The following is a 71,454-nucleotide window of genomic DNA, read 5'->3' as shown; positions in this document are numbered from 1 at the left end:
AAAAACCTAAAACTAGGGTAACTTGGGTAACTCAGTCAGTTAAGCATCCGACTTCAGCTCAGGTCATGAACTCGTGGTTTGTGGGTTCAAGCCCCACATCAGGCTCTGTGTTGACAGCTCAGAGCCTGGAGCCTGCTTCAGATTCTGTGTCTCCCTCTCTCTCTCTTCCTCTCCCCAACTCGTGCTCTCTCTCTAATCTCTTAAAAATATATAAGCATTTAAAAAATTTTAAACTGGGGCGCCTGGGTGGCTCAGTCGGTTGAGTGACCGACTTCGGCTCAGGTCATGATCTCACAGTTTGTGGGTTCAAGCCCCGCGTCAGGGTCTATGCTGACAGCTCAGAGCCTGGAGCCTGCTTCTGATTCTGTGTCTCCCTCTCTCTCTGCCCCTCCCGCACTGATGCTCTGTCTCTCTCTGTCTCAGAAATAAACATTAAAAAAAAAATTAGGGGCGCCTGGGTGGCTCAGTCGGTTAAGCGGCCGACTTCGGCTCAGGTCATGATCTCACAGTCCGTGAGTTCGAGCCCCGCCTCGGGCTCTGTGCTGACAGCTCAGAGCCTGGAGCCTGTTTCAGATTCTGTGTCTCCCTCTCTCTGACCCTCCCCTGTTCATGCTCTGTTTCTCCCTGTCTCAAAAATAAATAAAACGTTAAAAAAAATTTTTTTAATAAAATAAAATAAAAAAATAAAAAATTTTAAACTTAAAACTATATGATTTTTAGAAGAAAACATAGGAAAATAGTTTTTTTGATCAGTTAGGCAAAAATTTCTTATATGCAATACCAAAAACAGCACAATCCACAAAAGAAAAAATTAATAAACCGTACTTCAAAATTCTGAAGTGCTGCTCTTCAAAATAAACTGTTAACGACAAGTCCCAGACTGAGATAAAATATGTGCAAATCACATACCAGATAAAGGACTTGCATACAGAATACAAAAAATACTTAAATCTCAACAATAAGAAAGCAAACACCCTGATTCAAAAAAAAAAAAAAGGCAAGAGAGTTGATCAGATACTTCACCAAAAAAGAAAAAAAAAAAATAGACAAGTCACAAATAAGCACATGAAAATGTGCAATATTATTAGTCATCAGGTAAATGCAGATTAAAGCCAAATACTAAATGGGTAGCATCAAAACAGCTACACTACATGCTGACAAGTGACACATCTGGAACTCTCATGCACTGCTGGTAGGAACGTAAGTGACATGGATACTCTGGAAGACAGCTTGTTGGTTTCTCAAAGAGACACTTAGCCATCTGATCCAGCCCTTCTACTCCTGGTTATTTATTTACCCAAGAGAAATGAAAGTGTAAGTCCTCACAAAGACTTGTACGTAAATGTCGATACAGCTTTATTTCAATAACCAACTGGAAAACACTGAAATGTTCATCAACAGGTGAATGGATAAACTAGCAGCAACATACTCATACAACTGAACAATTCTCAAAATTTTTAAAAATGAGTTTCTCAAATTCCACATATGAATGAAATCATATGATATTTGTCTTTCTCTGAATGACTTATTTCGCTTAGAATAATACCTTTAGTTCGATCCACATTGTTGCAAGATGAACACAGGGGAAGGGAAGGAAAAACAAGATAAAAACAGAAAGAGAAGAAAACCATAAGAGACTCTTAAATACAGAGAACAAACTGAGGGTTGCTGGAGGAGTGGGGGGTGGGTTAAATGGGTGACAGGCATTAAGGAGGGTACTTTTCAGGATGAGCACTAGGTGTCATATGTAAGAGATAAATCACTGGGTTCTACTCATGAAGCCAAGATTATACCATATGTTAACTTGAATTTAAATATCGGACAAAGGGCTAGTATCCAAAATCTATAAAGAGCTCACCAAACTCCACACCCGAAAAACAAATAATCCAGTGAAGAAATGGACAGAAAACATGAATAGACACTTCTCTAAAGAAGACATCCAGATGGCCAACAACCACATGGAAAGATGTTCAACGTCCCTCCTCATCAGGGAAATACAACTCAAAACCACACTCAGATATCACCTCACGCCAGTCAGAGTGGCCAAAATGAACAAATCAGGAGACTATAGATGCTGGCAAGGATATGGAGAAATGGGAACCCTCTTAACACTGTTGGTGGGAATGCAAACTGGTGCAGCCACTCTGGAAAACAGTGTGGAGGTTCCTCAAAAAATTAAAAATAGACCTACCCTATGACCTAGCAGTAGCACTGCTAGGAATTTACCCAAGGGATACAGGAGTACTGATGCATAGGGGCACTTGTACCCCAATGTTTATAGCAGCACTCTCAACAATAGCTAAATTATGGAAAGAGCCTAAATGTCCATCAACTGACGAATGGATAAAGAAATTGTGGTTTAAAAAAAAAAATTTAAAAAAAAATTGTAAAGGGGCGCCTGGGTGGCGCAGTCGCTTAAGCGTCCGACTTCAGCCAGGTCACGATCTCGCGGTCAGTGAGTTCGAGCCCCGCGTCAGGCTCTGGGCTGATGGCTCAGAGCCTGGAACCTGTTTCCGATTCTGTGTCTCCCTCTCTCTCTGCCCCTCCCCCGTTCATGCTCTGTCTCTCTCTGTCCCAAAAATAAATAAATGTTGAAAAAAAAAATTAAAAAAAAAGAAATTGTGGTTTATATACACAGTGGAATACTACGTGGCAATGAGAAAGAATGAAATATGGCCTTTTGTAGCAACGTGGATGGAACTGGAGAGTGTTATGCTAAGTGAAATAAGTCATATAGAGAAGGACAGATTCCATATTTTTCACTCCTATGTGGATCCTGAGAAACTTAACAGAAGACCATGGGGGAGGGGAAGGAAAAAAAATGGTTAGAGAGGGAAGGAGCCAAAACATAAGAGACTCCTAAAAACTGAGAACAAACTGAGGGTTTATGGGGGGGGAGTAGTGGGTGGGTGATGGGTATTGAGGAGGGCACCTGTTGGGATGAGCACTGGGTGTTGTATGGAAACCAATTCAACAATAAATCTCTCTTATTTATGAATAAATAAATAAATAAATAACCTTTAAATGAAAAACTGATACATACAGGAACATGGTTATATCTCAAAGTAACCATAATAAGTGAAGAAAAAATCCAGACCCAAAAGGGAACATACTATTGAGTTCAATTTACGTAAAAATTCCATAAAAATGTATACTAATCTGTAGTGACAGAATACAGATGAACGGTTGCCTGGGGAAGACACAAAGAGCGATTACAAAAGCATGAGGAAACTTTTCAGAGTGATGAATATTTCTCACTTTTCTTTATTGTGGTGATTTCACAAACTTTTCATGTTGTACACTTTATGTAAAGTTTGTTGCATGTCAAATATCTCAGTACAGTTGTTAAAATTGTATTTTTACTACAATAACAAAAAACCGACCTGACAGTAAATCACAGTCATTTAAGAGATGAATCAAAATAAAGGACTTGGGCATAGAGTAGTTCTATTAACTTTTTGAGGACTTCCATACTGTTTTCCAGTGTGGCTGTACCAGTTTGCATCCCCACCAACAGTGTAAGAGGGTTCCCCTTTCTCCACATCCTCACCAACACCTGTTGTTTTCTGTGTTAATTTTAGCCATTTTAACAGGTGTGAGGTGGCATCTCACTGTGGTTTTGATTTGTATTTCCCTGATGAGGAGTGACATTGAGTATCTTCACAAAAATACAGATTCAAAGCGGCACGTGCCCTACCCCCAGTGTTTATAGCAGCAATGTGAACAATAGCCAAAGACCAATGTCCGTGGACTGATGGATAAAGAAGATATAGTATATACATACAATGGAATATTACTCAGCCATCAAAAAGAATGAAAGCTTGCCATTCGCAACGAAGTGGATGGAGCTAGAGAGTATTATTCTAAGCGACATAGGTCAGAGAAAGACAAATACCATATGATTTCACTCATATGTGGAACTTAGGAAACAAAACAGATGACTATAAGGGAAGGGAAGCAAAAATAATATAAAAACAGGGAAGGGGACAAAACATTAGAGACTCTTAAATACAGAGAATAAACTGAGGGTTGCTGGAGGGGTTTGGGGTGGCGATGGGCTAAATGGGCAAGGGGCATTAAGGAGAGAACTTGCTGGGACAAGCGCTGGGTGTTACACATAGATGATGAATCACTGGATTCTACTCCTGAAATTATTATTGCACTAAATGCTAACTAACTTGCACATAATTTTTAAAATTTTTTTAAATAAATTAAAATTTTTAAAAATAAAGGACTCAGAATGGAGAAGCTGTGGTTTAAAAAAACTGATGCTAAGCATCAAATCCATTCAAATACAGACCTATCAGTAAGCAATTGTGGAATTTATGGTTAGAGGACAGAATAAACACAGTAATATAAGATAAAGGTCTACAACTCTTACTGTGACAAGAGATTTTGACAGATGTTGTCCAAATTGCCAACCAAGGAAGTACTCTCACAACTATATACCCATACTATATTGGTATTTCATCTTCACTGAGAAATATGTCCTTTATATTTTATTTTTTTAATTAAAGAGGTTGAACAACTTTACATATGTGTTAAATTTACATGGTTGTTCTTTTTCTGTTATTTGCATGGGTTCCTGATATATTAACAAATTATTTCTTCCTCTACCTCACATTACAAATAGCTTTTGTTTAGTGTGTGTCTAAATATGTGTCTATGGGTACATAAATTTTGAATTTTTTGTGTAGTCAAATCAATCAAATCAAGTGTTTCCTGTTGTGAGTTTTGGCTTCCATCTTTCTAAGAAGAGCCTTCTTTACTCTAGCATGGTAAACACATTTAGCATTTTTACTTGATAATTTTGAGGCCTAATATTTTACACCTAAAAGTATGAATCAGCAGTTCCTCAAAAATTGAACATAGAATTATTATATGAATCAGCAATTCCACTTGTGGGTATGTACTCAAAGGAATCGAAAGCAGGCGTTCAAACAGATATTTGCACACACGTATTCACAATAGTATTATTCACAATAGCCAAAAGATGAAAGCACCCCAAGTGTCCATTGATAAATGAATGGATAAACATTGAATGTATACATACAATGCAATACTACTCAGTTTTAAAAAGGAAGGAAAATTCTGGCACATGCTACAACGTGGATGAACCTTAAATACATTATACTAAGTGACACAAGCCAGTCACAAAAGCACTAATATTGTATGATTTCACTTATGTGAGGTACCTAGGGTAACCAAAGTCACCAAGAGAAAAAGGAAAATTGCAGTGATCAAGATCTGTGGGAAGAGAGAAATGCACATAAGTGCAAATCCCAGGGATGAGTGCTGAGTGGTTGGTGATAGAGTCAGCTTCTTCTCAAACGGCAGGACGCCTCAAAGACACTTCTGACACCTCCAAGAGAGATCTGGGTGAGGATACCCTGTGGCCCTAATTGCATCCTAATTGTATCCTAACTGCACTCACCGTACTCGCCCCTTTTGCTCCCACTGCTTGGGGGCATACTATTGAGCTGAAAACCAGAAGGATTAGTCTCCAAATTCTGCCACTCCACTAAACTCATTCCAGAGCAGCTCTTAACTTCGCCACCAGCCTAGCTCTATAGGGCCCTTCCGAGATGGAAGATGTAAAGTAACTGTTCCCAAAGCTGGGGGAGGAGAAAGGTGTGCCCTTCCATATCCACTTGCTCCCACGTCAGGATTCCTTCTTCCCCTCCCTAAGACTTGGCCCCAGGGGGCTGGCATCTGGTACAAATCCCACCAGCCTCTAGTCCCACACAGGTGAGAAGATGATCGAGAGGCATTATGGCCACGTCATGAAATAGGCTTACTGGACAAGTCACTTCACGCTTCTGAGCTTCTCTTTCCCAACTGTCAGCTGAGAGTGACCACTAACACTCACCTCTCCTGCTCTCAAAGCTGTCATGAAAAGCACAATGACGTCCCACACAGGTAAATGCTTTGTAATGTGCCAGGTGCTATGCAAATGCTAGCTGATACTCTTATCACTAGTCTCATGGATCAAAAAGGCTGAAACTCTGAAAGGTAGAGTTTTAAAATTCATTCTACAGATCATGCCTCCCTTCTCCCCACATCTTTGGTTAAAAGCTGGGACCCTAAAGTTAGACGGCCAAGATTGAAATCCCAGGCCAAACACTTACTCCATATGCAGCCTCAGGAATGTTACTTGGTCCCCCTTTACCTCAGTTTCCCCATTTGTAAAATGAGGGTGAGAATGGTACCCGTCCAAATAAGATTCAGGTACAGTTCCTGGCAGCATGAAGCCCCCTATAAAGGTTAGCTAACATCACACACATAAATAACATTTCTGGGTACAAGAGATCTTTTTCCTTCTTTAAGAATTTTCACTGTAAGTGGCACTTTCTTGTAAACTGATTACAATCCTCACATATTTGAGACATTTAAGCACACATACACACACACACACACACACACACACCATGCCATTCAGGAGATATTTGAACTTGGGCTTCCTCCTCTGTAAAACTGAGTAATGGTATTTACTCCCCAGGGGTGTCGTGAGAATAAGTGAGATAGAGTATGTAAACTTCGTAGCACACAGTGGCTAAAACATTACTAGTGCCCTTTCTCCCCACCTACGTGTGACTACAAATTGTTGTTATGGGAATCACACACTGAAAGTGAACAGAACTAGGAAGAGCTCATGGTTCTCAGACTCTAGTGGGAGACACAGACAATAAACAAGGAAAGACCTAATATGATCTCAGGCAGCGATAAGGGCAATTATCACCAGTGAGACCCCCTGAACTCCGAAAACTCCTAGAAGCTTCTGCCTAGCTATCAACTTTATCTTTTAGAAACTAACTGGTTGCTGTAATAGGAAAAGAAACATTTTGGGTATGACCCCCAGGGTGAAGCCCAGGCAGATGAAACCATAAAGTGCCCAACAGTTATATCAGCTTCATGATACTGTTAAAATCCCCACCCTAGGAGGGGCATAAGCTTCATCAACAAAACATACAGTGTATGCGTAGACCTGTCTTCTGAGTGGGCATACACAGCTTTATGTCTGCCCATTATATGCGATGATGGGACCTCCCCCTCTGATGTTCATCCCAAACCCTAATAAAAGGAACCTGCTTAACCCTGTCTGGGGAGTCATGGCTTTGGAAATTATTCCCCATGATCTCCTTATTGCTACAAATAAAAATGACTTTGTGAGACAACTCTACCTGGTGTAGGTTCCGTCTGTAACTCACCAAGGAGCAGACCCATATTGGTTCAGTAACATAATGAAAAAAGTTCACTTGTGGCTTAAAGGGAGTGGCCTTTTTAGACAGGGGATAAGGGCAGGCCTCTTTGGAGAGAGATGATGATGCTCAAACCCCCTGGAGTGAATTAGTTCTCTTGTGTTGGTTCAGTTAGGGCTCATAGAGATCATCTCTTGTGATTATCTAATGTTGGGATGAAAAATATCATATACTCAGCCTGAGTATGAGAACTCTTCTTCCTCTTCAAAAAACACACTCATCACAAATCTAACAAGTAAGTCTGTTTGAATCTTGCCCCTCATGGATCAAAAAGTATCTCTATACTCAGTGGAGAAGTTTGAAAGGGAAGAATGTCCATTAGCTTTGTCTTCCCAAGTAAAACAGTTGAATTGAGCCACAGCTGGTAAACCCTACCTGGGTTTTAGGAGAGTATATACCAAGGTAAGGTCGTATGGGGTGCCCCACCTCATTTTTTATATAATAGCCTTGAGGGATGGAAGAGGGACCAACCAGCAAAAGTCTGGTCTTGTTCTGAAAGACACAAAAAGAGAGAAAGGGGAGGCATCCATCCAAAAGTGTCTGAGCTCTGATCACAGGCTGGAGAAGGTGCAACCAGCATTTATCATTTTCCTTTCAGCAGGATCCTTACAAAAAATGCACACTTACAACTTAGCCTTATTCTTTTTTTTTTAATTTTTTTTTAACGTTTTATTTATTTGAGACAGAGAGAGACAGAGCATGAACGGGGGAGGGGCAGAGAGAGAGGGAGACACAGAATCGGAAGCAGGCTCCAGGCTCCGAGCCATCAGCCCAGAGCCCGACGCGGGGCTCGAACTCACGAACCGCGAGATCGTGACCTGAGCTGAAGTCGGACGCCTAACTGACTGAGCCACCCAGGCGCCCCAACCTTATTCTTCTTATTCTTCCCCCGAGGGGAAGTCATCCAGACTATGAGGTCATCTATCCAAGGGCAAGGGTGGGGAGGTGGGGTTGTGCAGAATTTGTTTTTCTTTCTTTTTCTAAATTCCCAGTGAAGGGGCATTTCTTTTTAGTGCTCGGTGGTAGGCAGCCCTTATTTCCGATTAACTACGCAAATGAACCAGGAGAAACTGAAATGAGCTATAAATGTTTGGAAGTCACCAAAAAAGAAGTATGTTCCAGGTGACAGACAGAGAGTGATAGACAGATACACGGATAGATGCGGTGAGCATTTTGTAATGTATCTGAATATCAAATCACTAAGTAGTATACCTGAAACTAATATAATACCATATGTCAACTGTACTTCCGTTTAAAATTTTTAAAGAGAGGAAAAAAAGGTATGACTCTATAAAACACCCTCTAGGGGAAAAGGACTATTCAGAAGGACCCTCCACTAGTCACTTCCCCGGCCAGCCAGGGCACCAGAGCCACGTTGTCCTGCTAGAGGGACATACTTGTGTCCTGCTGCACTTATAAGTGCAGTGGCTGTAGGCATTCCTGTAGACAGGACACAAGTTTCACTCCATGAGTCAGGGGATCACGCGACCAACTAGAGGGGAAGTTAGAACTGTTCTCTTGAGCTTAGGCTCAGGCTGCCAGTCTGCTTTGCCCACCGCAAAAACCAGACTTTGCTAGCAAGTTTCAGACTCTCCAATAACTCAACATACCTAGGATCTACTTACAGCTTCTCTGTGCCTGACCATCACACTGGAGACCAAGAGATGAATGAGATACAGTCCCTGCCCTCACGCTCTCCAGAATATGTCGGGGGAGATGGAGACAGAATCAAGTGCTAATGGGACGAAAGGGCAACATGCCAAAATATGAACATGCGCAAAATTTGTGGGAGCTCAGAAGATGTGCATGTAACACTACCAAGGCGAGCTCCATGAAAGAAGCAACACTAGGGTAGTTTCTTAGGGGAGGAAACCAGGAGACAGAGAAGGAAGACAAGAGTATCCAGACAAGGGAAGGAGACATGCCAAGATTTCATGGGGATGAGAGGGAGTGTTCACGAAAGAGCATAGTAGTTGAAACATGGCATGAGGTCAGCAGTATGTTTCAACATGGCTAAGCTACAGTACCCAGTTATTCAATTAAACACTGACCGGGGGGGGGGGGGGGGGGAGGGCGGGGGGTACACCTGGGTAGTTCAGTCAGTTAAGCACTGACTTCAGCTCAGGTCACAATCTCACCATTTGTGGGTTTGAGCCCCAGGTCAGCTCTGTGCTGACAGCCTGGAGGCTGCTTCTGATTCTGTGTCTCCCTCTCTCTCTGCCTCTCCTTTACTCTCTCTTTCAAAAATAAATACACATTAAAAATTAAAAAAAAAACAAAACACTGACCTAGGTGTTGCTATAAAGATATTTTGTCGATGATTAATACCTCTCATCAGTTGACTTTATGTAAAAGAGATTATCTTGGATTACCTGGGTGGGCCTGATCCAATCAGTTGAAAGGCTTTAAGAACAGAACTGAGTTTTCCCTGAAGAAGAAATTCCTCCTGTGGACCGCAGCATCAGCTGCTTCCTGAAAGTTTCCAACCTGCCATTCCTGATACCCTGACCTACAGATTTCAGACTTGTTTCCCCAGTCCCCATAGTCACATACGCCAATCCTTGCAATAAATCTCTTCATATGCTTCTGGCTCTGTGTCTCTGATGCAAGCCTGACCAAAGCACAAGGGAAGGATAGAGGGGTGAATGGATGAGGGCAGGAAGGGCAAGACTGTGAAAGCCCAGTGCACAGAGTGATCACTTTATCCTAAAGGCAAATGATTCTCAACAATGTTCCCACTTGTATCAAGGGCTTGGAGAATAAAGGTGAGGGGAGGTGAAAAGCCAATCGATCAGTGCTTCTAGCCCTTGTATTAGTTCACTTTATGTTCCACCAGACCATCTCTGCTTTTACCTGCTTCCTTGTAGGATTCCACTTGAAAGAAAGGATTTGCTTTGCAGGTTGGGAAGCAATGATGCAAGAGGCATTTCCAGAATGGACAGCATGAGGAGCTCCACAAACATTCTTCAGAGCGAAACAACCATAACTGGTGAAAATCAAAAAACAAAACAAAACAAAACAAATATTAAAGAGAGAGGAAATTGTCCTAAAGGCACACAACAAATGAAGAAAGATTTATTCAAGAAAATCTCCTAACCTCAGTAAGAATATTGAGAGTCTGTGGCATTTAAGCCTTGACCCACTCCCTCCCTCTCCTCCCACACAGCCCTATAAAGCAGAAACTCTGCTCTGAGGATGTGCAGTGAAGAAGACAGGACACCCTTGTCCCCTGGCCCAGTCTATGACTGTAGTTTCACCCCAGGAGGGGAAGACCACCAGCATTTCTCATTTCATCTGGCTCTATGTTGCAGAAGCTCTACTCTAGGCAAGTTTGGCCCATAGGTCTAAAGCTCTTTTCTTCCTCCCTATCTCTACTCTTAGGGCACAAGCTCTCTCCAAGGCACAGCAGGTCAAGAATACTGTGCTCTGAATGCCCTCACCCCAGGTGAGGGGGGGAATCCCATGCCAAGAGAGGAGGTTCTATGCCACAAGAAGCAGAAAAACAGGGACCACTGCCCCCACTCACTGCCCTACTCATAAAGAGAAGTCCTCTGAAAAAAGCATGCCACTGTCTCCAACACAGCTCCCGAGCAGTGGCATGGAGGTCCTACCCAGGGAGAGAGGCAGGCCATAAGAAAAGAGCCCCAAAGGTCCCCCTAAGGTGATTGACTTTATCTGGAAGCCAGCATGGAAATTTCAACCTAAGGGTGCTGTCAGAAAAACAGTGGAGATTTTGGTGGTAAGCCAGTAAGAGGAGGATAGTAGCTTCATAAGAGCAACAAGCTAAACTATAAACCAACTAGAAGTATACAGCAGAAACCAAGAAAGGCGACAGCTAAGGAAAGCTTTCCTAGGTTAAAACAAACTTCAAAGACAGGACTCAAGACCACTGCTATAAAGGGCCCAAATTTATTTGAATCTGACTGTGAAGCAATTTATGCCCCAGGGAACTGTCAAAATCAACAGCAATCAGCCAGCACTTAGTGGAGGAAAATATTAGGATATAGTGCCAAGAGAGGCAGAAAACTTAGCAGATAGGGAGAGACACAAAGAGAGAACGGCTAAAAAAAAAAAAAAACCTTGTCATCCCAGCTTAAGAATACACAGGCCCAAGGCTGTGACCTGAGGAGTGACAGCAGACCCCCCCCCCCCCCACTGCAGAGGACATAGACTTCACTATAGAGACCAGCCAATAAAAAATAAACAATCAAATGACAGCAGCAGACACATAGACCAACCGAACAGAACAGAGGGTCCCGAAATAAACCCATATATACAGTCAATTAATCTGTAACAAGTGTGCCAAGAAAACACAATGGGGAAAAATAATCTCTTCAATAAATGATATGGGGAAAAGTGGATATTCACAAGCAAAACAATGAAAGTGAACCCTTACCTTACACCATATATATAATCAACTCAAAATAGATTAAAGATTTCAATGTAAGTCCTGAGATGATAACACGCCTAGAAGAAAACATAGGGAAAAAGCTCTTTAACACTGGGCTTGGCAATTATATTTGAATATGATACCACACAGACACAAAAAAAAGCACAGGGCAACAAAAGCAAAAATAAACGAGTGAGACTACATCAAATTAAAACTCTGCTGCACAGGAAACAATGAACAAAATGAAACAACAACCAATCGATGGGAGAAAATATTTGCAAACCATATATCTGATAAGAATTTAATCTACAAAATATATAAGGAACTGATACAAGTCAACTGCAAAGAAATAAACAAGCCAATTAAAAATGGGCAGGTGATCTGAATAACCATATTTTCAAAGACATACAAACGGCCAAAAGGTGCATGAAAAGGTACTGAACATCATTAACCATCAGAGAAATGCAAATCAAAACCGTGAGATACCACCTCACACTGGAAAGATGGCTGTTATCAAAAAGATAAGAGATAACAAGCGTTGGCCATGGTGTGGAGAAAAGGGAGCCCTTGTGCACTGTTGGTGGGAATGTAAATTGGTGCAGCAACTATGGAAAACAGTGTGGAGGCTCCTCAAAAAATTAAAAGTAGAACTACCATATTATCCACTTCTGGGTATATATCCAAAGGAAATGAAATCAGGGTCTCAAAGAGATATCTGCACTCCCATGTTTATTGCTGCATTATTCACAATGGCTAAGATTTGGACACAACCTAAGTGTCTGTCAGTGGATGAATGTATGAAGAAAATATATGTGTGTGTGTGTGTATGTGTGTGTATGTATATGTGTGTGTGTACATATATATTTATATGCATATACATATTATTCATCCATTTAAAAAAAAGGAAATCTTGCCATTTGCAACAACATTGAAGACCCTGGAAGACATTATGCTCAATGAAATAAGCCAGACACAGAAAGCAAATACTGTATGATCTTACTTATGTGTAGAATCTAAAAAAGTCAAACTCAGAACCAGAGAGTAGAGCAGTGGTTCCCAGGGATCAGAGATGGGGAGACATTAGTCAAAAGGTATAAACTTCCAGTTATAAGATAAATAAGTTCTGGATTTCTAATGCAGAGCATGGTGACTTTAGTCAATAACAGTGTACTGTATACTTAAAATGTGCTAATAGAATAGATCATAAGTCATCTCACCGCACCAAAAAAAAAAAAAAGGAAGTTGTGAGTTGACAGATGTCTTAATGGTTTCATTGTGGTATGGTAATCATGTCACAGTGTATCCATATATCGAAACCTCACATTGTATACCTTAAATATATACAATTTTTATCTGTCAATTAAACCCTAATAAAGCTAGGGAAGGGAGGCACATACATACATACATAGCTAGCTTTCCTTCAAAAAGAAGTAAAATATTCAAGAACAAATTTAATCACAAAAAAAAAGTACATTGAAAACTACAAAACATTATTGAAAGAAATCAGAAAAGACTTAAATAAATTGAAACATATCACATGTTCCTGGTTCAGAAGACTTAATATTAAGACAGCAATACCTTAGGGCGCCTGGGTGGCTCAGTCAGTTGAGCGTCTGACTTCGGCTCAGGTCATGATCTCACAGTTTGTGAGTTCGAGCCCCACGTCAGGCTCTGTGCTGACAGCTCGGAGCCTAGAGCCTGCTTCGGATTCTGTGTCTCCCTCACTCTCTGCCCCTCCCCTGCTTACGCTCTGTCTCCCTCTCTCAAAAATAAACATTGGAAAAAAACCACAGCAATACTTCCCAAATTGATCTATAGCTTCAATATGATCCTTATCAAAATCACACCTTGCTTTTTTTCTTTTTTTTGCAGAAATTGAGAAGTTGATCCTATAATTCATAAGAAAACGCAATGGACATAAAATAGCCTAAACATTCTTGAAAAATAAAGAACAAGGGTGAATTCGCACTTCCCAACTTCAAAACTTACTATAAAGTCACAGTAATCAAGACAGTATGACACTGACATATGATACACATATTGGTCACTGGTACAAAAGTGAAAGTCCAGAAATAAATCCCTACACTTATGCCGAATTAATTTTTTTTACTAAGGTATATAAAGACAATTCAATGAAGAATCATGTTTTCAACAAATGATGCCACAACTGGATAGTCACACACAAAAGAATGAATTTGGATCCCTAAGCCACATCATGCATAAAAATTGACAAAATGGATCATAGATCTAAATGCAGAACTAAAAGTATAAAATTCTATGACAGGAACACAGGAATAAATTTTTGTGACCTTAATAGAGGCACCAGTCTCCTAGATGTGGTACTAACATCACAAGCAACAAAAGAAAAAATATGTATATAAATTGGGCTTACTCAAAATTAAAACCTTTTCTGCTTCAAATAGTACCACCAAAAAAGTGAAAAGACAATCCACAGATGCGACAAGACATGTGCAAATAATATAGTTGACAAGGGACTTCTTTCCAGTATGCATGAACACTTGTGACTCAATAAAATAAACTAATTTGATAATGGGTCAAAGATCTGAATATACATTTCTTTAAAAGAGACATACAAATGGGCAACAAGTGTTGCTCAACATCATTAGCCATTAGGGAAGTCCAAATAAAAACCACAGTGAGATATCACTTCAGAGAATACAATCTGTTGAAGAGTACGTGGAGAAAATGAAACCTTACAGACTGCTTATCGGTAAGCAATATGGTTACAGATAGTAGATGGTGCAGCCACTTTAGAAAGCAATCTGCATTTCCTCAAAATTAAGTTACCATATGATCCACCAATTTTACTCCGAGTTATCTCCCCAAGAGAAATGAAAAGCTATGTCTACACAAAAAATTTATACACGATGCATAGCATCATTATTCACAATAGCCCAAAGTGGAAACAACTCAAATTTCCATCATCTGATGAATGGATAAACACAATATGGCATATCCATAAAATGGAGGATTATTCGGCAATAAAAAGGAATAAAGTACTGACGCAGGCTGCAACAAGAATGGCTCTGAACATTGGAGGTTTTTACGGTAAGCAATTAATAGGAGGACACCAGCTCCTTTTAAGCGAAAACAGTCACAAAAGGTGTGTATTGTATGATTCTATTCATATGAAATGCCGGAATAAGCAAATCTATGGACAGAAAGTAGATTAGTGTTTGCCCTGGCTGGAAAGATGGGGGAAGGGGGCGGTAATGGGAAGTGACTGCTAATTGGGTGACAGAAATGTCCTAAAATTGATTGTAGTGATGGTCTCACAACTCCCTGAATATTACTAAACACCATTAAATTGTATACTTTAAATTTTTTTTTTCAACGTTTATTTATTTTTGGGACAGAGAGAGACAGAGCATGAAGGGGGGAGGGGCAGAGAGAGAGGGAGACACAGAATCGGAAACAGGCTCCAGGCTCTGAGCCATCAGCCCAGAGCCCGATGCGGGGCTCGAACCCACGGACCACGAGATCGTGACCTGGCTGAAGTCGGACGCTTAACCGACTGCGCCACCTAGGCGCCCCCAAATTGTATACTTTAAATAAGCAAATTGTAGGGGCGCCTGGGTGGCTCAGTCAGTTGAGCGTCTGACTTCGGCTCAGGTCATGATCTTGCAGTTTGTGAGTTCGAGCCCCGCATCAGGCTCTGTGCTGACAGCTTAGAGTCTGGAGCCTGCTTCAGATTCTGTGTCTCCCTCTCTCTCTGCCCCTTCCCAGCTCATGCTCTGTCTCTGTCTCTCAAAAATGAATAAACGTTAAAAAAAAATTAAATGACCAAATTGTATAGTATACTAATTACATCTCAGTAATGCTACAGGGAAATAACTCTGGCTAGAGAATTGGAGGGAGGGGGCAGTTAGGCTGCATGTTGTTATAATCTGTGTAGGAGACGCTGAAAGCCTAAACTGGGGCAGAGACAGTAAAGACAAGATGTAGGAATATTCTGGAAACTACCCCACGATGGCAAAGTTTCCATGAAACCAACATTCCATGTTTTGCATGACAGTAAATGGCATGAGTATAAATTTCTCTAGTCCATGGGAAGGAAAGTAGCTTCATAACATGTTACAAACGTCTCAAAATGTTCATATAGTTTGGTCCATTTCTAAATCCCTATCTTAAGAAAAACTTTTTAAAATGTTTTAAGCACCAAATATGTACTATAGCAATTAATGAGGGAAATCAGCCTAAATGCTCAATAATAGCAGACTAATTAAAAGAAATAGTGGTATATAATTAAATATTATGCAGTCATTAAAATATTTAAGAAGTACAATTACATAGGAAAATACATGCTATAATATTAAGGAAAATCCAAATATGACTAATTACACACAATGGTGTGGTCCTGGTGGTGCAAAAATGCGCAATGTAATGAATATTTACTACTTTTTCCACACATTATGAATTTTGTTTCTATATCAATCTTTTCTCTGATTTCTACCACATATTACTTCTGTCCGAAAGAAGTATACTGTATGTACTTTTCAAAGAAAAACAACAGCCATTTTGTTCTTAGATTTGAAGTGCAATTCCACGGCCATCCTTCCCACCGTGCCCAGGGTCTCCTGGAGCCCGTGTCTTGCCTGGCAGGGGTTGGACCCCACTTCTATCCCAGGGCTATTTCCATCCACTCGTCCCAGCTGCGCCCATTCTTTCACGTCCTACTATTCGATTCCCAGAGAATCCCTCCAGTGCCTTTCCATGAATAGAGCCAGTCCCACTGAAATGTGCCCTCCTGTAGAAAGTGGACTGGCAGGTACCCTGCCTCTGCTCAGAGTGGCGATCCTGCCAGGCAGAGGAGGAAGCAGGATTTGCCACCAGGTGGAGCCCGGGTCCCCAGAAATGGGGAGCCTGCCTCTTTGCACGTCCCCGACAGAAAGCACAAAGCAGGGGACTTGACACACCCACCACCTCACATGGAATGAACTTCTATTTTAATCTGGTTCAGCTCATTACTGAATGTGTAGCACGGGCAGGTTCAGTTCTGAAGTTGGCGGAGCGGGGGTCGTGGGGGGCAGGATGAGACGTGGGGGAGGTGCAGGCGAATGCAGAAGACCTATAAGATCAGGTCTCAGCGGTAGGAAAGCTGACCACCCATGGGAAGCTTCCCTCGAGAACACAAAGCCTTCTAATCACATCTCTTTCAGGCCTCTGCTCACCGCCAGTTAGAAAGTCGACCAATTTACTCCGCTCAGCAGCCCGCTCCCCAGGTGCCGGCCCTCACGCTTGGAACATTCTTGCTGTGGAGTCCACATCTTTCTCCCTAAGACTCCCAGTCAGTGGTCCACACCTATGAGCCATCTCCAAACAACCCTAACTCCTTCCCCACCATACCCCAGCCTCCCGGCCCCCAAGCCTCTCCCCAAGACCTCCTCCAGACAGCACCCAGGTGTTCAGATTTGCGTTTTCTTGTCCTAGCCTCCCTCTCTCTGCCCTGCTTCCCACTGTACACGGACAACTCTGGGCCTGAGAGCGGCTGGCATCTGACTCACCTCGGTGCCCACCTGCACCTTGCCGGGAGTGACATTCAGCCAAGACCGTGGAGGAAGCCACAGCTGACTGAAGTCTCTGCGTTCCAGATGCCACTCTCAGTATCAGCTCAGGTGGGGCTTCCTCCAGGAAGCCTGCCTGACTCCCCAGGTGAGTCCCGCTTCCCGGTGTAGATTCCCAGAGCACCTCTGGGCTAAGAAACCACGGAATATGGGTTATCGCCCGAGCCACACTGGGAACTTGGTGAGAGCAGGGACTGTAAGTCTCCTCTTCTGGGGGTCCCGGGAGCCCAACCCTAGGGCCTTCCGGGAGCCTGGCGCGGAGGCAAGCTGAGGGAGGAAGGAAGGGTGAAGGGTGAAAACAGGGAATAGGAGACTGAGTGAGTGCATGCACGGATGCCTGGGTGAGGGGATGGCAGCTGAGGTTGCCCGGGGCCCCAGACTGCTAAAACCGGCACCAAACCAACTGAGTGCGAAAGCAGGAATGCGCGACCCCTACCGTGTCCGCGGCGGGTCCCGAGGCGCAGAGCGTCAGGGGCGGGGCGGAGTGGGGGCGGGGCCGGGGGGGGTCGGCGCATGCAGGGGGGCGGGGCCGGGCGGGGGAAGAGGCTGCTGCGCGGGTCCCGGCGAGGTGCCGACGCGCGTGGATCGCGGCACCCCGGCTCTTGGCGCTCGCGGCCCTCCGCCATGCCCTCCTACACGGTCACCGTGGCCACCGGCAGCCAGTGGTTCGCTGGCACCGACGACTACATCTACCTCAGCCTCGTGGGCTCCGCGGGCTGCAGCGAGAAGCACCTGCTGGACAAGCCCTTCTACAACGACTTCGAGCGCGGCGCGGTGAGGAAGCGCGGCTGGGGACACTCTGGACCCGTCGGGGCGGCCGTGACCGAGGCAGGGGGCGGGGGAGGGCGTCCGAGACCCGTTGGGGCGGTAGGGCCCGGGCTTGGGGACTGTCCAGGACCCCGTCGGGACGGCTGGGACCCAAGTTCGGGGTGGGAGGCTTTGCAGAGTGAGGTCTGTAGGGCGCCGCGCTTCTCCCCTGGGAGCAGGAGAAGGGGCAAGGTCTGCTCTCCATTTCACAAATAGGTACCCCGAGGCTCTGAGAGGTCCCTAACTGGGCAAGTCCTGTGGGCAGCATTACTTGTGCCCCACTTCGTAGGGCTCCTTCCACAGGTCGTGGCGTGGGGTTGCAGAGTCGTGCGGGTCCTTGCCCGGCTGTGACGCCCAGATGGCACCTCGGAGCAGCCTCAAGCTGTGGTGAGAAAGCACAGGTCTGGGGGTTCAGAGGCTGGTTTGAATCTTGGCCTGACGGCTAGTTCACTCTGCCCCCTCACTGGGCCTCAGTTTCCCCAAATGTCAAACGGAAGGGATGACTTCAGGCTGGTCTAGGAATCTGGGTGAACCCAAGCCCGGCTGGTGGCCCAGAGTGATACTAGCAGCTGTCTTCACACCTGGGTAGCTCACATCCTCAGGACAGGTCCCCACAGGAAATCAGAAGGAAGGAACATGAGAACTTTTGCAACCTGGAGATCGTCTGACTCCCAAAAGAGTATACACTAGGGAACACTTCCACCCCAAGTGTGAGGGCTCAGTGGAGCAGGAAGAGGAAGGAGGGCTTCTCCTCTCCCCTTCTCAGTAGATACCCTGGAGCTGTGGGAGTCCACGGAGCAAAGGGAGCCCTGTGTACTGTACCTTGTGTCTGTGGTACCGAGTGCTATATAAGGCCCCATTTAGAAGCCAGCTCTTGACGCTGACCTGGGCATGCAGCCCTGTGGCTTTCTCCGTGAGCATGGCAGGTCATGGTCCTTACCGAGCATTTAGTGACTCTCCCAGTCCACTGCCAAGTGCATGGGAAATGTTCACTGTATGATTATTGTGACAGTCCCAACATGCTGCAAGTAGGTACCCAAGGAATGTTCCCTTCCATCACCCACCAGTTCCTGAACCGGACCAAAAAGATTCAGACTTCACAAAGTTCTCTTTTTCGCCACTTAGTTGATTATTAGGTTGAACCATATGAAAGTGCTCATAGTTGACCATTTTGAAAAAACAAAACTGGGAATTTCACATGGTTCAACTAAATACTTCTTGGATAAAATTGATGAGTTCAGTTTTAGGCCTGTAGAGGCTAAAGTAAGTAAATAATATTCCACTCCTTTTCCCAACTCCAAACTCAAAGTGGGCGTGATTCCTATCCAGGAGCCTCAGAACCTTGGTATAAGCCAACTTGGCACTTAGCCAAGTTCAGCATGTTAGCCTGGTTCAATTTCCCTTCAGGAAAAGTGAGGTGTTGAGTATAAAAACAACCATCTATTGTTTGGTTTCCCCCTTTAGGGAACTGGCCCTGGGGACAGTGGTACAGGAGGACTAATGAGACATCCATTTGGAAAGATGACAGCTGCCATTTCTGAAGCACCTTCATTTATTTCCGTTAGTTCATGGATTCCCCTAGCACCTCAGGGAGAAAGACAGGGGACAGACTACCCCCCCCCCCTTAATAGGCAGGTCGCAGTGGGCTCCATTGTCTTCACACACACACACACACACACACACACACACACACAGCCCTGCCGCACAGGGCACCCCATGTGTGGCTTCTCCCAGGAGGAGACACTGTGGTGTGGCCAGAACAGGGTCATTGGAAGAGGGGTGAAAGCACTGTTCTGTTCATTATCGTCACCTTGGGAATTCATTCAAATGCCTCTATGACTAAACACCTCAGTGAGAGTCCCAGAAGCAAATTTCAGGAGAGGTTTGCGTGTCCCATTTCCCTCAGGGTGAGAGAGGGTGAGCTGGGAGGGGCTGCGGTGCTACAGGGGAATCTGCTGGCTCCTAAAGTCTCTTTGAAAAAATGCACTTTTGAGAAAGTTCCTGTTGATGCAAAGTTACTCCACACTTTCTTGCACAGTCCAGAGCTACTTCCTCATTCTCCAGCTAGTGTCTCTTTAAGGACAGGCTGTCCCTGTTGGGTAAAGGTAAAAAAGAAACCTTAGAGAAAATACTTGCTGAGAAGAATCGGCCTTCCCATTTTACTTGGAAAAGTGCTCCTATCATTATGGTTAACAACAATAACAACAACAACCACGAAGTCAGTGGATTCAGTCATTTCCAGGTCTTTGGCAGGTGAACTCCCACACTCCTCTATGCACAGTTCAGTCAAATGATAAGACTGATTTTGTTGTCAATAAATTGAGTTGCAGACTCCCAGTTACTCTCATCAGAGTTCTACATACCGATTCAGGTCAGGACTGGGAATTGAAGCCCTCTCCAAAGGGGAGGTTCTCCCGTAAATGGTCACACCCTCAGTGGCTCCCCAATGCCTTCCTGGCAAAGCCCAGACCATGGACCCAAACAGCCCAGAGACTGGCTGCCCCTCCATGTCTCTCTTGTTCTCTGGGGAGCAAATATCTGAGTGAGAATGGGAGGCTCACTTGCAAGTCAGTCTGCACAGATGCACGCCATCCCGGAGCACCTGCCAGTCACTTGGCCAGTCACTGCCCGTCACAGTGATGCCAAGAAAATCAGACAAGCAGTTCCCACTACATTTGTGGCACAGCAGAAGGTTGAGGCTGGTCTTGCTGCTAGAAGGTGCCATTGCAGGCCATGTGCAGACTACCAGCCCACCAGCTCCCCGGGACCGAGCAGCTCAGTGCCGTGTGCGGGCAGGCTCCAGATTCTAGGAGATGGGCAGACACAGTGGCCGTGCTGGGCAACCCTTCCATGGCTTTTGGGGTTATCTGTGTATCTGTGACCCTGATAACAGAGGGAGAGAAAGGAAGAGGGTTCAAGCGGTGCATTGGGTGTTCTACAGGCCGCAGGTTTGGGAAGCCCTGGACTCGGTGCCTCCCAAGGTACTTTCTAAGCCAGATTTCACCAATCCTTGAACTTTTCCCTTGATGGAAGAATCTAGAGTTCTCCGTGTGATAGTGAGGTAAATGGAGGGGAAAGGTGTTCATCCTGCATGTGACCCCATGTATCTCTATTTCCACCCTCCTCCCACCAAACTGCCAGAGGAACCCCAGGAGGACTTCCTAAGAGGAATGGGAAGTTGGATATTTTCAGCAAGCCTCTTGGCTCTAAGCACAGTGAGCAGCTCACATATTGTGGTTACCAAAGATGCCAGACGCTTGTGGTTAGAAAGCAGAAGCCTCCTCCCTGTTCCCTGTGGCTTGGGCCAGGCCTTTATGCTGGGATGGCACATCTTGGTCCCTAAGAGGTGTGCAAGCTCATCTGTGCTGCCAGAAGTCACTGTCCTGCAGGTGAAAGAACCCCTCTACCGCACAGTGTGTCTTGTGGGAGAGCAGAATCCACAGGCGGGGTCCCGGAGGGCACTGACTCCCAGGCCTGCCTGAGGTCTGTATTGCAGTATGCTAATGCGAAGAAGCCAGGAGGCCCCGGGGTGTAGGGGTGGGAGAGGAGTCCCAGTTAGGGGCTGGATCATCTGAAGAGCTGCGAGGAGAGGAAAGGAAGGGCACAGCTCTTTTGGGGTGGCTTCTGGGGGTGGGAGAGAATAGAGACCCCCCTGAGCTGAGGCATGAGTGGGCTAGCAGGAAGGTTCTGGTGGGACAAGAGGCCCAGTGTCCATTTGGAGAAGCAGAGTGGGCACTGAGTGACCCACAACTGGACATCTACAGGGCCCACCCCCCACTCCAGGCCTCACCTGCCAGGGAGATCGATAGAGACCTCAGCTCTCCCCTGGAGCCAAGACAGAAATTCCCACCAAACACTGGGAGTGGGCAGTGTGGGGCAGAGGGCAAGGCCAGCCTATGTGACAGGGAAGCTCAGTCAGCCCCAGTCTTGAGGTCATACTCTAGCTCCAAAGTGACTGACCATGGGCCTCAGCAAATTGCTTTACTCCCTGAAGCTCTGTTTCTTCACCCAACAAGGGGGATAATGCCTAGCTTGCCGGACCATTGAGAAATCCAAATGACATGATGCCTGAGGGGTTCCTTTCTCCAAGGGTACAGGCAACTGGCTGCTGTATGCATCAGAACCAACCGGTCCTCCCTCCTGGACTCCTGAGGTCACTGCCTGTGAGCAGGTGTGAGCTAGCATGGGCTCCTTCACTGCGGCCCATCCCTGACTACACACAGCAAATTGAGTAGCCAGGAGTAGATGTGGGAGGAAGAAATTGAGCCCATGAGCTCACACCTCTTGGCTCAAAACCAGGAGAGAATTCCTGAGGGTAGAAGAAGGGCCGTGAGGCATTTTTGTTGCTGGCATTGCAGGCCAAGGAAAGGGAAGTCAGCGTGCGGTGAGGCCTGGGCCTGGACAGCTGCTCCAGGGAAGTGGCTTTTCTGTGGCTCCAAGGGGCTGGCGGGGGCTGACAGTGTCTGTGGTATTGATGGCAGGGGTAGCAGGGAGAGGACGGCCATTCTAAAGTAAGAATGGTCATGAACACCTGAGGTGGACACTCTCTTGGGAGGGATAAGCCCAGCACCTTGGAATAAAAAAGGAAGGGAGTTGGGGCCAAAGAAGCCTCTCCGGGACCATGTGATTCTCAGACGGAGGGCTAGATGTCCAGCCGGGGCTGGTAGCCGAGGAAGAGATGGAGCAGCTTCTCTGAGGGAGGGGACAGTGGAGTCTCCAGTCGCTGTGGCCCAATGACCCGCAGATGCCCTGGGATGGCGTGCATCTAGGCAACTTCGCTTGCAAGTGAGCCTCCCCATTTTCACTCAGTTGTTTGCTCCCCGGAGAACAAGAGAGACGTGGGGTGGCTGAGAATCCAGAAAGATCTGGATTAGAATTCCATCTCTGACAATGAATAGCTGACCTGGGATTTAGTAAGCCTCAGTCTCTTCATCTGTGACACGGTCATGACAGCCCTCATCCTGACATCGTTAGGAGGGTTTATAGCAATCGTCAGCAAGCTATTTGTGAGCTGCAGAGGGCTGCCCTTCGTGCGAGGGCCAGTGTGCCCCCTGCATCCCTGTCGGGTGGAAAGGCTAGCAGCCCCCCTGCCCTCATCATGAGCAGAGCAGCTGAAGAAGCCCCTCACCCGGCAAGGCCCAGCAGAGGGCACCCCTGCCTGGAGCCTCCGTCTCCTCTGAGCCGCGTGCAGATCACAGAATGTCCTTCTCTGAGCAGCGCCGTCCATCCCTTACTCACCAGACGTCCATCTCCATAAGGGCAGAACCCAGGACTTGCCTCTGTCTCCCCGGGTGCAGCACGGAGCCTTACCGAGGGGAAGCATTCGGCAGACATCTAGGCTGGTGATACAAAGGCTCAGGAACCCCAGACAACCTCATTCGCCTTTTTTTTTTATCCTCTCAGGTGGATTCTTACGACGTGACGGTGGATGAAGAACTGGGTGACATCCAGCTGGTCAAAATCGAGAAGCGCAAGTACTGGCTCCATGATGACTGGTACCTGAAGTACATCACGCTGAAGACGCCCTGCGGGGATTACATCGAGTTCCCTTGCTACCGCTGGATCACCGGCGAGGGCGAGATTGTCCTGAGAGATGGACGCGGTGAGTGGCCCAGGCCCCTTCCACTTCCTGAGCTTCCCAGGAACTCCTTCCTCAAAGGACTGTTTTCGTAGGAATAATGATACCGCCGCTGTGTGCCTCCGTGTACCTGCGGAGGTGTGACCTTCCTCAGGGTGCTAATAAGCCCCGTGCTAAGAGGGTGCAGGGAGAGGCCCCCGGCCACATGCTCAGCAGTGTCCTCCCTCTGGGCTACAGTCCTTCGGGGGCAAGCTTATGACCCCCTTTTTGTCAGAGGGTAACTACAGTCCCAGTAGCAAATACCTGTGGGACGTCCCCCTAGAGGGGCCGCTCTCCAGGTAAGTTCTCCAGTCCTCCTCTCTGTGAGGTCACAGTGGGGCACAGGTTCCAGGGCAACACGCACGGGCCTGGGAAGGGAAGAGGTTGACCAGGAGTGCCCCAAGTGGCAGCCTAGGGGGGCCATGGCCAGGCCTGGTGGTCATGGTCACCAGTTGTTAAACCTAAAGTCCCACATTTTGCTAAAAAGAGAAAAGTACCTAAAGTCGGCCCTCTTAAGCAAGACCCTCGAACGTGCCAATCTGGCACTTCCTCGGGAGACCACTCCCCATAAGAGATGGGCAGCTGGCCTGGTGTGGAGGAGCAGAGAGAGGAACAGATGGCAGAAGTCACCTGAGGCCACTCTGTCCCTCCGAATGGCTCCCCGTTGTGCACTAACCTGTGAGTGTGTGGGAGTCAAATCCATGCCTCAGCAAAGTTCTGTCTGACTTCACGTTGTGGCCCTTCAGTTTGTTCACGCTTTAAACCCAGAACAAGATGTCTCCAAAGCTGTGCACCACTAGAAAAGTGAGGGGGAACACAGGTGCAGTGACTTCCCCTTCACAGAGGTCCGGCAGGGTAGGCAAAATGGAAGTGATGATTAACCCCATTTTTTAGCTAAGAAAAATCAAGACAGAGGAGGAAAAAGTTCTCTACCTAGTGTTCTTAAACTGCCAGGCCACGTCCCTTTCTTTCTTTCTTTCTTTCTTTCTTTCTTTCTTTCTTTCTTTCTTTCCTTCTTTCTTTCTTTCTTTCTTTCTTTCTTTGAGAGGGAGAGAATGAGCAGGGGAGAGGGGCAGAGGGGGAGAGAGAATTTTAAACAGACTCCATGCTCAGTGTGGAGACCAACACAGGGCTCGATCCCACCACGCTGGGATCATGACCTCAGCCAAAATCAAGAGTCGGACGCTCAACCAACTGAGTCATCCAGGCGCCCCCTCCCATTGTTTCTGACATGGAATTTAAGACACCAATTTCCAAAAATATTTCTGAACGGAATGATTGGAGCTAGAAAGATTTTTGTTCCCTGACCTCACAGCAATAAATAAATTAATTAATTAATTAATTAATTAATTAAATAAATTAAATAAATTAAATAAATTAAATAAATAAATAAATCACCAAATTCACTCTGTCTTGTGGCCAGAATGTGAACAGTTGTGGACAGGGCACTTCTCTTTCTCTAGTATCAGAAAAACACTAGCTCCAAGTCTCTCCCCTGCCCCTCCCACCAGGGGTCTTGGTTGTGCATTCCTTCTCCTCACAGACCCCGCATCCCTTTCTAGCAAAAAACATATGGCACATTCAAATGAGGATGTTTAGAAAAGTGTAGGCTAGGAGGCCTGGGTGGCTCAGTCAGTTAAGCATCTGGCTCTTGACTTCAGCCCAGGTCATGATGTCACAATTTGTAGGTTCAAGCCCCACATCAGACTCTCTGCTGACAGCACAGAGCCTGCTTGGAATTCTCTCTCTCTCTCCCCCTCCCCTGCTCATGTTCTCTCTCTCTCTCTCCCTCTCTCTCTCAAAATAAATAAATAAACATAAAAAAAGAAAGGTGTAGGCCAAACTTGGTTTACTCTGTGTATTAGTTTCTAGGACTGCCATAACAAATTACCACAAACTGGGAAGCCTTCAAAAAATATACGCTGAATTTTTTTTTAATATTTAGAATTTATGGGTTTGGGATGAATTATTTCAAAACTGATTGTATTAAGACTTCCTAGGTGGTGACTATAGTTGATAATACCATACTGTATATTTGAAAGTTGCTAAGAGGACAGATCTTAAAAGTTCTCAGGGGCGCCTGGGTGGCGCAGTCGGTTAAGCGTCCGACTTCAGCCAGGTCACGATCTCGCAGTCCGTGAGTTCGAGCCCCGCGTCGGGCTCTGGGCTGATGGCTCAGAGCCTAGAGCCTGTTTCCGATTCTGTGTCTCCCTCTCTCTCTGCCCGCCCCCCCCCCCCCGCCCCCCGTTCATGCTCTGTCTCTCTCTGTCCCAAAAATAAATAAACGTTGAAAAAAAAATAATAATAAAAAAAAGTTCTCATCAGGGAAGGTGGGCGGGGGATGGGTGAAATAGGTGATGGGGATTAAGGAATGCGCTTGCTGTGATGAGCACGGGGTAATGTGTGGAAGTGTTGAATCACTACATTGTACACATGAAACTAATGTTACACTGTTTAGTGGAGTGAAAATAAAAATTTTAAACTTCTCATCACAAGAAAAAGAAAGAAAGGTGTAGACCATTAGCACTGCCAGTCCTGGTGCACTGCCAGTCCTGGTGGGGTGAGGTGAGGGGAAGAATGCCAGAATAATCCAGATGGGGAGTGTCCTAGAGACAGAGCCCCCTTGGGAGTAGCTGTGGCCCCTAGTAGAGATGCAGACAGCAGGGAGACACTACGAGAGGACCTGGGGAATAAATGTCCTCTCCTCACTCTCCAGTGCCCTCCTCTCTCTGGTCAGGGCTCCCAGTGGCTGAACCCAACACAAAGCCCATTGATGCAATTCATTCAAATCGAGGACAAGATCAGGGACCTTCAGGGACAGGATGAGGTGAAGGGTAGATTCTGAAGGGGCACATGGAAGCTGCCCATCCAGCATGTTTCGCTTATCAGTTCCTCTGTAACAATCTTTGTGGATTTAAACAGCCATTTCATTTTTTCATCATGGGATGGAAATTTGGGAAAGGTTCAGCTGGGTGGGTTGTCTGTGAGCCACGAAGCATCAACTGAGGACGATGGGCTAGAAGGCTCCCTTCGAGGACGGTTCCTGCCTCACATGTCTAGCACCTCAGGGCTCCATGGCCTCTCTCTCCACTTGGAAGCTCATTCTGGAAGCCTTCTCTGTGGAGTTGGGCTTCTCACGGCTTGGCCCTCACAGGGTAGTTGCACTTCTTATGTGGTGGCTGGCTTCCAAGAGCGAGTATTCCAAGAGACAGAAAGTGGAAGCTGCCGGTCTCTTCATGTTTGGGCCTGGAAACTGTCAGGGGGTAGTTTCTACCTTATTCTGTTGGTCCAAGCAGTCACAGAACCCATCCAAACTCAAAGGGGGCATAGATCCCACCTCTCAATGGAAAGAATGTCAAAGAATTTATGGCTATCTTTAATCCACCCCATGGCACAATGACCAATCCTTTGGACAATCCGGAAATGAGGGGACCCTGCCCATGAGCGACATGGTAACCTCTGCAATCTAATGCTCCACCACTGCACCTGGGGTGAACATAAATGTCAGAGGGCTGTCACTGTGGTCCCAGGGATCGAGAGCACCTATGTGAAGAGACAGCTTCATTAAGGTACTCATGTCAGTCTTTTGGAATCTACCCCCCTCTCCAGAACTCTGGGGCATTCAGTCTAGGCTTTGTCACCTGCTGTGTTCCCAAAAGTTCCATCAGTCACTGGGGTAGATGTCCAGCACCCTCAGGGCCAGGAGAAATGGAGCTGACAGCTTTTGAGACTTGGTATGTGCACTTCCACACGTTCTGACTTCTTCATACTGCTGAAATTGAAGACTCAATGCCTCAGAGCCAGGTGCCTGAGAAATAAGCTAATTCTTCGAGGTGGATTAGAGATGATGAATGTCGAGTGCCTACAACAGTGTCCCCTACAGCCAATGGCAGCTATTGTCAGTTAATATTCATCTTGCCTTCAGTGGCCTTAACCCTGCCCCCCGCTGGATGGCTTAACATCCCCACTGGAGAACAAAGCGGTGCCCCATTGATCTTCCTCTCTGGGCCCCAATTCCAAGCCCTGGACTGGAGCTTCCTCAGCCAGAAGGTGCTCTGAGTGTGGGCTAGGAACCGTTAGCTGTTGGTCTGTAAAGAGGTGGGTACCGAGACTGAGAGTAGGCATTTACAAACTTTTATACCAACTTGCAAGAATTATTCTGTGATCGTTGCATCTTATAATAAAAACAGGGTTTATGCTTTGAATGTCCTTGGTTTGTTTTTTATTTCTTTTCTAGTAGTTAAGTTTTATTGTAGTTTACAGAAATATCAGTCTGTGATTAAACGGAAATTTTTAAACCCACAGAGAGCTGGAGAAGCACTATTATAGGAGATGCTCTGGAATCTTGCTAGTCTGGGCTCCCACTGTGTTCACTGGCTTTACCCTAAATAACAGTATAAAGCGTAGTCATGAGCTGGCTTCTCCTGCTCTAAAGGCCCTCAGCAGCTTGACCTTGACTTTAGCCACTTGCCCCACTCCTGAGATGAGAGACAAGAGACCTTTGAATCTGGGCTTAGGGGGAGGAAGAGGAAGCCTAGGTCCATCATGATTGTAAGGACAATAATGTTAGTCATTGTTCCCACTTACTGGGTGCCAAGCATTGTGTGAAGTGCTCACTAAATCCCTACCATAACCCTGACATTGGCATTATCATACCCATTTTACATGTGGGGAAGCTAAGGCAACGTGCTACATACACTGTACCTTCCAGAGAATCATTGGCCTGCCCCCATAAATCCTGATGACCACCAAGCCTGGCTCATGTATGTGGACATGATTCTCAGAGCTCCAAGGTGCAGGGCCCCCAGCTTGCCAAATGAGCAGGCAGTAAGAGGGGGCACTGGATTTGTCTTTTATAATAGGCTAAGAGCATGGATATGAGTCTTGTGTTGAAAATCCACTCATTCGGTGTGTGACCTTGGGCAAAGTTCAAAGGCAAAGCTATTCAACCTCCCGAAGCCCCAGTTTCCTACGTATGAACTGGGGAAGTGCTCAGAGGCTTAAATGAGATGATGCATATAAAGATGATGCATGGGCAGGTGTGTGAGGGAAACCTGAATATTGGACGTTGTTACCGTTCTTCCTGTGGCTCTTCTCACACTTGTCCTTTCCTCACAGCAAAGTTGGCCTGCGATGACCAAATTCACATTCTCAAGCAGCACAGACGTAAAGAGCTGGAAACACGGCAAAAACAGTATCGGTGAGTTATGATGTCAGACCAGACAGCCCTGAATGAACTCTGCCCACAGCGTATGGCTGACCACTGCTGGTAAGCAATGGCCAGGCCACCAGTGCCCTGTAGCGCTCCTCGATCCCCAAGCTCCACTTGACCTCCACTGTCCAGGCAGAGATGGTAAAGTGCATTATGGAGAAAACTGTGGGGAAACCATATCAGCATCTAGGGGGAATGGGGCAGCAAAAGCTTGAATTTACATTAATGTTCTTTCACCTCCTATTGTAGTGATTACCCCCTCACTTTTTATGTCTTCTGGTAATAATTCTATTATAAAAGTGATAAATAATCTCCAAAAAATTGGCAAATCTTTAGCTAACAGACCAAGAGAAAAAGAGGGAGAGAACTCAAATTTTTTAAAGTAGGAGAGAGGGAGCATCAGTACCCACCTCACACAAATTAAAATGTATAAAAGGGAATACTATGGACAGTTGTATACCAACAAATTAGATAACTTGAGTGAAATGGAGAAGTCCTAGAAAGATAGGAATGACCAAAACTGACTTAAGAATAAATAATTTGACTAGAACAATCACAAGCTAAAAGGTCGAATCAGTAATTTTGAAACTTCCCACAAAGAAAATCCTAGGCCCAGATGACCTCACTGATTAATTCTACCAAACGCTTAAAGAATTAGTACCAATCCTGCATAAGCTCTTCCAGAAAATACAAGAGGAGGGAACACATCCCAGTGCATTGAATGAGATCGGTGTTATACCAAAATCAGGCAAAGACATCGTAAAAAAACTATACACCAATGTCTCTTATGGATATAGATGTAAGCATTTTCAACAAAATGCTAGCAAACTGGATGCAACAGCGTGTAAAAGATATGATACAATATAGGATTTATCCCAAGAACGCAAGGTTGGTTTAATATCCAAAAATCAATTAATGTAATGCACCATATCAGTAAAGAACAAAGAAACACATGAGCATCTCAAAAGACATATAAGAGTGCATTTGACAAAATCCAACATTCTTTCATGATTGAATAACGCTAAAAAAAAAAAGGAATTAAACAGAAATTTCTCAACCTGGTAAAGGGCACCTATAAAAAACCTTACAATTAATATCATTTTTTTAACATTTATTTATTTTTGAGAGAGAGAGAGACAGAGTGCGAGTGGGGGGAGGGGCAGAGAAAAAGGGAGACACAGAATCCAAAACAGGCTCCAGGCTCTGAGGTATCAGCACAGAGCCCAACGTGGGGCTTGAACTCACGAACTATGAGGTTGTGACCTGAACTGAAGTCCACTCAGTCAGTGGAGGTGGGTAGGTGTCCCTGGTTCATATCATTCGTAATGGGAAATGACTATATGCTTTCCTCCTAAGATCCAGGAACAAGATAAGGATGTCAGCTTTTGCCACTTCTGTGTGACATTGTACTGGAGATTCTAGCCAGGGCAATTAGGCAAGAGGGGAGAAAGGGCACCCACGTTAAAGAGCGATAAGTAAAACCACTGCCTTTCACAGATGAAATGATCTCGTATGTAGAAAATCCTAAAACGTTCACCAAAAAAAAATATTGGAACTGATAACCCAGCAAGGTTGCAGGATAAAAGATCAATATACACAATTCAGTTGTGTTTCTGTATGCTAATAATCAATCTGAAAATAAAGATAACAAAACAGTTCCATGTGCAGTAACATCAAAAGGAATAAAATATTTATGAATAAACTTAGCAAAAGAAGTCTAAGACTTACACAATTAAAACTACAAAACATTGTTGAAAGTAATTAAAGAAGACCTAAATAAGGTGAAAGACATCTTACATTCATGGACCAGAGGACTTAATATTATAAAAATAGCAGTACTCCCCAAAGCAGTGTGCATATTTAACACAATCCCTATCAAAGTCTCAGCTAACATTTTTGCAGAAATTGACAAGATGATCCTAAAAATCATAAGGAAATGCAAGGAACCCATAATAGTCAAAATAATCTTGAAAAAAAAACTTGGGGAACTCACACTTGCCAATATCAGAATTACTACACTGCTGTGGTAATTAAAACAATTGTGGTATTGGCATAAGGTTAGATATATAGAGAAATTAAATAGAATTGAGTCCAGAAGTTAGCCCTTGCATTTATGGTCAGTTAATTTTCAACAGAGGCAGCAAGACAATTCAATGGAGAAAGAATAGTCTTTTCGACAAAGGGTGTTGGGACAACTGACTAACCACATGCAAAAGAATGAAATTGGACCCTTACCCCACGTACAAAAATTAACTTAAAGTGGATCAAATACTTAAATGTAAGAGCTAAAACTAAAACATTGAAAAAGACAGGGGTAAACTTTCATGGCCTTGCATTGGCAAAGTATTTTTAGATATGACAACAAAAGCTTAAACAACAAAGGAGAAATAGATAAGCTCATGTTATCAAATTTTAACTGTCGTGCTTCGAAGGATACCATCAAGAAAGTGAAAAGACAACTCACAGAATGGAATGAAATATTTGTAAATCATGGATCTGATAAGGGGCTTGTATCCAGAATATATAAAGAGCTCTTACAAATCAATAATAAAGACAAATAATCCAATTTAAAAATAGAGAAGGATCTGAATAGACATTTTTCCAAGGAAGATATATACATGATCAATAAGTCCATGAAAAGATGCTTGACATCATTATTCACTAGGGAAATGCAAATCATTACCACTTCACATTTACTATGAAAGTCAGATAATAACAAGAGTTGTGAGGATGTGGAGAAATCAGAACCTTCATACACTCCTGGTAGGAATGTAAAATGTGCAGCTGCTTTGGAAAACAGTCTAGTAGTTACTCAAGTTGTTAAATCAAGAGTTACTAGATAATCCAGCAGTTCCACATGTAGGCATATGCCTAAGAAAACGAAAATATACGTCCGCACACAAACTTGTATATGAATGTTTACATTATCCATAAAAACCAAAGGTGAATACAACCCAGATGCCCATTAACTGATGAATCTGTAAATAAAATGTGGTATGTCTATACATGGAAAATATTTTGGCCATAAAAAAATGAAGAAGCACTTCTCCAGAGGAAATATATGGCCCACAAGCATTTGAAAGGATGCTCAACATCATTAATCGTCAGGAAAGTGCAAATCAAAATCACAGTGAGATAGCATGTCACACCCACTAGGATGACTAGAATCAAAAAGAGAAACTGGACCCCTCAAACATTTTTGGTAGAATATAAAATGGTACAGCCACCTTGAAAAACAGGTTAGCAGTTTCTCAAACCTTTTTTAAATTTTTTTTTTATTTTTTAGAGAGAGAGGGGGAAGTCAGGGAAGTGGGGCAGAGGGAGAGGGAAAGAATCTTAAGCAGGCTTCTCACTCAGCATAGAGCCCAACATGGCACTCGATCCCACGACCCTGGGACCATGACCTGAGCCAAAATCAAGAGTCAGATGTTCAGCCTAATGAGCCACCCAGGTGCCCCACAGCTTCTCAAATCTTGGACAGACTTCGTACTAGCAGCTCTACCCCTTTTTTCTTATTGTGCATGGTGGCTACACAAGAGTAATGAAAATAGGTTTCTACACACACACACACACACACACACACACACACACTCACACAAGCTTTATATCAATATTCATAGCAATGTCACTTATAATAGCCCAAAGGTGGAAACAACATAAATTCCATTACCTGATGAATGGATAAACAAAATGTGGTATATTCATATAATGGAATGTTATTTGGCATTAAAAAGAATGAACTACGGATACGTACTAAACCATGGATGAACCTCAAAAACATTACGCTAAACAGGAAAGTCATTTACAAAACACCACATACTGTATGATTCTATTTTACGAAATGTCTGGAACAGGCAAGTCTGTGGACACAGATTAGTAGACTGTTGGTTGCCCAGGACTGGAAGTTGGGGATGGACACGGACAGTGACTATTAATGGGCACAAAGTTTCTTTTTGGGGTGAAAATATCCCCAAATTAGACTTCGATGAAGCCTGCACAATTCTGTAAGTACACTAAAAAACTTCATAGGATACTTTTAAGGGGTGAATTTTACTGTATGTAAATTACAACTCAATATAGCTGTTTTGGGAAATAACACATGATCTAGAGCGCTCATCTGGAAAACGGTGGTCAGTGGGCTATATCCAGCCTATAAATTTGTTTCATGGTCGCTGTGGAGTTCTGAGTAAACAGGGCCCAGGTTTCCTCAGTCCAATACCTGTCCGCTGTCTGTGTCAAGGCATCTTTCAGGTCCTACTTTGACCTTTGTAGACCTTGAGTCTGTGACTCCTTCCAAGGGAGAAGAATGGATGGACTTATGCTAACCAGTCAGCATGGTTACCTGGGCTATGGCGAGGCTCTTGGGGAGTGATGACCATGACAGCTTTCCACGTATGTCTCTATGGTGTAACTTCCTACAAAGAGTATGCAGTATATCAGGCTTTTTTAATCCAATAAAGCAAAAGAAGGGCAGTCAATGACCTGCTGCTTTGCAGAGCAACATAGGCAAACCTCACAAGTACAGTGTTGGATACCGGAAGTGAGGCACACCATGTCTGACCAATCCATAGAGTTTGGAAGTCTGTTGTTTAGGGATAGTTACATAGCAGTGGCAACAGCAAGGAAATGATTCTCATAAAAGGGAGGACGGTGATCAGGGGAGGCTAAGCTGGAAAGCAGGTGCGGTGTGGGGATACTGGTAACGTTCTGATTCTTGATCTGGATGTTGGTTATACAGATGTTTTGTGCATTTTTCTCCATGTGTGTGCATACATATACATATCCACACATACATACATGTGTTTATATGTTTGATTTCATAATAAAATTTTAAAATAAAATTTTTATGTCTTTATGTCAGGTGAAGGAGGGTAATCTGATTATACTTGAGTAATGTTAAAGATTTATGAATTTGTGGTTTATTTTAAAACTTTCGTGTGTGGGGCGCCTGGGTGGCGCAGTCGGTTAAGCGTCCGACTTCAGCCAGGTCACGATCTCGCGGTCCGTGAGTTCGAGCCCCGCGTCGGGCTCTGGGCTGATGGCTCAGAGCCTGGAGCCTGTTTCCAATTCTGTGTCTCCCTCTCTCTCTGCCCCTCCCCCGTTCATGCTCTGTCTCTCTCTGTCCCAAAAATAAATAAACGTTGAAAAAAAAAAAAATTTTAAAACTTTCGTGTGTGAGCCTCTGGGCTCAGACATCATGTGATGCGTTCTGGGACTTTTGTGTTTGGTGCAGTGCACAAGGCGTTGTCCGAAAGCTCTGCACCACCATTCCCGTCTTAAAACATTGTTATTTCTCAGCTCCTTCCTCAGCTTTCCTCCCCACTTCAACCACCTGTGTCAGAGCCCCTACAGTGAGCATCCCATGTGCGTTTGGCCTTGTGGAAAGAAGGAATCCTAGTTTGCAGTGACATTAAACAGCTTTCAGAGAATCAGGCTAGTTTGTGTCCTGTTAGGAGAGTGGACAGGAAGTTTTATCAGTTCCACTGTCATTCAGACTAAGATGTTAATGGCTGATAAATTAGTCTTGCAGGCATGTTGTCTTAACACAGTATTTTCCAAAGTGTGCCCTGGAGCAGCGGCCCCATAACTTTCTCCCCGTGGTGAGACAAGTTTGGGAAAATGTTCATCACCTCCTCCTCCTGGAGGTTCCCGATGCACATAAGCAGTGAGAATTCTGAGAAGTTCTGTGGTAGTGGACTGTGGTTAATTTTTTTCTCCCACCTAGTGTTTCCCAAGAGAGTTGGATGTACAATTCTTAACATCTCACAGAACAAGTACTCTGTGGAGCACCCTTTGGGAAGTACCCCTTTATTAGGGAGCAGTGGATTCAGTGGTGTGTTTGTTTCACAGGGACAGGGCTTTGACAGCGTCTAGGGAGATGGGGCCAAGGGCTTTTCCAGTGAAATAGTTACCCCTCTTCTTAGATCTAATCGTCATTGTTTCTTCCTCCTTCCACTCATCTGCCCTCTTCAGACGCCCTCCTCTGCTTCCGTTCAGGAAGCACTGAACTTTGCACCGTCTGCATAATCTAGGAGTTCCTCTTTCACACGAACTCTCGAGCTTCCAGATGAGAGTTGGAAGTAAAGTAAGAATAGTCTCCAATCTGTCAGGGAGCTGCAAGCCCAGCTGGCCTTCGTCCCTCAGTCAGCCTGGCAGGGAAGTGGAGAAGCCCACGCAGGTCATAACGCCCTGACCCCATTCTCACTGTGACCGTATGCACCTGGCTGGTGTGCACACACACACAGCAGCGGATAGAGTAGTGGTTTGTAACCTACAGCGTTTGATCATCTTGTGACTTGCTTTTTTTCACTCGTCATTCTGTTTTGAAGGGCAGCCGGTTGACACAGACAGGTGTCATCCATTCACTTAGCTCCTGTATAGCACACCATTGCACGAACAAACCACCAGGCTCACCCACTCTCCTGCTGATGGACATGTAGACCGTCTTTAATATCTGGCTGTCACAAGCCACACCAGAGTGAGCTCTCTCATCTGTCTCCTGGTGCTCTTATGGAAGAAGTTCTCTAGGGAATATTCTTAGAAGTAGACCTGCAGGATAGCAGACCACACTGTGAGTTTTCTAGATATTGCCACTGGTATTCCAAAGGGGTTTTGCCAGTTTTCACCCCTAGCAGCTGTTTCTTAGGGTTGCACTTTCCCTACATCATTGACACACTTTGCATCTTGAGACATTCTCATTGGTGTCGGTCTGATGTGTCTGAAATAGTATCTCATTGATTTCCTCATTCTTACGTTGCCACATATTTCTCGCTGTATGTGAATTCAGCCATTCCCCTGTTGTTTGCTTCGTGTGTGTGTGTGTGTATGTGTGTGTGTGTGTGTGTATTTGGCATTACCAACAGTGTGGCAAGAGGCAACCTTGTACAAGCAGCTTGATGTCCTGGTGATTTCATTACTGTTAGATTAATTTCCAGAACTCAGCTTGCTGGGTCAAATTAGCAGTTTCATTTTTAAAAGTACTAACAAAAATCCTTTCTCACAATGTTATAGTAATTTTTGGTGCAATTTTCCAGTTGTATATGTATATATATGACATACCTGATCATGTCAATCTTCTATATTTTTGACAATCTAAAAACCCCTAAATTGGACCCCATGGTTGTTTTAATCTGCATTCCCCTGACCACTGGTGAGTTAAGCCTCTGTGCATTGCCTCTTCTTTGAATTGTCTATTTATATGCTTCATTTTTCTGTGTCCTCGTTATTATTCATCTAAAGGAGCCCTTTGTGTGTTCGGATAGCACCTTTTCGTTATGAGTATGGTATATGTCATTTGTCTACTGTTGCTTGTGTCGCAGATTTTAGTTCTTTATTTTCTTAACGATATGTATTGGTTTTCCTTTATAACTTTTGGGTTTCCTGCTTTACGTAACAAGGCCCTCCCCACCCCAGTGTTACATAAATATACCTATATTTTTGTCTAACTTTTACAATTTCGTTTTTTTTTTTTTTAATTTTTTTTCAACGTTTATTTATTTTTGGGACAGAGAGAGACAGAGCATGAACGGGGGAGGGGCAGAGAGAGAGGCAGACACAGAATCGGAAACAGGCTCCAGGCTCCGAGCCATCAGCCCAGAGCCTGACGCGGGGCTCGAACTCACGGACCGCGAGATCGTGACCTGGCTGAAGTCGGACGCTTAACCAACTGCGCCACCCAGGCGCCCCACAATTTCGTTTTTTAACATTAGGCTTTTAACTCACCTGCCATGTATCTTTATACATGATGTGAAGTAGGGGGTCAAACATCCCGGTGTCACTTATTACATAACACATTCCTTCCTACTGCCCAGGGATGATGTCCATAGCACACAGAGCTGGCACAGCCTGGTGGGATGTGCATGGGCTCTGAAGCCAGTTTCTGAGCTCCACTCCCACTTACTCCATCCTATTAAAGTTGTTTGGTCTCTGTGTGCCTCCTTCCTCCTCTCCCTCTCCCCCCTCTTCCGCCCTCCCCTCTCCCCCTCCTTCCTCCTCCTTCCTCCCTTCTCCACTTCTCCTCTCCCCCTCCCTCCCCCTCCTCCTTCCTCTCCTCTCCACCTCCCTTCCTCTCCACCTCCCCCTCTCCCTCCCTCCCCTTTCCCCTTCCCTCCCTTCTCTCTCCCCCTCCCTCTCCCCTCCCTCCCCTCTCTCCCCACACTTCTTTTTCCTTCCCTTCTCCCTTCCATCCCCTCCCTCCTTCCCTCTCCCCCTCCCTACTTTCTCTGTTTCCCTCCCTCTTTCTCCCCCTACCCCCACAGTCTTCTCTCTCTTTGACATTTTAATATGTAATAAGTATATATCTATACATGCCCTTTCCCCCTTTCTTTCTACCTAGGACTTACTCAGAAAATTGAGGTCTTTTCAACTTAAGAAAGTTTTTCTCTTATTTCTTGATTTTCACTTCTCTCTATATTCCTCTCTCTCCTTTTGGACTTCTTAGTCTCTGCATATTAAATCTTCTAGGTCTGCCTTTCATGTCTCTTGTGTTTTCTTTTCCTTTAAAGTTTTTTATTTTAATTCCAGTTAGTTAACATACAGTGTCATATTTGTTTTAGGTATACAGTATTCATCACTTCCATAAAACACCCGGTGCTCATCACAACAAGTGCCCTCCGTAATCCCCATCATGGCTTCCATTTCTTTGTGTTTTTGCTCTGTATTTGTGTTATGTTTTCTTCCATTTTGTACAGAGCAGTGCCTGGCACATGACAGGTGCTCAGTAATTACTTCCTTAATGAATACATTTTGTACAGGAAACAAATTAGATCTCACAGTGACTCTTCTCTTTTCCCATTTCTCTGTTGAATTTTCAATTCAGAAATCATGTTTTGTGGCTGCAGAAGGTCTTTTTAGGGGCACCCGGCTGGCTCAGTCCGTAGAGCATCTGACTCTTGATCTCAGGGTTGTGAGTTCAAGACCCACGTTGGGCATGGGGTCTACTTTTAAAAAAGGAAAAAAAAGAAAATCTTTTTACATTCTACTGTATCTCTTTAACACTTCTTTTTTTAAGAAATTAAATGTCTTTAAAAAAAGAAATTAAATGTCTTTTTTGCATCTTCATTTCCTCTGCCTGGCGTGTTCAACTCCTTGTGGAGTGTGATTTTTTTTCTTTGCCTGTTTATCTACGGGCACGAAGATCTTTGGCCCCTGTGCAGGTCAGCCTGTCAGCTGTCTCAGGTAGCAGTGGCCTGTACTGGAAAAGGGACACAGGCGTCTGCTGGAGAGCTGGCAAACCGCACAGTCTCCACGCACTGAGAGGCGGTAGTCTCCAGACCACGGAAGGTGGGCGCGTCCATCCATTAGTGCTGCCACCTTCAGGAGGTGGGGGGGACAGCAGTGGGGCAGGAGGTTCCAAGAAAAACAATTATTTTCTAAAACAAAGGGGGAAAAATCAGTAGATTAGCTGACGTTGTACACTTGTCTACATTTTATCAGCGTTGGTGTTAATACAAACAACAAATAGAGAAGATTTTCTTAAAGCCCAGGAAAATGGAATACTGTAAGTAAACCAACAGTGATAAATGACAGTGCCATGCAACAGAAAATGTTTTTCAAAATGCATTTGCTCCGGGCGACCATACCTAGCTCCTGTTCGCCTCTTGTGGTCCCAATGGGAGTCTTACCTGGCCAACAGGACAGCATGAAAAACCATGGGGATTTTGGGGACAGTAATAGCACAAGATGATATTAAAGGGACTCCAGACTTTTTCATGACCTCAACTCTCAGTGCTTTACTTTCTGTTGTGAGAAAGGTTTCAGAAAAGGAGAGTTAGGAATACAAGTGAAAAGCTGTTAACCCAGAATGTAAATTTTGATTTTTAAATAAATACGAGATCGTTTTCCCTGCCCTAAAGGAACAGACACTTTGGGTTAGTTTTGGTTTTGCCGTAAGAAAAAAAACAGCAAAATTTAAAAAACAAAATGTAAGTGCCCAATGCTGCAGGATAAGTTTCAAGGACACCGGTATCTGAAAATGTGGGCTGGATACAGTGCATGGCCTGTCTTGGGGGGGAGCTATTTTGATTTTAACAGTCACCAAACCTGCCACTGGCAGCAGTCTGTGTCCGAAGTCCAATCACCGTGCTGCCCTGGACACCTTACTTGGAAGGCGTGCCCACTGTCCCCTTTCCCCAGCCACCACACACAGTCCAGGGGCACGTTGACCGAGCTGGTGGGACACTGGCTGTTCAGTTCAGCCTGGAAGTGGAGCGGCCTCAACCCTTTCTACCTCCGGTGACCGGCAAGGCAACTCTGTGCCGAGGAGACAGGCAGTTGAATGTCCCGTCAAATCCGTGAGGTCTTCTGATGCTTCCTTTTCAGCTTCCTTTTACGCAGTGGCGCACACCTACTTCACTCGCCACTCCTCTGCTGTGAGCCCAGTCTCAGGTTCAGGGGACCTCACACCTCCTGCTGTGAAGCTCAGGGCACAGCAAAGCAGGCTACTGCCGGACCCCGGGAGGGGTCCCAGTATGTCACGGATGTACACTCAGCTATAACGTCTCGGCCTGACGGAGGGCACATCCTCAGACCGCAGGGGCAGGCTTTAGTCTGAGGGGCCAGCCCAAAGGCCAGGCATTTTACACAGTTTTCTTCTTTTTATTCATGCTCAGATGGATGGAGTGGAACCCTGGCTTCCCCTTGAGTATCGATGCCAAATACCACAAGGATCTACCCCGAGACATCCAGTTTGATAGTGAGAAGGGTGTGGACTTCGTTCTGAACTACTCCAAAGCGTGAGTTTCCAAGAACCTAAGGATGCTGGGCAGTCCCTCCAGGGGCCAGGGCCGCAGATGGAACCCTCAGTCCTTTCCTTGTGGGAGCTCTGGGCTGGGGAGCAGCTCAGCTGGTCTTCCCAAATCACTTGGTTGTATCCGATGTGCAACCGCAGGGTAGCCTGTATCTAAACAAAGTTATAACCTGGATGGCTCCAGACACCAAACATAGCTCTGTTGTCAGCCCAAGGTAGAGGTCTTTACCTGGAGTGCCCACCCTACCCATATCTCATCCCCCTATAGCCGATTCGGGGTTGGAGAGGGTCCACGCTGTCCCCTGGAGAGAAGGGCTCTGCGGTAGTAATGGCCACCACGCCTGTGCTGATCGCTGACACCCATCCCCCCGGGTTGTCTATCACAACAACCCCTTGAGGTAGGCACGATTATCCTCCCTTTGCAGTTGAAGAATCTGAGGAATAAGGAAGTCACGTACCTTGCCCAGTGGCCCCTGCTAACAAATGGCAGAGATCCAAGTTCTGTGCTCCTTCTTTGCAGTTGAATAACGGCAGGGCTTTTAAAGTGTGCCAAACCCTGAGACTCCTTGGGTGCTTGTTAAAAACAGGGAGCCCCAGCCCCGTCCCAGGGCTAGTGGAGGAGCCTTTGAAGTTGTACTTTGACACTCTGGGGAGTTCCCGCAAGCATACAAATCTAGAAAACTCTCCATCCGTGGTTCTGCCACCTGATGGAGCCATAGAATGACCTGTGGAGCTTCAGCACTTCTTGGTGCCAGGCCAGCCCCACAGCCAGGAAGAGAGTCTCCCGGGACGGGGCCCTGGCCTCAGGTAGGCATATCCTGGGGCAACATTTGCTCAGTGCCCAGCTGCTCCCCTTGAGAAGGGCGTCTTCTGGTCAGACTTCTGAAAGGTAAGCACAAGAGACCACACTCAGGCCTGTGCCAAAGTCTTCTTCCTCTGGACATTTTGGAAGCGCTCACACACACACACACACACACACACACAGCCTCACAATCAGCCTCTGTAGGGAACCCCCTCACATTAGCAAGGCCGTTTGCACTGGTGTCCCTCAGGCTGCCTGAGAGGGAACAAGTGGTAGGGGTCTAACACTTAGCAAGCCTCTGCCGAGGGCCGGGCTCATAGGTGTGGCATTTTCTACTAGAATCATCTGTTTTCACTTTCACAGCCACGCTGGGAGGTAGATACTGTTCTTGAACGCTTCCAGGTAAATAACCTGGATCCAGGTCAAGGAATTTGCCTAAGGTCATTCAGGCAGAAATCAGCAAAACCCGAATTTGCATTCAGATCTCTTTGGGTCCAAAGCTGGGGATTTTTTCCCCTGCTACAGTTGGGACCAACTGGGGAGAAAAATTAAAACCCAACATCTGGACTAGTAATGCAGTAGTACCCAACATCTGGTTCCCTGGAAACATCAGGGCAATTAAACATCTGATTTCCCACCCAGGGATCCCCAAGGGCAGGTGGCTTTGGTAGGGCAGAGCCCCGCGGGGCTCCAGTGGAGCTCCCGCGGGGATTCCAGTGTGCAGTCAGGGTTGAAACCACTGGCCTCAATGCCTCCCTTGGCCTCATCCTCCACTCAATTGGATGTGGGATCACGTCTATTTCCTGGGGTCTCCAAGTGCATCTCCTTCCCTCCCAGCTCTGTCATCTCTCCCCAGGACACTCAGGAACATCCTTCGACCTGCTTCCCCAGGATCCATCCCACACAGCAATTGGAAGTTCGTTCTCAAGCACACATACAGTTTTTTGGAGGCTCCTTCTATAAGGGCAAATCTAATTCTTTTACTCCTCCATCTAAAATCCCTCAGTGATTACCCCAACTACAGGCGAGAGTCCAGACCTCTCTGCCCAGCTCCCCTGCCCTCTCCCTTGCCCCCAGATGCACAGGACGCTTTAGCCATGTGCGCCCAGCACCAGTTTGCAGGGCATCTTCGTGCCCTTGCTTTGCATGAGCTATTTCCTCCACCTCAAATACCATCCTTCCTTTCTTGGCCTGGAGAAATCCAACTCCTCATTTTTAAGGACCTGGATGAGGTGACCCTTCTCCAAGAAGCGCCTAGAAGCCCCTAGGCCTGAGTGAGGTCTCCTCCCCTGTGCTCCCCAGCACTGGCCACACAAACCACCGTTTCTCCAATGACACATCGACCCACCTTTCTCCACATCTGCCGTGTAACTTGGCCCCTTGAGCTATGGACTGTTTGGAAGGAACACAGCTAAGAAATCTTGAGATGGGCCCTCAGCCCCTCCTGGTACAGCACAGCTGGTCACATCAGCTAAGCCCACTTCTGCTGGCTAAGGACCATGAGGTTCTAAGAAGGAGATAAGAGATGTGTCCCTGCATTCGAGGAGAGCACAGCCTGAGCCAAGGGGACTAGACCTCAGGGAGGTAGCTCAAAGCACCCCACCCCCACCCCAGGGAGATGAGGGGTGCATGGGAGAGGGCTCTAGGCCAGTGGAAGGTGATCTTGGGAAGCTAACATCTCTGAGCCTCAGTGTCTCACCCACAGCTCCTACTCGGGGTCATTGTGAGAATGTAATGGGGCCATGTGTCAACTCTGCACAGAGAAATTTCTCCCTAAAAACAGCATTAATTTCCATCCATTTTTGGTAATGGGGTCAGGCCAGCCAGGACCTGGCCGAGCACCTGCCCTCAGATCAGCCTCTCCCCTCAAGGACTCATAGAGGGACTGTCACTACCGTCACTCTGTCTGGTGTTACCTTGTCACGGAGTCCAGGAAGGCTTCACAGTAGAAGGGCATCTGACTTGGCCTTGTCACCAGCCAGGCACACAGGCAGGGGCCTAGAGGGATGGGACAAGGATGCTCTGGCAGGGTCAGCTCTGGTCAGAGGTCAGCTGTGGCTGGGCCTGCTCACAGAACCGAGTGAGTTGTGACATTTCCTGGGGGCATCAAAGCAGGAGCAGCTTGTATGTTTACTCACTGTTTGCAGCCCCGGAGTTCGATTGCAGGAGGTTGGCAGGCTGATAAGGGAATGTACCTTTAAAGGAAATTGAGAAAAAGAGCTTCCTTCCTGGTAAGGTAGAACAGTGCAGAAATATGACTGAGTTCTGGGAGAGGTCACCAGCCTGGTGTCAAGACCAAGGTGCTCAACCCTTACCCACTGTGCATTTCCTGCCAGATGAGACCAGGTGGAGGCAGCTCCTTGAAGGAGCGTCCTTCTCCCCAAAGTCACAGGGGCACCTCGCCGTAAGCACAGACATATTCCTGGGGGGCGGGGGGAGCACGGTTACAGCCTTCATGGACTGCTCTGGACCTGCATTTGCAGTGCTCGGTGAGAAACAGGGAGACAGGCGAGAAGTCAGAGCCACGTTGCAGAAGTGTGGCCTGGCAGCCTTTGAGGGCCTGATGAGAGAGCCCAGAGGTGGGGAAGGGGCTGACCGAAGACGGGGAGTGGGAGAGTAGGGAAGAATGCAGGATGTGGTGTGGATGGACCCGGGATCCCGTTGGAATTCATCAAAATGGGGAGAGACTGAGGGGGGCACCCAGGGCATCCTTGACGTGTGCATCTGGATTATTGGGCAAATGGAGTGATCGTTACAAAGGGAAGCTGATGAGGGGGCGGGGGTGCCTTGGTGGCTCAGTCGGTTGAGCAACCGACTTCAGCTCAGGTCATGATCTCACAGTTCCTGAGTTTGAGCTCCACGTTGGGCTCGGCACTGGCAGTGCAGAGCCTGCTTGGGATTCTCCCTCTCTCTATCCCTCCCCTACTTGTGCTTTCTTTCTCTCTCAAAATAAATAAATAAACTTAAAAAAAAAAAAAGGGAAGCTGGGGTGGGGAAGAAGCAGGGGGTAGATGAGTTCAGCTTAGGGGCATTGCTGAGGTTGAAAGCCCCAGGCAGCCTCTGGAGGTGCCATCCAGGCTCAGGGCCAAGGGCCAGAGGCTTTGTGCCAGGGAGGGGCCGGGGGGAGTGTGGTCTGACAGCTGTAACCCCATTACCCCCTGCTCCCGGCCCCCTAGACAAGTCTCTGCTGCTTGTTTGGAGACCAGGCAAAATCACATGTACGGCAGCTCCTTGAGGGGAGTTGGTGGTGAAAAGAAGGGATCAGGTGTCTGAGATGAAGAAGGTCAGGAGCCTAGAGGGGATAGAGGGGATGAGTGGATGGGGCAGAGTTCCAGCGCAGGGGGGAAGAGGGGGAGCAGGGTGGTGGGGCCTGGGGTGGGGCTGTTCGTTTCTCCAGAAACCAAAGCCGTGATGGGTTCTGTGCAGGAAGAAGACCTCACGCCCTCTTAGTGTCATCCCAGCTCAGAAACAAGTCGGCTCCACGTGACCGAAGCACTCGTAGAAAATAGTGTTCTTCCGTTAACTTCACAAATGCTACCCAAAAGCCCCTGATCTGGGAAATTTTAAAAGCCGTGTATGCCCTCCTTCTAACTGATGTCTGGATGTCTATATATCAACCCTGTTTACCTCTATCAAATTTGGTAGACAATCAGACATGCGTCCCATTGGAAGATAAATATGTTGGGGAAATGTGGAGGGGGGGCGACCTCCCCCCTAAAAGGCAGACAACCTGGGGAATTTCAATTATATTTGCTAAAGTAGCATTTTGTTGTTGTTGTTGTTAAAAATGGATCATAAAAAGGGCGCCTGGGTGGCTCAGTCGGTTGAGTGTCCGACTTTGGCTCGGGTCATGATCTCGCAGTTCGTGAGTTCAAGCCCCACACCGGGCTCTGTGCTGTCAGTACAGAGCCTGCTTTGGATCCTCTGTCCCTCTCTCTCTGCCCCTCCCCCTGCTTGCACTCTCTCAAAAATAAATTTTAAAAAAATTTTTTAAAAAGGATCATAAAAGAAGACATAACAAAGCATTAAGTATGGTTTCCCTAAAAAAGGGTGTGTTCGGCCATCAGATTACTTTGGAAGACCTTGCAACGTCTTCTGCAGTGGTTCTCAAACCGTAGCTTGCAGCAGAATTCTCAGGGCGGGGCGGGGGGGGGCGGCTTGTTAAAAATCTGGATTTCTGGACCCAACTTCCAGAGTTTCTGATTCAGGGGGTCTGAGGCAGGGCCTAAGAATCTGCATTTTTAACAAGGTCCCACGCATGCTGATGCTGTAGGTCTGGGGACCACTGAGAACCCCTGCTCTCCAAGACTGTTAGGCCTTGAGAAATGCTGGTGTAAAGAAATCTGTTTAAGGCCCCTGTGCTCTCCCAATTCCTCAGACTGGCTTGCCTTTCTGGGCGGGAGACCCCACGGAGCAGGTGTCCCACAGGGCACAGGCGGGAGGAGGACCTTTCCCCTTCTTATTTCCTCACTCCCCTGTGTCCTTCTCAGCTCTTCACTTTAGTTAGCTCCACTGGCATTTATGGAGTGCCTACTGTATGCCTGGACCCTGGAACTGTTCTCAGTACCAGTGGTCCCTGTCTTTTCTTTTCCCGTGCCCCTCCCCCACGTCTACCTCAAGCCTGCCCCGGGACTAGAAAAAGAAAACGCCAACTCCTGCCATGAAACAAACTCAGTAAAGGAAGGTGCAGTTTTAACTGAATGTGGCTGTTTTTGCAAGGCTCATTCTACAGTAGCTGAGCTCCTCCCGGACACTGGGCAGCTGCCCCAAGCCATCCTTGCTTAAGGTGGTAAGGACAAGCAATCAGCCAGGCTGCCCAGTGAGGGAACAGGAGTCCAGACACCTTCTCTCAAGCATTCTCATGCACGTGGATCTGTGTGGGACATTGGTAGACACGGGTTTTGATCAGGGCGTCTGAGTGGGGAGAGAGTCTGCATTCCCAGCAAGCCCTCGTGCTGGTCTCTGGACCTGACTCAGAGCAGCGAGTGGTCGTACTTTGCTTTCCTGGGAAAAAAAAAAAAATCTACTCATCTTAAAATTACAGTAACAAGTATCAACCCATCACTTGTTACCCTTCAAAGCAAAAGGTTGCCTCATTTAGAGCCTGGCAACCAGGGTTGATTCAAACTCTAGCTGTCATCTTGGGAGAGCTGTTTCGGTTTCCTCTCTGTAAGATGAGACTGATGAGGCCTAGCTGCTAGAATTAAGAGATTTAAGTGAGCTCCTGTTTGCAGTGGCCCCACGGTGCTGTCCGGCACACCGTTAGGTGAGTTCCCTCGAGTGTCTCCATTCTGGATGCTAGGGAGGACTTTCTCCTCATTCCTGAGCCCGAGGCAGGAGCCGGCTGGGGAGCTGCCTCCTCAGGCACTGCCCCTGCCCATTTGCTAGCTCTGCTGGGCTTCCTCTACCCCTATGGGCGCAGGGCTGGAGGAGCCACTCCTGCTCCTCCTTTGACAAATGCTTATTGAGCTCCTGGTGGGGTGGGGCCAGAGAGGAATCAAAAGTGGCCTTTTGGTCCAGCTCCAAGAAACTCACAGTATAGTGGGACCAAGTTGTGGATAGTTCATCATAATAGCATGGAGTAGCTGTTCCTTAGGAAAGGAGTGTAGGGGAGGAAGTAACTCAGGGGGGGGAGGGGGACTGCATTAGAAATATGCTTTCCAAGAGAGAAGATGCCCAACCTGGGTTTTGAAGGATGCATAGGAGTTTACTATGCTGATTGGAGGAGTAGAGGGGATGGCATTTTAGGCAGTGAGGATTCTGGTGAGCCAGGGGGACCAGAGTAGAGGTCTGTGTGGGGAAATGGTCAGAAGGTGGGCAAGGAGCCCAGCCTTTACCTGAGAGGGGGAGGGGGGGAAAGTACCGTGGTGGTCCAAGAGGCTCAGCATTTTAGTGTCAAGAAGAAAGGAGCTGGTTGTCAGATGCACTAGAGAGATCGGGGGAGGTTAGGGCTGTAGGGCCCTTCGGATGCAGCCGCTAGGAAGTCACCAGTGCCCTGGATGAGAGCACTTTCCGGGGACAAAGAGGACAGGAAGAAAAGACCAGGAAGGAGGTGAGGATTCTTCTGTGAATTGGGTGTGAAGGAAGAAAGAGGATGAGTGAATGAGAGAGGAAGACCCAGTGGAAGGAAGAGGGTAAAGTGCTGTGCTGCAGACAGGATTTTGGACTTGTCTGCTGGTCCCCCGGAACGCCAGTACCTAAGGCTGCAGCCTTTAATATTAACAGTGAGTGATAATTATGGCACGACTTGCTAATGTTTGTGGAATTCTTTTTATGTACCAGTGTTTTCTGTACATCATGTCAGCCCTGCGAGGCGGGGGCAGTCATATGCCCGTTTCATAGAAGAGAAAACCGAGCCACAGCAAGATTAGGGACTCGCCTAGGGCCACGTGGCCGGGAGGCGATGGGGCTGGGATCTTAGGCCGGGCCCTTAACCCCTGTGCTGGCCAGCACCATCTCAGCTGCCATCTGTCGGGGACTCCCAGCCCCATGCAGATTTGTGTCCAAACACAAACACTTGGGTCAGGGGTTCTGAGACTCCCTGGTCCGGCCCCCGACCAGTGCCTGGCAGTCCCCTGTGCATGGACAGTTCCTGATAGAACCCACAGACCCAGAGCCTCGCTAGCCTGCATCCCCACAGCCTACGCCATAGCATGCCACTGTGCCCATGGTTAAACCCGGTCCCGCCTGCGGAAAACAAACTTGTGGCCGAGGTCGCCAGAGACACCCTCCCCGTTGAACCTCCAGCTCGGGGCAGTCGTTTCCGTGCCACTTCTGGATAACTCCGGTGGCTTGTGTCCTCCGGGCCACCTGCTCTGCCTGGAACGCGGCTAGCCCTCCTCAGGAAGCTTTGCCCCCAACTCCAAACAGCCAAACTGTGAAGTGGAAAATGGAGAAGCTGTTAGAAGGAAAGGGGCAGGGGAAGCAGAGGCGACGAGGGCTCTCCTCTGTCCTGCCTCAGAGCAAGCACGTTCCTGTCTGGCTGTGTGACCTTGCGTGAGCCAGGTGCCCTCTTTTGGGCAGGTCCTCTTCATGCCATAACAGACCTTTGAAACCCCGGTATTCCTGTTGCGATAAGCATGTGGAAATGTTTTGCCTGTAGATGACATGCAAATATTTTCCTCCTGATTCCACTTCTTTCTGAGTCTCTGGCTTCCTCCGAGTACTGCCACACCCCACCGTGTTGTCAGTGCCAGCTTTCTGTTTTGAAGTCAGAGAGACCCAGATGGGGAGACCGTGAGCCACATGGGGCTGTGACTCATCCCCGGTTCCTCACAAGATCCCCCAGGGCCGAGGACCTCTTTCCTGGGCACCATCTCGTACTGGGCTGGGCTGGGGCTGCCGGGATTGTAGAGGCCTGGGAAGGCGTCTCCTCCCTCAGAGATGAGTCCTTTTCCATCTGACAGTGGGTGTCACAGGGACGTTTGTTCCTCTAGTTTAACAGTGGTTCTGTGCCAGGAGGCTCAGCCGACGGGGGAGGTGGAGGAGGAAGGGGCAACAAGTCTGAAAGAAGCTTCCCTGGGGGTCTGCCTAGCAGTGGTGAGGCACAAAAGCAAGTGTGTAAAATAAACATGTGTGGGGAAAACCCCCAAAAAACCCCAAAACACAAAAAACAAGCACGTGTGTAAAAGGTCCTCCTTCCTGGGGAGGGGTTGGGGTAGAAGGGTCGAAGACACCAGCCTAGAGGAAGACACCAGCATCATTCTCCAGCCCCCCGGGGTGCTGAGCACCTGCTGTGTCTGCCACTCTACCCAGGCTGCACTCCAGCACCTTCCAAGGACTACAGCCTGTCAGTAGCCTGCAAGGCAGCTGGGTCATCCAACTCACAGAGAAGTCAAGGCCCACCGAGGCTACCAGGCTCGTGGCCCCTCGGCTCGCTCCTGGGCAGTGTGGGCTCCTAGGGGGTCCCAGGGTGGCATTTGTGAGACTGAGGGGGGATGCGGAGGGGAGTCATAAAGGCATGTCATGTTCTGCCTCGGGTGCCTTTTCCATGTCTGGCAGGGCTGGGAGGGGCCCCCTGAGTTTCCTGCTTATCTGCCAAGTCGCTGCACTCAGTCACAAAGACTTGCTGCCCTCATGCATGCTCCCTGGTGCCTCGCCTGCAATGAGACAGCCATCTGTCCCCATCAGCCAGGTGGACTCTGGACAAAACACCCAAACTTCAGTCCTTTGATTCTGCTGGCAAAGGTGTGCGGTGGCTTTGGGACTCCTGAGCCTTTCTGTGACAGCACTTGGGCCCCAGCCAGCACCTCCCCTATCCCCCTCATCCCCCAAGTAGTGAGTCCAAGGAGGTTCCCCGGGCCTGCATGGGCTAGGGCTACTGCTTCCAGGAGGGGCTGGGCTCTGCTTGGGAGGTGGGTGGATAGGAAGGGGAGTTCCCTGGTGCCGGCCAGCTTGGTCCCCTGCCCCAGGTATTTGCACTGCCCTGCTCAGTGATCCCTGCTTCCTGAGCCACCGGAGCACCTGGAGGTCTAGGCTCAGCACTGAGCAACGCAGACTCGCCCTTGCCCTCCAGGGGACTAAGGCAGACTCAGGTATTCGTGTTTACTGTACTTAATCTGCCATCAGCACTGCAGACACAGCATCACAGGCAGCCCGGTCTGGGGAAGGGGCGACTTCCCTGAGATCAAAGGAGGAGTTGGGGGTACTCCAGGCAAGCCCTCCAGACACCCGATAGGCTCAGGAGGTGACAAAAGGGGCACTGGGTATTCCATGAAAAGCCCCAAGCGAGGACATACAGGTAGGAGTCTTCGACTCTGGAGGAGTGGACAATGAACATTGACAGTGGGGAAGAGACACGATAACTGCCTGGTATCCTCAGCGGTGGGTGTGGCCGAGAGAGAGAAACTAAGGCAGAGTGTGTCCCATGAGCACTGGCCAGAATTCCCTTGCCTCTGTCCTCCATCTTGCTTGAGTTGGTAGGGAGGTCTGGGACACCTCTCACTCTTCCCCACCTTCCCCAGGCCCATCCCACAGTCGCCTCCTCCAGCCAGCCCCTGGGATTGCTCAGGCCACTCAGATCTCACTCTTGAGTACCTGCAGCCTGCATTTTAAATTCATCAAGCTCCTGTCCTGGCTTATTTTGCTATCCTGTGTAACGAGCATTTGGAAAACTATCTCCCTCAGCACCAGGCACAGAGCCAGAGTTAAGCAGAAAGCAAAGGATATGCTCTATGGAATCCCTCATCCCCTAAAACCCCAGGAGACTAGGTAGAGCAGCTGCAGAGGAGATAACGGTGCTCTGTGCCTGGACGCTTTGCACCGAGGGGGGGCAGCAAAAGTTTGATGAGTGAATGAATGGAGGCATGGACGAAAGCAGGCGTGGATGGGACAGGAGGCACTGTGGACAGTTCTCAAGGGCAGCGGCCAGTCTCTTTCATAGGGGAGATGCCGTAGGGAGAGCATCGGTGTAGGTACCTGTTTCCGTCCTGGTTCCACAAAGCTGCCCCCTCAGAGCTGCCCTGGGTTCATTGATTTGCTGCCCAGGAGGTGTCTAGAGGCCTCATGAGACCACAATATGAAGGGGCTTTGCAGAGGGGGGCAAGGCCAGAGCGAGTGCCAGTGGGGATGCTGTCTCCTGGTCTGCAGGATGGAGAACCTGTTCATCAACCGCTTCATGCACATGTTCCAGTCTTCCTGGAGCGACTTTGCCGACTTCGAGAAAATCTTCGTCAAGATCAGCAACACTATTTCGGGTGAGTGTGCCTTTGGGGTCTCTCGTGGTGCTGGGGAGACTTGCCTGGGAACTGGAAAGGGCTGTCCCGCCCCGCTCCTACAGGCTGGGCACCCGTGCCCCGGGTCCCGCGTTCACTGGCCTTCACCCTCCTGCCCAGAGGTTTCTCCTCCTTTGGACACTCAAGACTGATCACCCTCACCCTCGCTTCATCAAGTCTCAGAAATATCAGAGCTTTGTGTTTACACGAATCGGCCATTTGTGGCACTTCTGAGCAGAGTAAAGGCAGAACGGAGCTTGTGTTTTAAGGATTTGCATGAAAGCGACTTTGGGTTCCCTTGGAGTAGGATGTGTTTGGTGAAGCAATAGCATTGTACTTGCCAGGGATAGCACGGAAGGAAAACACGGCAACAGAAACATAAGGAAATGGGAATGATGGGTGAGGGACGGGTACTGAAGTAAGCACCAGGTGAAAACTGCCTTTGTGGACTCCTCCCCAAGACTCCCCCGCCTCTGCTCCCCTCCATCCCCCTCCGTCTCCCTCCATCCGGGGTGGAAGGCCTTGAGTCCCTTTTTCCCCAGAGGCACAATGTTGTACAGCAGATCTCTAGAACATATCCATCTTGCTTAACTAAAATGTTACACTCACTGATCCGTATCTCCCCACTTCCCGTCCCCGGCCCCAGCAGCCACCAGCCCACTCCTTGATTTTATGGGCTTGACTGTGTTAGACAGCACATGTGAGTGGAATCGTGTGATATTTGTCTTTCTGTGACCGGCTGATCTCACTCAGCATAATGTCATCTCCACGTTCACCCACGACGTTCATCTCATATTGCAGAATATCCTTCTTCTTCTTAAGGCTGAATGCTATCTCATCATATGTATACAACACACTTGCTTTATCTGTCCCTCTGTAAATGGACACTTAGGTTGTTTCCGCATCTTGGCTATTATGAAGTGTGCTGCGGTGACCATGGGAGTGCGGATTTCGCTTCCAGATCCTGATTTTAATTCTTTGGGATAAATACTCAGAAGCAGGATCATTGGATCCTACAGAAGTTCTATTTTTAATTTTTTGTGAAGCCACCCTACTGTTTGCCACATCGGCCAAGCATTTTGCATTCCCACCAACCCATGCACAAGGGTTCCAGGTTCCCCGTGTCCTCACCAACACCTGTTGTCTTTTGTTTTTATAACAGCCATCCTGTCAGGTGTGAGGCAATATCTCATTGTTCTGAAACGCATTTCCCTGATGATTAGTGACATCGGGCATCTCTTCATATACCTGCCATTTATTTGCATGTCTTCTATGGAGAAATGTCTGTTCAAGTCCTTTGCCCATTTGTTAATCAGGTTATCAGGGTTTTTTGCTGTGGAGTTGTAGGAGTTCTTTACTGATTTTGGAGATGATGCGTTATCAGATGTGCAGTTTGCAAGTGTCTTGTATTCTGCAGGTTGTTTTTTCACTCTGTGGACTGTTTCCTTTGCCGTGCAGAAGGTTTTTAATTTGACATGATCCCATTTGCCCATTTTTGGTTTTGTTCTTGAGAAAGGGATTCCTCGGAACCTTCTGAGCCGCGAAGGGCAGCTCAGGGATGACAAGGTGGTGCCATGGCCTGACCCGGTGGCCAAGCAGTTGGGCACAGCAAGCAGAGTTCCAGGTTGACCAGCTGTGCAGCAAACACCTGGGAGAAGGGACCCAGCAGCGACTCTGGCCCAACCAGCCAGGGTCGGGAGGGCTGCAGCCTGGGTTGCCCCCACTCGGAGCTCAGGCAGGGCCACGATCTTCTCCCCCATAGAGCGAGTCATGAAGCACTGGCAGGAAGACCTCATGTTTGGCTACCAGTTCCTGAATGGCTGCAACCCGGTGATGATCCAGCGCTGTACAAAGCTGCCCGAGAAGTTCCCTGTGACCACGGAGATGGTGGAGTGCAGCCTGGAGAGGAACCTCACCTTGGAGCAGGAGATCGAGGTAGGACCGGGTTGTTTGGTGATGCTGGCCAGGGCCAGCTCAAGTGGCCAGGTCACCCTCTGTCAAGCGGAAACCGCTTTCTGCTGGCCAGTGCTCGCCAGCCCACAGGCCACGATCTCCGGGCTTGTCTGCCGGGCCCATGGCGAAATCGGCTGCCCTCGGGGAAGCGATCTCTTCCCTTCCCTGGGCATTTATGGAAACTCTGGTGACTAGTGCCGGAGGAGGGATTGAGGAGGATACTTCTCAATGCTCAGGGGCTGGGAATGTATCCATATTTTCAACATCGATATCACTAACGGAAAGAACTCCCTCTGAGCAGGAGGTCAGTTGTGGGCCAGGCTTTGTGAGAGATGCTTTACACACACGGTCATCAAATTGTCACCCACCTTGCAAAGGTGAGGAAACTGGAGGAAGAAGCAAACCTTGTATCAGAACAGAAAAAAAAGGGAGAAAATGGATGGAATTTTTAACTTTCAAATTAGAAATGTTAGTGTCTCCTGGTTCTGCCCTCACCCTCTCCCCAGCCCTCCTCTTGGCTCACCTGCAGGGACTTAAGAGACAGGAATGGCCCTTGCTCTCCAGTCACTTGACCTCTTCCACCAGATCCAGGATAGCGGGGCCCTCGACACCTGTCCCCCCAGGTGTCTAGGTGGCATTCTGCTTCCGGTCACCATGTCTTGTTTGCTCAGCTTGCCTTGGGGCCCAGCTAGAGAGGGATGGTCTGTGCCATCTGTGGACAGACCTGTCAGCCCCACATCCTGCCTACCTGACTCTGGAGCCACCTGCCAGGCTCACATCCCTTGGGAGTCCCACGCCCCATGGCAGGTGGTCCCAACCCCCTCGCCCTGACCCTGCCCTGGCCCCAGGACACTACCTGGTCACATGGACAGCTGACAAGGACAACACATGCCCCCACACAGGCACACACTCACACATGCATGCACACAGAGCAGTATTCTTTTGTAGACTTAATTTCTGGATAGATTTATATTGCTTCAGGGGCTATAGGTTTCACAATTCAAATCAGAGAATCAAAGAACCTTGAAAGCCACAGAATCCTAGAACTGGAAGGGACTTAGTAGCTCTCTGGCAGGGGAACAGCTTCTGCCTGGGAGTCCTTGCCACCTCCGGAGGTCGGGGTGGGGGGAGGGGGGGGCGGTGGCTTTCTTTGTCAGAATGGTCATCTTTCCTGTGAGTGATGGTCTTGAGGTTTAGCTGTGGTTTTGGTCATGAAGCAATAATCTAATAGCCGCCACTGACTAGAGTCTTACACACCATCCGTCTCATTCACACACACCTGCCATCTGTTACACACACACTATCCCATCTCTTACACACACATCTCTCATCTCCTATGGCACAATTCCTCATTTCCTGAGTCAGTCCTTAGGGCCAGAAAAATGGAATACGAGGACCAAAAAGAGAGGACAGGGACACCAGACAGACAAAACACCAATGTCTACTACAGAATCCCAGAACATCAGAACTAAGAGATAGGATTTTCCCCCTCACTTTTCAGAAGGATGAAACTGAGGCCCAGAGAGATGAGGTGGGAAAAATAACAGAGAAATGCCCCAGGCACAGGCCCAAATCCCAGGCCTCTCGGTTACCGGGCCTGGGTTCCCAGGGCCTCCTGTTAGCCTGGCATCATCATCTTAACCAACCAGAGTCTTCTCAAGATTTGATCGGCAGCCACTCCTTCTGTGCAGTACTTATGATGGTCCTCAAACTCCGTCCCCCCCACCCCTGTCCCACATGCACTGTGGACAGACTGCTCCGAGCTCATCACTGATGTCAGATGACGGCCATGGCCCTTAAGGAGGAAGGTGGAAGGAGGAAGGAGGAAGGTGGAGGTGGAAGGTCCTTAAGGGCCAGGCCCTTAGCTCCTTTCTGGTCTTTGGTCCCCCTCGGCGGGATTCCTGAAGCATGTGCTCGGTGGCCCAGCTGGCAGAGTTGTGGACACACATCTCACCTGAGCACCTGTGGACCCGACCTGCCACCGGTCCTCTACCCAAATTCTTCAAGCTCTTGACTGAGCGGGCCCCAGCTTTGTGAAAGGAACCCTCACAGCACTCAGGTTGGGCCCCCTCTAGAAGATCCAAGTGCATTCCGCAAAAGGTGGCTTTCTCCCTTCCCCAAATCCCAGGCACGTTCAATTTTTTTTTTTTGAAGTATAATAACCACAGAAAAGAGGGGCGCCTGGGTGGTTTGGTCGGTTAAGCATCCGACTTCGGCTCAGGTCATGACCTCACAGTTCCTGAGTTTGAGCCCCACATCAGACTCTGCGCTGACGGTGAGGAACCTACTCGAGATCCTCTCTCTCCCCCTTTCTCTCTCTGCTCCTCCCCCACTTGCACTCTCTCTCTCTCAAAATAAACAAACTTAAAACTTTTTTTTTTAATAACCACAGCAAAGAGTAGCAATCAGGAGTGTCAGCAAGCTCGATGCATTTTTACCAAGTGACCCCAGCATGCCACCAGCCTCAGACCAGGATACAGAACACCCTACCCAGGAACACAGACCCCCTCCTGCCCCTGTAGGCTCTCCCCTGACCCTGAAGAGCCCACCCTCCCCCAAACCCTGAGGACCTCCTTGGACCCTGCAGTCCCTGCCTCTGCAGACCCCGCCCCCCTGCCCCTTCAGCCCTGCCCCCCCCCCCAGCAGAGCTTCCACCCCTGCAGACCTGCCCCTGTCTCTCCTCCAGACGCTCAACTTTGCCTAGTTGTGAACACCATGTAAATGGAGTCCTGCAGCGTCATTCTTTGGAATTTATGTTCTCTTGTGTACTTTATCTGCACTCTCTCTTTCTTATCAACCTGCCGCTGTGGGTTTCAACATCTTTCACGAGGGTCTAGAAGCCTCCAGTTACAACAAATGCAGCATCCACCACTGCCATTCCCTCACATCCCCAGAAAACCACCGCAACCTCTGAAAGCTCTTGATGTGCATCAGCCTCGAGTCAGGGGCCAACACTATCAATTCTGAACTCCATTCAGATGCTGGGGCCTCGAAAGTGCCTCTCCCTTCCTTAGGCCTAATTCTCGGCTCCGTCCCTGGCCGAGACTGATGTGGACATATTTCCCTTTGCCTCCCACAGCAGGGGAACATTTTCATCGTGGACTTTGAGCTGCTGGATGGCATCGATGCCAACAAAACGGACCCCTGCACTCTGCAGTTCCTGGCAGCGCCCATCTGCTTGCTGTACAAGAATCTGGCCAACAAGATTGTCCCCATTGCCATCCAGGTAGGCGGCCCACCCTGCTCCCTTCCCGGACGGCTCTGCCCTCGGCAGTCAGGGCCTGGGGAGGAGTTTTCTAGGTGTCCACCGGAACCTCCAGGAGGAAGAGGCCACTCTGCTTCTCATCTCCTCAGGAGGGTGCCAAGAGCTGAGGCCTCTGCCAGGTGGACAAGAAAAGCCAGAACTTAGGGCTCCCTGCCAGCCACGGGGAGGGCTGTCCGTGAGGAGCAAAAAGGGCTTCCCTCCCCCAAGATACACTGGACATCTTCCTGCAGAGCCAGGTCCTCCGCTGAGGACATACCCTGGAATAACACACTACACCCCGCCCCCACTCCCAGCATCCTGGGAGTTGGGCGGGGGACACGAGTCCAAACACCAGAAGGGGCCAGGCAGAGGAGGCTGCAGGATGAGCTGGAGATTTAGGCCACAAGGGGGCATCATGGAGGCTGGCCTCACGAACCAGCCCAGTCCTGCGATGCTGCCTTCTAGTGTCCACGGGTTGTTCTCTACCAAGGAGGAAGGAGAAGGAGAGAGGAGCAGTCTGGGGAGAAGAGGCAGGGGCAGAGTGTCACCTCTCCCATTCCCGGCTGCCCTCTGCTTCCTCAGAGCACCAGGCACATTGTGGCCACTGGTATTCAGACAGCAGGAAAGAACCCCCACCCAGGACGACACAGATGTAGGTCTGTGGAGGGGGACTGCTGCACAGGGGCCCCCATGGGGAACAGGTGGACAGGCACTCAGCAAACTTTACTTTGAGCCAGCTGTGAACCGGGCATTGAGTGCTGCGGGTGTAATCACAGATGGTTTTGCCAGGTGCTCACCATGTGACAAGACTGTCCCAAAGGTGACACCGTCCACAATCCCTTACCTTCAATTCTGAAATCTAAAAAGTTCTAAAACTGCTAGGTTTTTCAAAAATTTGCAGCAAATTCATTGGCAGCAAAACTTGCTCTGAACCGAAAGGAGAGACTGTTTAGAAGCTTTGCCTCATTCGATGTGACAGGCGGGTGTAGCACTACCGAAATACGTGTGTTTGATTGTGAAATATTACAGGGCAGGGGAGAGAGGTGTCACATAATGAAGTACATGCACTGCCAAAATCCTAAAAATTCTGGATTCTGAAACACTTGGCCGTCAGGGTTTCAGAGCAGGCCCCGCCTCTGTTCACGTAGTCGTCATTACAACTCCAAGGGCGGGGATCACTGCTGTGGATCATATTCAGCAGATGAGAAAACAGACGCAGGCCCACACAGTCCGTACAGCCGGTATTCACGCCAGGCCATCTGGCTCCAGAGTTCGCGCTCCCATCTCCTGGTCTCAGGAGCACATCTTCCCCCAGAAGGATTCCCAGCCTATCAGAGAGAAGCCCTGTGCTTCAGAAACTGAAGGGACAGGCAATGCAAGAGAAGCAAACAGAGCTAGGAGACCAAGGAGAGGAGCCATTGACCACGGGCGGGCACCTTGGAAGCAGCCTGTCCTCCAGAGACTTCTTGGAGGGGCCTGGAGTCAGGGGCCTGGCTTCAGTCCCAGCTCTGCCACTTGTTAGCAGGTGTGGGACCCTGGGCAAGTCACAGTGTTCCTGAATCTCTTCCCTCTACCGAAAACGCAATCTTTGCAAACTGTAAAGAACCACGAAAATGAAAGCAAGTAAATCCAAAATCTGGTTCTTCAAAAGGTCGAAGAAAATAAATCACCCTGTCATGAAGCTAATGAAAAGGGGGGGGGGGAGAGCAAAAATATACAATATTAGGAATAAGAAGACATGATCGCAAGAGTCCTTTTTTTTTTTTTTTTAAGAGTAATAGCATGGCAACAAATTTGAAGAAGCTGAAAGGGATGGGTAAAAACCTGGCAAAGTATAAATTATTAGAAGAAACTGTAGAAAACAGGCCAGTATCCGTGTAAGCAGTTGGGAAGCTGACCAAATGTCTAGACTGGTGAAAGGCCCATGTGGTGAGCAGCTGAGCTCCAGCTAGCCTGTAAACAGCACACATTTCCAGGGCTCTTTTCAAGTATTTCAGCTCCTGAATTCATTCTCTGAAACTGGCATAACTTTCATGCTGAAACCCAAAACAGTCAGGCTCCAAAAAAGCTGAACAGAAGACCAATCCAAGTTACAAAGACAGATTTTAAAGGAAATCCAAATACGACATTAGCAAAGTGAATGTAGCAGTGTCATGAATGACTAATGGGTCATAACCCAGCTAGGTTTATTCCTAGATGTTTCAATAGCAAGAAAACACAATAAGGCTTCTGACTGTATCAAGTGACTCCAACAGGGAACTCAGTAGCATTTAGCAGCCCCAACTAGTAAATATTAAAATGTGCCAGAAGCAATCTATTTCCCTGCGATAGAGATAGGAAATCTCATTCAAAAATGGTAAGCCTAAAGCCATTTCTGTTAAAATCATAAGAATGCTGATGTCACCACTGTCACTCAACATGGTCCTAGAGGTCCTGGAATCTGCGACAAAGAAGAAAATAATCAATGTGAGAAAAAGAGAGAGAGAGAGAAAAAACTATCTTTTGGTAATGATGTGATGGTGGACCTGGAAAACCTAAGACTCTCATTTGTCAAAAAGTTATTAGAATTAACACGTGGATTTAGCAATGCGTCTGGATACATATGCTCCTCAAAAGCACCAATTGCGTTTTGCCTGCTAACAATACAATATGATACCATATAAAGAAAAACTGTAACATCATTTTAAAGGCTGTAAAATGAAATCTTCACACGTGCTTTCTTTCATATTGAACAAGAGAAGTTTATGTCAGTCCTACCAAACGTAATCATATAAATCTAATGCACTTCCAATTAAATTTTCAATCAGGCTTTCTTTCTTTCTTTCTTTCTTTCTTTCTCTCTTTCTTTTTTTGGGGGGGGTGAGAGGGAGATGTGAAAACCAAATAGAAGAAATTAAAGATACATATGGAAAAAGAAGTGTCCAAGGATAGCCAACAATTCTTTGAAAACGAAAAAACAAGAAGGGCTTTCCTTGCTTGGTATTAAGGAATACCATAAGGTCCCTGTTCAAGGCAGGTGCTATGCATAACAGACAGAGTGGGGGGAACGGTATATAAAGAGGCCAGAAATAAGGCCAATACATAAGAATTTAAAGCATGACAATGGTGGTTTCTCAGTAAAAAGGGATAGAATTTCAGTGGTACTATCACAACTGTCTTCGCATAAGGAAAAGATTAAATTGGACCCATATGTCATACTAGTTACAGAAATAAATTTCAGATGAAGTAAAGATTAAAATGGAAAAATAAAAGAGAATTTAGGAGAACAATGTATAATGTGGATGCTAAGGAGACTCCTTAAAGTAGAAACAGGAAACCCAGAAGTTATAAAGGAAAAGACAGGCATATTTGATGTGTAAAAAAGACATATGAATATCTATAATGTACACATAGTTGCTTCAAATTGACAAGGAAAAGGCAAATATCCCAATAGAAAAATGGGCAGAGAAAAGGAATAGACAATTGGAAGAAGAGGCGACATATGGAAAAATCAGCATATGGAAGAATCCCCCCCATGTCACTAGTAGTTAAGGAAATGGAAATTAATTACAATGAGACACTACTTCTGACTCATTAGGTTGGAACCAAAAACCAGTGATAACACCCAACCTCTAGCAGGGACAGCGCCCCCCCCCCCCCCCCCCCCCACTGGCCATGAGTCACTGAAGTCCGGGGCACGTTCACTCTCTAATCACAGGCAGGCCTGGGCAGCTCAAAGTCAGTACCTGGGCCTTCACGGGAGCAGGTCCTGCAGCACTTGTGAGGTGCGCCTCTTTGAGGTTCTGGGCTGCAATGGGTGGTCAGAGGGTCCGAGGGAGGGGCCGGCATGGCCAGGGGGGTAGGAGGAGCTCAGGGCTGTGCAGTTCACTGAGCGGGTGTGTCCCAGCTGAAGGAGCCCACAGTAGGGCCTGCCTGTCCCTAGCACAGCCATTCCCGGCCCAGTCAGTAGAAATGAAGGCACTCACGGTAAGGACGCACGTGTGAGGGCATCACAAGGCATTGTTCCTGGAGGGAAAACAAACTTGAAGACAATCTGAAGGCAGTGGAAGATCGATTGAATGAAATCGTGTATGTCCAGACGACAAAATGTGATGCCACCTTTGCAAGGAAGGAATTGGACGTATGGCAGCTGACCTGAGGGGCTTCCACAATGAGTAACTAAGCAGAAAAGCAAGACACAGGGCAGAGATCATCTCATATACAGAACCTGAATGCAGGACGCGGCGTACCATACACACGACAGGACCAGCACTTGTGTCCTGTGGGGACACGTGGGAAAGTGCAGAAGGGAACACTGGGATGGACTGGTTGGGGCACAAGTGAGCAAAAGAAAGAAGAGAAAGACATTCATTGTAACAGTGTCCAATTTACAGAAAGCTGAACAGACAAATATGCACCGAAGCCAAGAAGCTCGATGATGGGGGGATTTTTTTATTATGTTGTTCCGAAGTGACTGCAATTATTTTTTATCAGTAAGTTTCTAATCATAAACAAAAAGCGACTTTGTGAACCAAAAAACAAACTTAAAAAACAAAACCAACAAGGTGTTCGGGACACGTTCAGGCCACAGTGTCACTGAGCCTGGGCAGGAGGGGGGAAGATAGAAGAATGGGTAGGAGGGGGATGCCCAAATCAGCGCGGCCATTGAGGCCAGTGTAAGAGTTCAAGGGGAAAGCATGTGAGAGTCTGGATTAGGCAGTACAGCGGAGAGAAAGGCTGAAGGCAGTGCCTGAGAAGGAACAGAGCACGGGTCCCAACCCAGCTCAGCTCTTTATCCACTGTGTGACCTGGAAGAAGTGCACAACCATTCTGAGCCTCAGTTTCCCCTTATGTAACATGGCAAGGAATACCTGACTTGCAGGGTGTTGGTATTATTTTCATGTTGAAATGATATTTTAGACATATTGGGTAAAATAAAATTACATCATTAGAAGAAACTTCACCTCAGTTTTTTTTTTTTTTTTACTTTTATTACTGTGGCCGCCTGAAAAATTTAAATTCCACGTGTGACTCACATTGTATTTCGACTAGATAGCACTATTTTCAAAGGAGAGACAGGGAAATTACCTTCCAAAATACTTAGCGTGACCTTGAGGAGTCCAGCAGGTTTGGCCCCTCCCCACGGTCTCAGCAGCTGTCCTCCTGGGTCAGTCTGAGGTAGCCACACCGTCTCTGAAGAGCCCAAGGCCCAGCCCAGCCCCAGCCCTGGCCCGCAGTTCCAGCAGCCCGAATGCTGCTCCCTCCACTCCGGAAAATGCCTTCTTATCCCAGGAAGGCTAGGCCTCATCTCAAAGAGGAGGCAATAACAGAGCTCACGTGACATCACACTGTCAAGGCCTGAAGCTGTGCAGGCTGGTGGCTGTCATGGGCAAAGCTGGGGTCCAAGGATTGGTGGGCAGGGAGGGCTGAACATAGGGTGACTTCAGCAGAGGCGTCAGTGGCCAGATCATGGAGTTTGGGGGTTTTTCTTTTCTGGCTTTAAGAGGTGACTGAGTGTTTTCAAAGAGGAGATTGACATAACAGGATTTGCATTTTAGGAAAAAAACCGGCACCCTGGCCCCACCTTGGAGGTGAAACTGGAAAGGCAAGCCTGGTCTCTCCTATAGGAGGCAACTGGCTGCGGGTCTGGGCTCAAGAGACTGTGACCTAGGCCACTGCATCCTGAGCGCCCGAGAGCCCTGGGAACTGGAGGCGCTCATCAAGGGCAAGAAGGGAAGTCAGGAACACTGGCCAGAGCCTGGGGAACAGCAGCCTTTAAGGGAAGAAAAGAGGAAAGTGTGGGCCATGGAAAAGCAGCAGTCAGAGCAGTGGGTGGAAACCAGGAGGGAGCAAGCCGACAAGGGAGGCGAGAGAGATGAAGGCAGGAGTAGAAACGCCAGCCGCCAACCTGCTCCTTGCTGGTGTTTTTAGCCATGTTGTTCACGTGCTGTAACTCTGGGAGGTAAGCAGTGTTGCAGATGAAGGAACCAGAGCTTGGAGAGGCTCAGGAAGGTGTCCAGCGTCCTAGTTAGTGATGTCGCTGGGGTGGGAAATGCAAACCCTGGACCCTCTGCCCTCCTCCGTGAGCCTCTTGTGACTCAGAGACCACTGTTGTAAGGCACTTGGATTCTTCTGGGGTTTCCTGAGAAGCCAGGCTCTCCTGTAAGCTATGTAGAATAAAACATTGCCATGTATTCTCTTTCTTTAATGTATCAGCTCAACCAAGTCCCGGGGGATGAAAACCCGATTTTTCTGCCTTCGGATGCAAAATATGACTGGCTTTTGGCCAAAATCTGGGTGCGCTCCAGTGACTTCCACGTCCACCAGACCATCACCCACCTTCTGCGCACACATCTGGTGTCTGAGGTTTTTGGCATTGCCATGTACCGCCAGCTGCCCGCTGTGCACCCCATTTTCAAGGTACGGCAAGCTACGGCCTCAGCCGGTGGAGGAGGGCGTTGGGATATGGGGGTGGACAGAGGGAGGGAGGTGGGGCACTGGCACCCCCACAGGACTGTGGCTGGGAGTAGCCAGCAGACACGGGCCCCTGGAGAGATGCTCAGGGGGCAGTGCTACAGCTCTGAGCCTACGGGCTCCTGAGCACATGAAGCCCGGGCCTGGCCTGGGAGCAGAGTTGGAAGAGGCAAATGAGGTCAGTGTGACCCTTGTCTGATCCTAGGCGGTAGCCCTGCCCTTCTCTCTTCCTGAATCCTCCTGGCACTGACTGCTGGGGTGATGCAGGCCCTAAAGACCTCTCTGGGCCCCTTTCCCCATCCGTAAAGCAGAGCAAATAATACATCTGCCTCCTTGGATTATTGTCAGAGTCAAAATAGTTAACAAATTCAGGGAGCTTGAAACAGTGCCTAGCACATAGTTAAGCTTTGTACACGTGTTCACTATTCCCATTTTTACCGTCATCACGTCACTAAGCATGGAAGCTGCACCCCCCCACCCCACCCCCGCCCCCGGCCTCCAGCAGCTACTCAGCAGTGAAGATCAGCATGGCCACCCTCACTTCCTCCCTCGGCCCTAGCATCACCCCTCCTCAGTGGACGGGGGTGCGGGATGCCGAGAGGGCTCTGGGGGCACCTGGGAAGTGTAGACCTGGTCAGGAGGCCTGGGGGACCTTCTCCGAGGCCTTCTCCTTGCTCCTCCCTCCCCCAGCTGCTGGTGGCGCACGTGCGGTTCACCATCGCCATCAACACCAAGGCCCGCGAGCAGCTCATCTGCGAGTACGGCCTCTTCGACAAGGTGAGCACCTCCTACCCACCTCCTGCAGGACCCCACTTCTCCACGCCTCCAAGCCCACACCAGATTTCCTCTCGGGAGACGGGCCCCTCGGCACCACGACGGCGGTGGATGCCTGGGAAGGGTGGGAGGCTGGAGGAGGCGCTCAGAGGGAAGGCGCCCCGGGTCCTCTGGCCAGTCTCTGGCCCCTTCCACACCAGGGACCTCTCCTCTCCCGAAGGCACTGCCTGCTTGTCACTTCTTCTGCTGCCCGGCTGGTGTGGCCCGTCGCCTCCTCCCGCTGCTCCGCCATCCTCTGGCTTGCGGTGTAGATCCTGCCTCCTGGCACCCACTGCTGCCCTCCTGCTCTGCCGCCCTCACTGAGCACCACCGCCCACCCTCTGCGCTTCTGGGCAGAAGCTCCCTCCCCTCCCTCCCCATCCTTCACCTGGCCCATTCCGACCCCCTGTGGCCTTCCCAAGCCTGGACCCTCCTGGCAGCCTTCACCACTGCCCTTCTTCCTCTTCCTCCTCCTGTTAGTGAGGCAGCCAGGTCACCAGTAAGCCTCAGCCATCGTTTGGGTTACAAATGACAAAACCCAAGTCAAAGCAGCTGAAGCTGGAAAAGAAGTGTACTATCTCAAAACCCTGAACAATAGTGAGGTGAGGGAGCCTCCGACCCCTCCCAAAATGAACCCAGGCACTCAAATGGCCCCAGGGGACAAGCACACTGGAGGCACTCTACCACTCTTTAAAAACTGTGTTGGCCTCATTCTCCCAGCCAGGCTCTGCAGACAGACATGGGCGGGGTAATGGGACCTCATCACAGGGAGCTCTAGGCTCTCATGTTCCCATATGGTGACCATCACCCCCCATCCAAATAGTCCAGGGAGCAACTCTGAACAGTCCGGCTTGGGTCAAATGACCTGTGGCCCAATGTGTGGCACCCCAGTACCCGAGTCCTCCTTGAAGCTTCTGGGGCCTGACTGTTCAGCCACCATGAGTGCCTACATCTCAGCAGCTGGGATGAAGACCGGCATTCCTCCCTGGGCCTCTCTCCAGCCTTCACCTAAGCACACAACAGGCCCTCGAAAGACCTGTGTGGGTCCTGGCGGCTGGTATATGGCCCTCTCTTCACCCCAGGGCAGCCTGTGCTCAGAACCAGAGCAGGCCCCGCCCTCCCACAGCTTCCCTTCCACCCCCGGTCTCTGCACACTCCCCTCCACTGCAGCCCCTTGCATGAGATCGGGCAGATGTGCATTTCTAGAACCGCCTCTTTGGGCTGCCCTTGGCATTCTCGGAGCTAAGCATCCCTCCTACCCCACCTCCTAAACCCACAGGATGTGGGCTTGCCCCTCCATGTGCCTGGTCTCCCAGTGCCCGCTCATGGTTTCTTACGGTGAGCCCTGGGCAAGAAGGAAGAGGGGCGACTGACCTCAGCTCACAGCACTCTCTTCCCTCCCACTCAAGGCCAACGCCACAGGGGGTGGTGGACACGTGCAGATGGTGCAGAGGGCCATGCAGGACCTGACCTACACCTCCCTGTGCTTCCCCGAGGCCATCAAAGCTCGGGGAATGGACAGCACAGAAGACATTCCCTACTACTTCTACCGGGACGATGGGCTCCTGGTGTGGGAGGCCATCAATACGTGAGTGCACGCTGGGGCTGTAGGACCCACTCTGAGCGGGGTGTCCTGGAGGAGAAGAGGACCAGGGCATTGACAACTCAGCGGGCCAGTGGATGGCTCTATTGTCAGGGCACTGATAGAGGAAGGAAGGTATGTGGGTGGGGGTGGGGGTGAGTGACCTGAGCCTGGACATTAAGGAATAAGTCACAGGGCCACCAGTGTAGCCCTGCCCTTGAGCTCAGGAACCCAGCCCTGCAAACCCTGGCCAAGTCACCCACTCCTAGCTGGGCCCTCCTCCTGAGCCAGGTTCACGGCCGAGGTGGTAGGCATCTACTACAAGAGTGACCAGGTGGTGGCAGAGGACCAGGAGCTGCAGGACTTTGTGAAGGACGTTTATGTGTATGGCATGCGGGGCAAGAAGACCTCAGGTACAGACCACCCCCAGCTCTCCTTCTAGCTGTCTCTTCTGCTCTTTCCTCACCTCTGACTTTCCTCGGGCAATCATGGCCCATGACATCCATCTTAGCACTTGGTGCTGGGGCCAGAGCCCCCAAGGGAGCCCTGCCCACCAATATGTCTTATGGGGACATCTCAGGGACTCTCTGCAGCCACTGAAACCAGGGTCAGAAACATCAGGAACACTGGGCCAACCCTTACAGTGTCTTGTCCATGCCTGGGCCCCTCAAGCCCTTGTGTGGGGGTGCTCAGGTCCTGGGATAGGGTTGGGGGGAGGGTGCCTGTGGGTCATCAGTCCCTCCCCAGCCAGCCTCTGACTCTGCCTTAGGCTTCCCCAAGTCCATCAAGACCAGAGAGAAGCTTTCGGAGTACCTGACAGTAGTGATCTTCACAGCCTCCGCCCAGCATGCAGCAGTGAACTTTGGCCAGGTAGGCAAAGGCAGGATGAGTCCTCTGGGCAGGAAATTGCCAGAGTCACCTTGGCCGCTCCTAAAGGGCCCAGGCAGGGCCGCCTCTCTTCCTAGTCTTCTGGGGCTGATCTCCAGCAGCCTCGGGGCCAGAAACTACGCGTTCCCTAAGTGTATTCTCCCCACTAAGCCAAGGGTGCCAGCCGGAGTGGGGAACCGTGGCCCAGTCCTGCTGGAGCAGGAGGAGATGGAGGAGGGTGGGAGGCACCTGGGCAGTTGCTCTGTCGGGCAGGTAGGGGCATGGCCAGCCGCAGATGGGTGGAGGCTGGCTGAGGAGGCACCCCCATGTGTCTGTGGCTGTCCCTACAGTATGACTGGTGCTCCTGGATCCCCAATGCCCCCCCAACCATGCGGGCCCCACCGCCAACAACCAAGGGTGTGGTCACCATTGAGCAGATCGTGGATACGCTGCCAGACCGTGGCCGCTCCTGCTGGCACCTGGGCGCAGTGTGGGCACTAAGCCAGTTCCAAGACAACGAGGTGAGCACTGGATGCCATTCTGCCCCTTCTAGGGGCAGGTCACCCAGAGTTAACCCATTTCTCCCTCTCTGGGCTTTGTGATTAAGGGCTTAGGCTGGACGCCTGCTCTCAGGGAGTCCTGACTTCCAGGGCTGGGGGTACGCAGGGGGTTCTTAGGTCTGCACCAGGTTGGAGCTCAGGGTGAGGGAGGGACAGGAGAGCACAGGCACTCTGCTCCACTGGTGACTCCCCGGAGGTAACGACTAAGAAGTTTCTGGGTATCCTTCCAGACATTCCCACGCACATACATCTTATTTAACCTAATGTCAAAGCTGGGTTTCTCAGTATCTCAAACACAACCCCATGGCATTTGCTCAGTGTTTCACAGAATGACTACCACTCCAACCACCCCCAGGCCTGTGGGCATTTTAGGGGGCATTTAGGTTGCTCTGGGGACTTTGCAAATGTGTTGGTCCCTCACTAACATCTTTTTTTTGTATATGTGTCTTTGCACACATGTTTAGCAGGGCCACAGGATGTGTTCCTGGTAGAGGAATTTCTGGGTCAAAAAACGTTGAGATTGATCTGCCTTCCACAAACTAAGTCTAAAATCCCACCCTTTTCAGCCCTGGGTATGAAACTTTCCAATTTTAACAATCCAATAATTTTTTTTTTAATATGTCTAGTTTTAGTTTGCAGTCACCGCGTGAGTATACAAATGAGCACAGCCCCCCAACAGGGTGTGGCCATGGCTCTCCTGGGCTGGAAAGGCTAGTGCTAACCCCTGTGCCCCTGCTGCCCGGAGCCCAGATGGGAAGGCAGGGATGCTACACAGGAACAGGGCCAAGCAGGACTGCACAGCCACATTCCCAGCACAGCTGGGACCACTGACAGCGTCCGCATTCACCTGCCGCCATTACAAGCTGTTGTGGCCACCCTGCAGCACGGCAGTTATTTTGCCCATTCATCTGAAGACCCCAGCCCAGGAGCATTCTTGGGGTACTCTCAGCAGGGGGGCAGGTGGTGAGGGGGAAATGAGCAGGTGCTCCCTTGCTGACTTTCCAAGGGATCATCTCTGGGGGTGACACAAGCAAGGCCTGTCAGTTTACACGCCCTTGTCAAAGAGTAACCTGTCTGTGTCTGGGCCCTTAGCTATTCCTGGGCATGTACCCAGAAGAGCATTTCATCGAGAAGCCTGTAAAAGAGGCCATGGCCCGATTCCGCAAGAACCTTGCTGCCATCGTCAGCGTGATTGCTGAGCGCAACAAGAACAAGAAGCTGCCATATTACTACTTGTCTCCAGACCGGATTCCCAATAGCGTGGCCATCTAAGTGGCCACCCGGGCCAGTCTCACTTGAAGACGGCCGACTACCCGCGACCGGGCTCAGCAGCCAGACTCCAGCCTGCCCAGGTGGGCAGGCACACTGGGCGGCCCTGGGGCAGAACTGCTGGCAGCCTGCTCTTCTGAGGCTGCCAGGATTCCTGGCAATTCCACCCTCAGGCCCCAGGCTGACTGGCTTCAAACCGAAGGCTGCCCAGGTTGGGCCACGTTCAGCCTAAGCTTTGGTGCATTTTCCAGTTTGTTCCCTAGTTTTCAGTGAATCCCATACTTTGATCAATGTGGATACACTGCAGGGACGCGTCCTACACAGAGCAGGACTGTGTAGCTTCCTGCCTACGCCTAGCTCAGTGCTTGCACGCCACTCAGCAACAGCAAGTCAGGACAACTGATAGATGTTCGTTCTTACTGGGAGACATGGAATGATTATTTTCTGTTCTATTTATGCTTGGTCCAATTTCTTGCATATAGTAGGTACCCAGATGAATCCTTGTTGAATGAATTAAGAATTGGCTGTCATAAAAATAAAGGAGTTCATTTAAAATAGGTGTCCTTCCGTGTATTATGTTCCAGTCACCCCCAAACAGCTCACATCCCCTTGCCCCACAGAAAAAGCCACAATCACTGTGATTCCATCTAGGCAAGAGCTTCCCCCTCAAACCCCATCTGGATAGAAGGTGGTTCCCCCTCTTCTTTTCCCAGAAACTCCTGAATTTTCTTCAGAATACATCTCAAATGTCATCCAGTCTGGGGAGGCATCTTTGCCCACAGCTCATCTATCTCCCAGGCCGTTGTCTAAACTTCTGTTGTCATCCTCCACGTGGTCTCTCCCTTGGACCCAGAGCCCCTGGAGGACCAGGACCCCACCCACCTTCCTTGTGTGCCCCAGGGCTGGTTCCTCATTTTCCTCCTGCAAGGCACCTGACATGTTCTAGGCACTCTCTTGGAAGCTGGGGGATGTTTTCTCCAACAAGAGAGGACTCAAAATGACTTTTAAAATGCATTTCTTGGGGCGTCTGGGTGGCTAAGTATCTGGTGCTTGATTTTGGCTTGGGTCATGATCTCACATTTGGGGAGATTGAGCCCCGTGTCGGGCTCTGCACTGACAGTGCAGAGCCTGCTTGGGATCCTCTCTCTCTGCCCCTCTCTCTCTCTCAAAATAAAGAAATAAACTTAAAATAAAATTAAAAAATTAAAATAAAAGAAAATATAAAATGAATTTCTTTCCCCACACCCAAGAAGCAGAACCAGCCCTGAGTTTGGGCATGGTGATCCATTGTGTCGTCCTCCTACACACAGACCCAACCTATAACCCCCAGCCCCTGGCTTCAGAATCACCAACAGGGTCTCCAGAGTTCCTGGAAATGTGCTGGGCCAGAAGCTCAATGTCTAAGTAAAAGGTTCCACCAGGGCCAATATAGCAAAGGAGAAGGCATGCATGTGCTCCTGAAACCACAAGACCCTCTAAGGAAACTTGACCATTGGGATGGGTACCAGAGTGAGGCCCAGACCCCAAACTCCCTTCCATCCCTCTGAGAACTGTCCACACTGTGAGTGACCTTGGTGATGGACTTCATAAACTATGGTTGTGGTAAAGGCACTCACTCGGCTCCATGTCCAACACACCAACCTTTAGAATCAGCAAGGCCACGTGAGCAAAGGAAGGGAGAGGAAGGGTGATGCAGGTCCAACCCTCTGGGGGGCAGGGGACAGGGAAGGAAGGACTGGGTAGAATGGGCTCCAGACTGCAGGGCACCTCCATGAAAGCCTCGCTCAAGCTAATGTGGAGTCCTCAAGCAAAAGTGGCCCATTATAGAAATCTTGCATCAGGCAGGAATGACAAAAATGGTCTTGACACGAATGAAGGTCACAATAGATCCAAAGGTGTGGCAGCTGGAGCTGTCAGTGAAATATGTTCTCTGCACCTGGCCCTGCCAGTTCCCCTGCAGCTGGATATTCAGTAGCACCACTCCAGTGCTGCCACAGGGGCGTTTCGGGAAGCCCCACTTCTGTGCAAACCTCCGGCGGACCCCTAAGCGAGCAGGCAGGGGGCAAACTGCAGACAGCTCAATGGAGGATGAAACAACTATCGTGAGATCTGGGCTTTTAATTTTTTTAAGTTTATTTATTTTGAGAGAGAGAGAGAGAGCACACATGAATGTGGGGTAGGGACAGAAGGAGAAGGAGAGAGACTTCCAAGTGGGCTCTGTGCTGACACAGTACAGAGCCTGATGCGGGACTTGAACTCACAAACCGTGAGATCATGACCTGAGCCAAAATAAGAGTCGGTCGCCTAATTGACTGAGCCACCCAGGCGCCCCAAGATTTGGGCTTTTAAACAGTTTTCCATTTAAGCTCAACCAAGTTAACTGCTTGCTTAAAAAAAAAATCCTTTTCAGAGGAATATAAGGGAACTCAGAATCTCTAAAAAAAGAACATTCGCATTAGCCAGAGCACAATCCAAAATTATTCAACAAAGAATTAGGAAAATGTGATCTACTCTCAGGGAAAAGACAACTGACAGAAACTGACATATAATGACACAGATGTTGAACTTAATAGAGAATAATTTCAACGAAGATTTTATACCTATGCTCTGTGGGTTACAGGAAATATGTTACCAATTCATGAAAGGATAGGAAATCTCAGCAAAGAAGTACACATTGTAAAAGAGAATGGAGGAGGAGGAGGGGAAGAGGAGAAGACTGGGAAGAGGAGGAAAAAGAATCATCAGATGGAAATTCTAGATAGAACTGAAAAATATCTGGAAAAAATAACTAATATAGCAGAACAGAGCAAAGAGTGACTTGAAGACAGATCAATAGAAATGATCCAATCTGAAGCAAAAAGAGAATGTGTTTACATGAACAGATCCGCAGAGATCTATGGGACGATATCAAAAGGTTTAACAGGAGTACCTAATGGCTCTGTTGGTTAAGCGTCCTACTTCAGCTCAGGTCATGATCTCACGGTTTGTGAGTTCAAGCTCCGTGTTGGGCTCTGTGCTGACAGCTCAGATCCTGGAGCCTGCTTCAGATTCTGTGTCTCCTCTCTCTCTGCCCCTACCCTCCTCATGCTCTGTCTCTCTGTGTCGCAAAAATAAGTAAGTGTTAAAAAAAAAAAAAAAAGGTTTAACATACATCTAATTGGAGTCCCAGAAGGAGAGGGAAGGTGAAAGACTATGGAGCAGAACAAGTATTTGAAGAAATAAAAGCCAAAAATTTCCCAAGTTTGGTGAGAGAACAATTTATGGCTCCAAGAAGCTCAAAACTAAGCAGAATACATACAAAGAAACCCATACCTGAGGAATCAAACTCCTCAAAAGGAGAGATTAAAGAGATACCTTGAAAGCAGTAACAGGTGACATACAATGAAACAATGATTTGAATTACAAATGACTTTTCATCAGAGACTAGGGGGGCCAGGGGTACCTGGGTGGCTCAGTGAGCTAAGCGTCTGACTTCAGCTTAGGTCATGATCTCATGGTTCATGGGTTAGAGCCCTGCATCAGGCTCTGTGCTGACAGCTCAGAGCCTGGATCCTGCTTCAGATTCTGTGTCTCCCTCTTTCTCTTCCCCTCCCCCACTCACGCTCTCTCTCAAAAAAAATGAATAAACATTAAAAAATATTTTTAAAAATTTGTAGAAACTGTGGGGGCCAGAAGACAACAAAACAACATTTTTTTTTAAGTAGGCTCTATGCCCAGTGCAGAGCCCAAGGTAGGGCTCAAACTGACAACTGTGAGATCAAGACCTGAACTAAGATCAAGAGTCGGACGCTTAACCGACTGAGACACCCAGGTGCCCCTGAGACAACATTTTTTAGCGCTAAAAGGGGGCGCCTGGTGACTCGGTCTCTTAAGCAACCAACTCTTGGTTTTGACTCAGGTCATGATCTCATGGTTCATAAATTCAAGCCCTGCCTTGGGCTCTGTGTGGACAATGCAGAGCATGCTTGGGATTCTCTCTCTCTCCCCTCTCTCTCGCCCCTACCCCGCTCATGCTCTTTCTCTCAAAATAAATAAATCTAAAAAAAAAAAAAAGCGTAAAGCACTGAAAGAAAACAATCACCAACACCGAATTCTCAGATATGTTCCTCAAGTATAAAAATGAAATAAAGAAATTTTCAAGGAAAATAAAGAGAATCTACTGCCAGCAGATCTACACTACAAGAAATGCTCTCATGGAAACTCAGATCTTCAGGAAGGATGGGAGAGTGTCAGATATGGCAAATATTTGGTAAATTTAAGAGACTTTCCCCCCCTTCCTTCAACATATATGATTATTTAAAGCAAATGTTATAGCATTGTCATGTGGCATTTATAATGCATGTAAGCACAATATGAAGATAGCATAAAAGGCAATGGATATTAATGGACTTTTTCAGCCACATGTTTCTACATCTTATATCAAATGGCCAAATATTAATTCTAAGTAGTTTGTGAAATTTTAAGTAGTAGATTATAATCCCTAAGCAACCACTAAAAATAATGTAAAGAGTATAGTGAAAAACCAAGAGAGGACTTAAAATGGAATTGTGAAAATATATAAATAATTTAAAAGAAAGCAGA

The 71,454-nt window shown here is 48.1% G+C and overlaps 1 protein-coding gene and 1 long non-coding RNA gene across 2 annotated transcripts; one reads left to right on the top strand and one right to left on the bottom strand.

Moving 5' to 3' along the window:
* The first annotated feature begins 17,776 nt into the window (after positions 1 to 17,776).
* ALOX5 (arachidonate 5-lipoxygenase) lies at positions 17,777 to 67,428 on the top strand. Its single transcript, XM_043596874.1, has 14 exons — positions 17,777 to 18,008; positions 23,445 to 23,643; positions 28,777 to 28,858; positions 39,481 to 39,603; positions 50,008 to 50,114; positions 51,895 to 52,067; positions 55,165 to 55,311; positions 61,525 to 61,728; positions 62,473 to 62,559; positions 64,005 to 64,183; positions 64,469 to 64,590; positions 64,947 to 65,047; positions 65,395 to 65,565; positions 66,697 to 67,428. The coding sequence occupies exons 1-14, from the start codon at positions 17,859 to 17,861 to the stop codon at positions 66,874 to 66,876; spliced, it is 2,025 nt and encodes a 674-aa protein (XP_043452809.1). The 5' UTR covers positions 17,777 to 17,858; the 3' UTR covers positions 66,877 to 67,428.
* Positions 19,576 to 23,467, bottom strand: LOC122492985. Its single transcript, XR_006299797.1, has 2 exons — positions 23,352 to 23,467; positions 19,576 to 20,133 (listed from the first exon to the last, which is right to left on the bottom strand). It is a non-coding gene; the product is annotated as an uncharacterized LOC122492985 (long non-coding RNA).
* Positions 67,429 to 71,454: the final 4,026 nt, after the last annotated feature.

This window comes from Prionailurus bengalensis, chromosome D2 (genome assembly GCF_016509475.1).
Source record: "Prionailurus bengalensis isolate Pbe53 chromosome D2, Fcat_Pben_1.1_paternal_pri, whole genome shotgun sequence".
Lineage (NCBI taxonomy): Eukaryota > Metazoa > Chordata > Mammalia > Carnivora > Felidae > Prionailurus > Prionailurus bengalensis.
The sequence above is the reverse complement of the archived record's forward strand: the minus strand, read 5'-3'. Positions and strand labels throughout refer to the sequence as shown.

Coding starts and splice junctions, on each gene's coding strand:
- ALOX5 (XM_043596874.1), top strand. CDS start 17,859: ATGCCCTCCTACACGGTCACCGTGGCCACCGGCAGCCAGTGGTTCGCT. Junction 28,859..39,480: donor ACACGGCAAAAACAGTATCG/GTGAGTTATGAT, acceptor ATTCATGCTCAG/ATGGATGGAGTGGAACCCTG. Junction 39,604..50,007: donor GTTCTGAACTACTCCAAAGC/GTGAGTTTCCAA, acceptor CCTGGTCTGCAG/GATGGAGAACCTGTTCATCA.